Source organism: Budorcas taxicolor, chromosome 19 (assembly GCF_023091745.1).
Source record: "Budorcas taxicolor isolate Tak-1 chromosome 19, Takin1.1, whole genome shotgun sequence".
Lineage (NCBI taxonomy): Eukaryota > Metazoa > Chordata > Mammalia > Artiodactyla > Bovidae > Budorcas > Budorcas taxicolor.
Window position 1 is genome coordinate 40,374,282 of NC_068928.1, and position 69,564 is coordinate 40,443,845.

Sequence of the window (69,564 nt, forward strand, 5' to 3'; positions counted from 1 at the left end):
CATGGACAGAGAAACCTGGTGGGCTACATTGCATGGGGTGGCAGAGTCAGACATGACTGAACGACTAATACTTTCACTTTCTTTTTTTCTAGTAAGGAAAATGTTTGAGTTCTGTGAGCTGTCCTAGCAAACCAATTTAACACAAGGAAGGGATCATTGGAATCTCTTATATATAGCTGGAGCTGATCAGTGAGAACTCCAGGCAACAACCTGAACTTGCAGTTGGCATCTGAAGGTGAGGGGTGGCAGTCTTGTAGGACTGAGTCTTTAACCTGGGGCTCTGATATGTCTCCAGGTAGCCAGTCAGAATTGAGCTAAATTGTAGGGCATCCAGCTAGTATTGGGGAATTGCTTGATGGTGTTGGAAAACCCACACATCAGAATAGGTGTCAGAATTGCAAGAGGGATTGAGGTGGGAGCGTGAAAGGAAGGAGCAGGCTGGGGTGTGGGCCTGTGCACTTCTACCCCATCCATCTGTTTCCCTGGTCATCTTATCTCTTTGGGCTCCAAGTTCTTCCCTCCCTCCCCCATCCATACATGTTTTCCTGGTTGCTGGTGAGGGGAGCCTGAGTAGAGGAGCAGTGTTGATGTGATTTGACAGAGCATGAAGTCACTAGTTGTAGCCTGTTCTCTGGGAAATATATCCTTTCACTTACACAGATAGCCTTGTTTGATCCTCTGGTTAGTCCTACAGAGTGAAGTAGGGACTGGTGTACCCAATTTACAGATATGGAAACTGAGGACGGCCATGGTGAAGAGACAAACCCACAATGCACGGTTAATCAGGGCACGGCTGGGATTTGAATCCCTGGTTTTGACTATAGGAGCTCTCTGCTTTACAGCCTGTGCACCCCAACCTGAGGGCAAAGCTCTTCTCCATTATGGGCTGTCTGATTTTCCCCTGGTTTCGGGGCCAGCTTCTGCTGTGCTTTAGATCATCATGACTGGGTGGGGGTGAGGAACAGACTGCACAGATCTTGAGGATTCCTGGCTCCAAATATTGAGCCTCTGGGAATGGGGAAGGCCGAGAGTGGGAGGAATACAGGCTCAGGAGAGAAGAGGATGGTGGTTATGTGGATGGGAAATGTGGTGGGGGTGCCAGTTGGAACTCTGTCATCTCCCAAATGGGTTTAAATCACATTTAATTGCATGTGACTTTAAGCCAACCTTTTGACTACCCGGGGCCCCATCTATAAAATGGGTTTATAGGATTACCATGGTGCTCAACAATCATCATGGCTGATGTGAATATGCAGGGCACTGTGCTGAGCGCTTTACATGGGTAGTTTCTGTAGGTTCTCGCACAGCTCTGTCAAGCTGGGCTGGCATTGTTCCTCTTTTACAACAGAGGGCATGTAAGGATAAGAAGGAGGATGTCATTTGGCTAAAGTCACAGGGCTAGTAAATGGCAAATCCAGAATTCAGTGTAGGCATTTTTGGCTTCAGGCTCTTCATCTCACGCACTGGGCTGATTATGGCTAATAACTAATACTCAAGGGGTGCGTAACAAGGAGCAGACATCACTGTGAGCATGTTACACAGATTTATTCATTTAATCACTATAGCCACCCTCTCTAATAGTCACTCACGATGAAAGACGAGGACACTTAGGCACAGAGAGGTGAGCTAACTTATCCTAAATCTACTGCCAGGAATTGAGTTCAGGCAGGCTGACTTGCGAGCCTGTTGCTCTTTAAAAAAATAAACAAAAAATTTTTTTCTTAAAAAAATTAAAGTGTAACATACATACAGAAAAGTGCAGAAATAAGAAATGTTTAGTTTAATGAATTCACCTAGTTAATATACTATGTGGCTAAATAGTAAACATTACCTGTACCCCATAAGACCCTTTCCAATGATTATTCCCACCCTTCTCCCCAGAAGTAACCTCTATCCTGATTTCTAAAACCATAGATTCATTTTGCCTGCTTTTGAATAATAGAATCATACTGTAGTAATCTGTTCAATATGCGATTCTATGTTGATCTATGTCTGTTGTTGGGTGTAGTGATAGTTTATTCAACTGTTGCTGCTGCTAAGGCACTTCAGTCGTGTCCGACTCTGTGCGACCCCAGAGACGGCAGCCTACCAGGCTCCCCCGTCCCTGCGATTCTTCAGGCAAGAACACTGGAGTGGGTTGCCATTTCCTTCTCCAACGCATGAAAGTGAAAAGTGAAAGTGAAGTCGCTCAGTCGTGTCCGACTCCTAGCGCCCCCATGGAGTGCAGCCTACCAGGCTCCTCTGTCCATGGGATTTTCCAGGCAAGAGTACTGGAGTGAGGTGCCATTGCCTTCTCCGATTCAACTGTAGGCTTACCTATTTTACTATTGATTCCAATGTTTGGCTGAATAATACCACTGTGAATACTCTTACACATGTGTTTTGGAACACACAAAAACACACACATTGACATTTCTTTTTAAATTTTCATTATTTACTTACTTTTGGCTGTGTTGGATCTTCACTGACGTGCACAGGCTTTCTCTAGTTGCAGTGAGTGGGGTCTGTCCCCTAATTGCCATGTGTGGGCTTCCCAGTGTGGTGGCTTCTGTTGTTGCGGAGCACGGGCTCTAGGCACGTGGGCTTCAGAAGTTGCAGTGTGCAGGGTCAGCAGTTGTGACTCTCAGGCTCTAGAGCACAGGCTTAGTAGTTGCAGCGTCCGGGCTTAGTTGCTGCACAGCATGTGGGGTCTCTCTGGACCAGGGATCTAACCCGTGTCTCCTGCACTGGCAGGTGGATTCTTATCTACTGTACCATGAGGGAAGTCCCCAGACATTTCTATTGGGTATATTCTTGGGGTGAGACTATTGGCTGCTTCCATATGGTTGTACAAATTTGTTTTCTTGCCAACTTTAAGAGTCCCCTTACTCCACATTCAGGTATTGTATTTAAAATTGTTACCAAATCTGGTGGATGTGTAGCATCCCATTATGTTTTCCATATGTATTTATTAAATGAGGTATAATCAGAAGCAACACTCTGCACAGCTTCTCATAGCAATCCTATGAGGCTGGTGATTATCATCCCTATTTTGCAGATAAAGAAGTGGAGGCCATAGTTACTCTCTTTCCTCTCTTGCAATCCACTCATTTTTCTTCGGAGGGGCGGGTCTTCCCCACTGTTCCCCAGTGGTGTTGGGATGTTAGCTTGGGAGGCTCCTTGGGCCAGGATTCTCTACAGGGTGGGGAGAAGAAGAAGGCTGGGATGAAGAGGGCAGGGGTGGGGAGGAGAGAAAGAATGACACATCAAGCCTGATGTGAGGGGCCACAGATCCTGGCTCAGGGCGTGGGGCGATGGGGCCAGCAGAGAGGCAGGGGACTCAGCAGAAGGCACGACTCGGGTATTTGTGAATTCTCAGTGCTGGCAGGAATGGGCATGCTGGGGAGTCTCTCTGGAACCCTCTCTCCAGGAAATTTACTGAATCTGAGGACTGTTATCTGAGGTCTCTAATACTAGAGCCCTTTTGGGGTCATCTCTCTGGGTTTCTTGGTGCTTTGGTATATCTCTTTGGGATTTTCTAAGGGGTAGGTGTTGGAGAAGACTCTTGAGAGTCCCTTGGACTGCAAGGAGATCCAACCATTCCATTCTGAAGATCAGCCCTGGGATTTCTTTGGAAGGAATGATGCTAAAGCTGAAGCTCCAGTACTTTGGCCACCTCATGCGAAGAGTTGACTCATTGGAAAAGACTCTGATGCTGGGAGGGATTGGGGGCAGGAGGAGAAGGGGACGACAGAGGATGAGATGGCTGGATGGCATCACTGACTCGATGGACGTGAGTCTGAGTGAACTCCGGGAGTTGGTGATGGATAGGGAGACCTGGCGTGCTGCAATTCATGGGGTTGCAAAGAGTCGGACACGACTGAGCGACTGAATTGAACTGAACTGAACTGAACTGAAGGGGTTCTCTGAGGCCAGGGGGGTAGGAAGCAGGGCTTGGAGGTCTTCCAGGGAGTGTGGGAGAAGGACTTGGGGTCTGCTCCAATTCTGGGCCTCTAAGCCATCAGGACAAGAGGCACCTGGCAAGCAGACACCTTGCTCTTTGACTTAGTAGGTGTCAGGACAGGCAGGGAGAAATGATTTCCCCACCTAGCAGCTGTCTCTCTCTGCCCAGAGTCTCTTCTGTGTCTCTACTTCTGCAAGTGTCCTTTGCTAGATTCTCCTGGGTAGCACCTGCTTTTGCTCCCCCCATCTCTGCCTCCCTTGAGTCCTGAGCCCATGGCTTACCAGAGATGCTCTGGCAGCAGAAGCAACATGGCGCAGGGGGGTAAGTCTGCAGCAGGCAGTCATGATATCTGGCTTAAGTCTTGGCTGGATTACTTCCTAGCTCTGTGCCCTTGGGTGAGCCTCCTCACCTTTCAGGGTGGTGACAGAGCTCTCTTAAAGCCCAACATCATTCACTTGGCTCCTCTGCTGGGCAGGCTTCTTTGAGCCATGAGAAAGAGACTCTGCTGGTGCCAGTTGGCCTGGAAACAGTGTGTACTCTGTTTGGAGGGTTGGAAGCCATTCCAGCTTTGGGCCTAGGACCACATAAAAGCACTCCAGAGGTTCTAGATTCCTAGATGGCTCCAGTTTGGAAAGGGCTTCACAATTCCATGAGTTTCCCTCCCCTATTTTACAGATGGTAAAACTGAAGCTGAGGAAGGGGAAGCGCCACAGAGCTGGCAGGTGCTAGAGCTGGATGAACTGGAGACATGAAACCAGATCCTGGGCAGCCCAGGGCCACATGGTTTCTCCTTTCCCCTCCTGCTCCCTGCCTGGGTGCTCACTTTCTGTAGCCACACATCCTGTGGGAAGAACCCAGGCTCTGTCCTCTGGACCAGACCTCCCTCTTCACTGTAATGTCTTTTTGGAGATCCTTCTCTCCTGATCTGGTCTGTCCAAGTGTGGGGCCCTGGTAGTCAAGGAGGCAGCTGTACTTGGGTGCCATTGCTCCGCCCACACCTAGGGTGACCACAGAGGATGTTGCATCTGGGACCTGGACATCAGCCAATATGGAGGGAAACTGAGCTCCCTATTCGGTGTGTGCACAGTGGACAGTCTGGGGCAGCCAGGGAGGGGCTAGGAAGCCAAGTTATGGGTCAGTCTCCTTCCCATGGCAATGCCACTTCTGCTCTGATCCCGTGCACCTAGCTTGCACTCTGTACCATAGCCTTTTGCCCTTGGAATTTGCTTAGAATGCTTCTGACAGCTGTTTTGGAAGGCTGTACAACATAGGGATTAATCATACAGACTCTGGAGCCAGACTGCTTGGGTTCACGACTCTGATCTTCCACTTACTTGCTGTGTGACCTTGAGTAAGTCACATGCCTCTCTGTACTTCACTTTCCCCATTTTAAAAAGGAATAATGAAAGGGACTACTTCATGAGGTTGTTGTGAAAGGGACATAGTAAAGCACTTAGAACATGTCCAGCATATGGTCTATGCTCATTAAATGTTAACTTTCATTTTTATGTATATTCCACCCTATATATAGGATGTGTGTATTTGTGTGTGTGTGTGTATATATATATATATAGGATGTGTATGTGTATATATATATATATATGGATGTATATTCTACCCTACTCCTATGAGCTGCTCCCAAGGGTAAGCCATCAGAGTGGGTGTTCCCTGAGGGCAGGACTGTTTCTTTCCCCTGGGAACAGAGCTCTCTTTCTTACTGATTCTCTAAGAAGCCTAGCTGGAGCCATACAATAGAAATTTAAAACTGAGCTAACAAGGGAGTTGTGAAAGTGTTAGTTGCTCAACCATGTCCGACTCTTTTTGACCCCATAGACTGTAGCCCACCAGGTTCCTCCGTCCATGGAATTCTTCAGGCAAGAATACTGGAGTGGGTTGCTATTCCCTTCTCCAGGGGATCTTCCTGACCCAGGGATAGAACTTGGGTCTCCCGTATTGCAGGCAGATTCTTTACCATCTGAGCCACCAGGGAAGCGCAAGAAGGGGGGACTCATCCTGGATTTGACCCTGGGAACTCTTGTACCCTAAGTGAGAATCACACCCCTAGACCAATGAGCTATACAGTGAGATTCTTTCCAAGCAACAAGCTGGTGAAGGGGTGGGATGGAAGAGGCTGAAGAGAGTGAGGCTTTCCATCTGTCCTTTAGGAGTCTCTTCCTGGCCCCCACCCCCCAGCTCCCAGGAGGTGAGGGACGGACAGGGATGCTGAGGGAAGAGGAGTTTTCTTTTTTCTGGTAGAGCTCTGGGCTGGGAAAGACTGCAGGGAAGGAGAACCGGGTTTCTGTCTCTGGGGGGCTCCCAGTCCTCAGAGGCAGCAGTGAGGTGGAGGAAACCCACACACAGGATCTGCTTTCCATTCCTCAAAGCCCTTTCTTGTCCATGATCTCACTTTTTCTTGCAACCTTGCTTTGGGGTGGCTCAGCGATAAAGACTCCTCCTGCCTATTCAGGAGATGCAGGTTCCATCCCTGGGTCAGTAAGATTTCCTAGAGAAGGAAATGGTAACCCGTTCCAGGATTTTTGCCTGAGAAATCCCATGGACAGAAGAGCCTGGCAGGCTACAGTCCATGGGATTGCAAAGAGTCAGACATGACTTCGTGATTAAACAACAACAACAATACTGTGGGGAAGCCCAACTATTATCTCTCTCCTTTTTTTTTTAACAGAGGATGAAAATAACCCTTCAAGACATTAAGTGTATATCCAAGGTCACAAAACTATTTTCTTTTTTAAATTGAAGTATAGTTAATTTACAATGTTATGTTAGTTTCAAGTATAACAAAGCTCTTTGTTGGCTGTGCTGCAACTCAAACCCAGGTCTGGTAACTCCAAATCCCATGCCTTTTACATACAGCCTCTCCCAGATACCAGCAGGCTACAGGGGAAGGGGACACCCAAGCCAGTCCTCTGGGAACTTCTAATCTGGGGGAGGAGACCCAGTTCCTGCCACCCGGGCATGTCCAGCCAGGTGGAGAAGTTAGTTTCTAGCAGGGGAGGTTAGGAGCATATGTGTGTTGGGCACTGCAAAGGCCACTCTTTCAATCTCTTCCCTCCCTACCCTTCTTTCTGGGTAAGGACTGTGAAACTCAGAGAGTATCTTGTTTCAGTTACTGGTGACAAAACTGGGATAGAATCCAGGTCAGCCTGATGCTAATGTGTGTGTGCTCAGTTGTGTCTGACTCTGAGACCCCGTGGGCTGTAGCCCACCAGGCTCCTCTATCTATGGGATTTTCCCAGGCAAGAATAATGGCGTAGGTTGCCATTTTTTTCTCCTTGGGATCTTACCGACCCAAGGATCAAATCTGTGTCTCCTGCATTGGTAGGTGGATTCTTTACCACTAGCGTCACCTGGAAAGTCCCCCTGATGCTAATACCTGTGCTTATCCCTCTAGCATGGATGGAAGACCATTGGTTCAAGAGTCACTTCCTCCATAAAGTCTTTCCTTGCCCTGGATGTAGAACTGACCATTTGTGCATCTGGGTCCCCACCATGCCCCATATAGACACTCCCAGGGCACTTGTACTTATTTTATTCATATGGCTGTCTCCCCTCATTAGGCAGTGAGCTCCCTGAGGGTGGACAGTGGTCTCAGCCATGTCTGGATACCCTGTATTAGCACAAAGCCTGCACACAGTAGGTGTTCAGTAAAGGTGGGTTGCATGCATGATGGGGAGGTGCTTGGAAGAGCTCTCATATCTGTTTTCCTGCCTCCTAGGAATTATCCCAGATGGTGATCGGGGTAAGGCTGAGGATGGACTTGGGGCGGGGGGAGCTGCTGGGGTAGAGGTGTGGACATGTCTCACCTGGAAAACTGTCCAGATTTCTGACACTCACCTGCACTCATGCTTCATCTCCTGGCACTTCTCTTAGCTTCAGTTCAGCCTCTTCTGCCCTCCTTCCTTCTGTCCTAGCACCTTTATCCCTCCCAGGTTTGCTATCCAGGAGACAAGTCCAGTGTTGCAATCAGAACTATTCTTCCTGGTCCCAGTTTATTCTCACAAGAGCTTTAAGAGGTAGGCTAGGTGGAGATGACCTACCTCCACTCTAGTTAGGAACGTTTGAGCTCTAAGGGGTGGTGTCCAAGTTCATACAGTGAGTTGGTGGCAGAACTGGGTCCCATGATGATGAAGGAGTTGGGAGAGCTGGGGGGGAATCGGGGATAGGCTGGGCTTCCCCCAGGGACTGGAGGAGCCTGGCCCTCTTTGGGCCAAGACAGATGGGGCAGAAGAGACCCCAGTCATCTGTGAGATGTCCGTGGAGCATCCCGAAATCGTGTTCCCAGCCGTGACTCTCCAGTCCTTCTGCAGTCCTGCCAGTAGGTGCCGTCAGTTTGCAACTTTTGGTTCTGTCCCTGCGGGGGGCCAGCTTCTAGCCTCTCTGCCTCCCTCTCTCACCTGGACAGTCTGCACTTGCAGAAGGTAGAAGATGGCCCAATCCCTGTGAGACTGAAGGACCTCTGTCCTGGGGGAGGAAGCAGGAAGAGGGTCTCTGATCTGTACTTCAGCTTGGCTACCCTCAGGCTTTCTAGGCCACACCAGAAAAATCCACAGCGGGTCACCAATTATGTCTGGACAGGAGCCCTTACCCTGAAATCAGGTCCAGGATAGCAGAAACTTTGGGGGAGGGTGGGGAAGGAGGACCTGAGAGACCATCTAGGAGAGGAGTCCCTGCTCCAAATGCTACTCTAGAACCCCTCCTAACCCCTGCAGGATTGAGGCAAGGAGCGTACAGGCAACAACAGGATCTCACAGAGGCCCTAGCCAACCCTGACACTAGCCCAAATAGCACCGCTGGGTGAATTAGAAAAGGCACCCCTGTTCTCAAAACCATTGAGTGCCATCTGCTGGAAGACAGTCACAACAGCTATACAAGTCTACAATGATTACAAGAGAAATGGTGCCCCCTGGAGTTGTGCAATGCACAATTTGCCTTTGAGAGCGGCAATTTCCTCAGCCAACTTCCCTCTGGGGATGGGTCTAGGCAGTAGAAGCAAACATCCAGGAAGGAGCAAGTGTCTGGGAACCTCCCTCTCCGGGTGGGAGTTCTGTTGATTTCATCCTGGGTAAGCCAGAGGGGACAGGGTCTCCAATGAGCCCCCAGGGAGGCTGGGTGCGGGAGAAGGTTGGAAGAGGCAAGTGAGAAGGAGAGAGCCTATTAACTTCTTAGGGCCATCAGACCCTTCTGGGCCCCCTTTCCCCTCCTCCCCAGACCAGTTCTCCAGCGGCTGAGACTCGAAGCCCTGGAGTGGGGTGGAAAGGACTCTCTCCGGTCAGGGAGACTGAATCTCGGACTCGGGAGCTGGGGCCAGGAGGTCGCCGCGCTCTCAGCGTGGGAGACCGCGGGCCATCTCAGGGGTCCGGGGGAGAATCCTCCAAGATCGGGGGTGGGGGAAGCGAGGAGCAGCGCCTTCGCTGCCCCCCGGGGCCCCAGTTCGGAAGCGCTCTCGGCCCCTGCCGTGGCTTCCAAACTGCGCCGCTTCCTCCTGCGGCAGAAAAGGACTTTCAGATGTTGTAGCTGCGGCGGCGACTTAGGACAGCGCCCCCTCCCCCTAACAGCCGCCTCTCCGTCTCCCTCTCCCCTGCCCCTCCCCCACCACTGGGACGGCGCTGGGGGTGTGGCCAGGGGCCCGTATAAAGTCCGGGGGAGCCGGTCCCGGGCAGCCGCTCAGCCCCCTGCCCCCCCCACCGCCCGCCGCCTGGGCCGGGCCGAGGATGCGGCGCAGCGCCTCGGCGGCCAGGCTCTCTCCCCTCCGGCCAGCTTGCTAACTTCCTCGGCTCCGTCCTTGTCCGCCAGCGGGGGCCACCGCGTGTCCCCGCGTCCTCCGGGTCGGGTCCTCCAGGCGCGCCGGGCGCTGCCCCTGTGTGTCCCCCGCTGCCAGCCCGCGCCCCGTCCCCGTCCGGTCATGCTGTCCCTCTGCCTCGTGGCCGCGCTGCTGCTGGCCGCCGGGCCCGGGCCGAGCCTGGGCGACGAAGCCATCCACTGCCCGCCCTGCTCCGAGGAGAAGCTGGCGCGCTGCCGCCCCCCCGTGGGCTGCGAGGAGCTGGTGCGAGAGCCGGGCTGCGGCTGTTGCGCCACTTGCGCCCTGGGCAAGGGGATGCCCTGTGGGGTGTACACCCCCCGCTGCGGCTCCGGCCTGCGCTGCTACCCGCCCCGAGGCGTGGAGAAGCCCCTGCACACGCTGGTGCACGGACAAGGCGTGTGCATGGAGCTGGCAGAGATCGAGGCCATCCAGGAAAGCCTGCAGCCCTCTGGTAAGGTGCCCCTGCCCTTGCATGCCCTTCCTGGTGTCCTGCCCTCCCAGAAGCCCCCTTTCACATTCGGGTTGGCCCGGAAGGCTCCTGAAAATCCTCTGTGAGTTGAGCAGAAGACAGGTACGTGGTAGGGCCCGACTGGCATGGGACAGGGTCAGCCAAGGAAACTGCTATCAAGTCCCTGGCAGCCTGTTGCCACCATCACGGAGGATTCTGTCCCATTCCTCCATTTGAAGGGTACCTATTTGGGAAGAGAGTCTCAATGGTAGTCCTGGCTGCTACTGTAAGGGTGGAAAGTTAAGTGACCTGGTCCAGCCAGCAGCCTCAGCCTGCAAGTGAGGGGCCAGATATCTGGGGGATGGGGACGGTGGCCTGGAGACTTTCTGTTCCTGATCCAGTGACCTTCTCTCACTCTGGACTCAGCTGAAGCTCCAGGAGTCTGAGAACCCAGGGCTTGGACTTTTGACATTGACATGGGATGGAGCGGGACACGCAGATTAGAGAGGTTTTGGTGGTGAGGGGGCATCAGAGTGGCCCTTCCCCAAAGTCCCAGGCCAGCTCACCTAGCTTTTTGAGAGGTATTGGGAAGATAGGGGTCTCCTCCTGCCCTGGTACACAGGCACCCTGCTCCTTGCTCCTGGCAGGTGCCATCTGAGGTGGCAGAAGAGAAGCAAGTCTTGGTTCCCAGCCCAGAGCTGCAGAAACCTAGCGGGACAGAGAGCAGGGATGGAAGGTTGGGGTGGGGGTTGGGGAGAGAGAGATAGAGAGAGAGGTTTAGAAGGCCCTCTCCAGAGAGGTTTAGAAGGCCCTCATTCTTACACTTTCTCTTTTTCTGTATCTCAGCGAGGCTTTCAGTTTCTCCTAATAACCTTTCTCAGTCTCTTTCCTTCTTCCTCTTATTCTTTTGTTCTTTCCTGCTGCGTCTCTCAACCTCTAGTTTCACTAACAACGTTCTCAAATTCTCCTTTCATCGCTATCTCCTGTCCGTTATCAGCTTCTTTCTCCTTATCATATTCCTTTTCCTGTTTTTGTTGCTCTGCTTTGCTCACTTTCATCTCAGTCTCTTTCTGTTGCCCTTCCCCTTGTCTCTGTCACCGTTTCTCTCTCTTTCTCTGTTCCTTTTGGAACCTCTGTCTGCCTTTCTCTCCCTCCGCCTCTGTTTCTTGTTCCCTCTCTGACTCTGTTTTGCTCTCCCGGTGCCTCTGTCAGTGTCTGTCTCTTTTCCTGGTGCTTGAAGCTTCCATTGTTGCAGTCCGGATGCTGGGACTGCGGCCCCAAGCTTCCTGCCTGGGTCCCAGGCCGCTCCACTTCCTCAATCCTCTGCAGCTTGTTAGCCAGAGGAGAGCAGGATGCAGGGAAAACAGGAAGGAGGTGGACCCCAGGGGTCTGGGCCTCGGGCCTCTCTGCCCTTCCTGCTCCTGGGCAGCTAGAGATAGGTCAGCAGAAAACATTCTCGGAGAAATGCCAGCCTGGCACCCAGCACATCTGGGAAGCCGTGAGGGGGAGTCTTGGGGTGTAAGTCGCTGATCCTGGGGTACAGATGCCAGTGCCAGTGGGGAGGAGGGGTTCTGGTGTCAGACCAGACTGGGAGTGAGGGCTGAGCTCTTGGGCTCCCTGGGCACAACAGGTCCACTTTGCCTTTGCATCTTCATCCTCCACCCGCCAGCGGGTGTCTGGCTGCAGATTAGGGTGGCTGGTGAGCTCCTCCTCTCTCACCAACTTGAACCTGAGGCAGAATAGAAGAGCCCTCTGCCCCTTCTTTCCTGGCTAGGTAGGAGCAGCCCATCCCATAGTGCAGAGAACTGCTCCCCTAGGAGATCTGGGGAGACAGGGCGTGAACAGCTTGTGAGTGCCCTGTGGACATCATGTCCACCAGCCTTGACAGGCAGCTTTAGGTCCTCTTTAGATTATAGGGCCCGGGTCTCTCAGCTCCTCTACTCCGTCCCTCCTTGCCTTGGTCTCCATCCTTGCAGGGCAGGCAGGCAGAAGTCAGGAGAGGGAAAGGGGAATTGAGGGGACCCTGGGGACACTAGGTAAGGACTCAGTAAGCTGTGTCCTTGACCTCTTACCTCCCAGTCATCCCAGAAGTACCCCTGCCCCAGCCCAGGCCATACCACACCATGTGAAAGGCACCCCCTAGGGTTGTGTGGCAGCCCTGCAGGGTGTCTGGTGAGATCTGGAGGCCAGAGCTTGGTCTCTCTCCCTGCTATCCTCCTGAGCCTTTCACAGTCAATAGGCCACTGTTCCTGTTATGTCCCAAGGCTTTGACTTTCTTGCCTGGGTTTTGGCAGAGGTATCAGTTGAACTTTTCTTCCTGCCTGCTCCTCTTGGGGCTGAGCTTCAGCAGGTGACTGGGGGAGGGCAGCCTCCTCCCTTGGGGTGCTGTGGTCCGGAGGCTGACTCTTTGTCAGGGGGCAGGTCTCCCCACACCCCTCTCCATGCTCCGCTGCCTCCATCCTGCGCCATGACGCCCTGTCCCAGCTCTTTGAGCCAGGCCACTAGAGGTGAGGGCGGAGTGGGGACACCTGCCTCAGAAATTCACGATCCTGATTCAGAGTACTGACCCTTGACTTGTGGAGTCTAGGGGAGGGGATGGTGGGAAGATCAGCGTTTGGACTGGGGTGATCCGAAGCTGTGCCCCGGGTCTCTCTGGGACAGCGTTAGGGAACATGCAGGCTAGGTTAATTTTTAGTCGACACAGCAAATATTGTCCCCCCTACTTCAATACTGGGAATCCAGTCACGTCATGGGAACAGGGCCTTCCCAGAAATTCTGTGCCTTGGGGGAGGGGGGAAGGAGGAGCATGGCTGCTTAACATTTTTTCTTCAGTTTTGGCAAAGTCAGAATTATTGGTGCTTTGGGTATCAGGAGCCTTTCCATTTAAAGACATAGGAGCTGCAGAGATATGTTCTTCTCCTTCCTCCAGCCATTCTGCTTCATTTCCTCATGTGTAAAAAGGGGGGACAACAGGACCCACCTTGTAGGCCGGGGGTGTCTGGCATGGAGTAACAGCTCAATGTTGGAGCAATGAGAGCTTGGTGATGAACAGGAAACCAAATGGATTTAAGTTGAAGCTTAGCTTCTCCCATGATGCTAGGGGTTTAAGGAACAATGGGGCAAGTGAGCAAAGCCGAGGGACATGCAGAGGAGTGGAGGGGGTAGGGTGGAGGGGCTAGCTGTCCTTCTCTGACACTCTGAGGCCAGCAGCCATGGCACAAGGGTGAGGGGGTCCCCCGCTTGAACCAGAGCTCAGAGAAAGGCCGGGTACCTGGCAGGGGGATCTTGGCTTCTCCAGTGAGAGTCCAGGCCTTTCTTGCAGGGCAGGTGGGTGACCCTCCAGCTCATGTCTAGGTGGCTGGGCCCACCTACCTCAGAGCCTCACCCTAGGCATTTTGAGCTGGGTGTGGGCCGGAGTGGAGGAGAAATCATGGGGATGAAATTGGGCAGCAAGAAAGAGGAAATCCTCTAGCTTTGACCATGAACTTTGTAGCCACTGGTGCCAAAGCTGTGGAGCCTCTTCTTTCTCTGGGTGCCTGCCCTTCCTCTGTGGCTGGAGCAGAGACCACGTTTACCCTGTGATGGCCTCATCATTGGCCGGATGAGGTGACCCGGCCTACCTGGGAAGCCCCACCTCCCAAACAGACCTTTCAGATGTAGGGAGTCTGACCTTTGCTGGGGAAGTGAGGGGGAAGGTCTGACTCTGGCTCCTGCTCAGAGGGAAACCCACCAGGATCCTGGTTTTTCCAGAAGCACCACCTAGGTGAGCAGCACGATGTGGCTGACCTTCTGGGTAAGCAGGGAAGTAAGTAGCAAGCATTTAGCAGGTTGTAGAGATGGGAAGATGAACTTTTTTTTTAGAGACTCAAGGCTACGAACTTTGCCCTCCCAAACCTAGTGCCTGGGGTGGATCCTGGGGTGGGGACTCAGTCTGCCAGTGAAACAAGGCTGGACAATGAAAAGTTACAGATTAAGTGGAAAGTCAACTGCCAGGATAGTCAGTGTGCTCTGCCCAGGGCAGGGTCAGGGCGCCAGGGTGCATGTGGGTGTGCACGTGTGGACCAGTGTGCGTCTGGACACGTGATTGTTTGTGTATGTTTGTGATCCTTGAATCCCGGCCTCTGTCTGTGCCGGCAGATAGGGACATACTGTGTACCCATGTCCCTGTGAGAGGCAGTATGGAGCCACTCTCCCCATCTGCTGGGTTCTAATCTAAACGGCTAAGTGTGCTGGGCAGTGGGGAACCAAGGAGGGCGAGGCCAGGCAGGCAGCCTGCTCAGCTTTCCCCAGATAACATCCCCCTCCCTGCCATGTGATGGGGGCCTGCCAACACAAAACAAGAGCTATGTTCCAGGCTCACCCTATGCCCCACGCAGCCCCAGGGTTCAGTGAGCAGACCCAGTTGTCCTCCTTAATGGTGCTTCTTAAGTTAGGGGATAAACATTCCAAATATCCTTTAATAATCCCCTGAGTGTCTGTGAACTTCTACTCATGGGAACACAATGTTGGAAAGCAGTCAGACTTCTACTGCAGATCTTTTTGTGTCCTTGAGGCCACTGCCACCCTGACTCGCCCCACCTCCAGGTCAGGGAGCTCTCTACCTCCTGAGGCAGCCCCCTGCATTAGAAAAACTCTTCCTAGGGAACCTAAAGAACATCTGGCCACTTATCAAGAGGCACAAGTGTCACTGTGCACAACTGTGCTTTCTTTTATGGTCATGAAAAGAAAGCAAACTTAAAGGAAAGACAGCAAAACATCTCTAGGTCAAAGGGGGCCATCGAGGTACTTGTGGGTTGTGGCAAATGACCCCTGGGATTCTTCCAACCTTTCTAGGTAGAGCGGTGGCCCCTTTGTTCCCAGCTCAGCTTAGCCCCTGTGGTTCCAAGATTTGGCTTCAATTTTTTCCAGTCTTCTATTTCCTTACTTTCTAATCGTCAGCTCCAGCCTAAACCCCCGCAAAGCTGAGTCCACCCACAAGTCTTGTGGCTTTGTGCAAGATGAGAGTGGTGTGTGGGGGGGGGGGGTCACTGGCCAGCCTGGGCCTTCTTGGCCAGAAAGTTCCTTGGGAGGGTCTTCAGGGAGGACCCTGGATCTCAGACCTTCTCTCTGGCTCCTGGCTGAGGGCTTGGAGTCTGACTTCTTATGGGCCCCTTTGCACAATCCTGGTCTTCTGAAATTGACCAGCCCCTTCTTCTGCTGCCCACACCGGCTGGGAAGTCTGTGTTGGTCTTGTCTTCAAGGTTTCTCCTTGGTTGACCTTTGGAAACTTGTTGTCATCTTTTGGGACAGAAGTCCCCAACAGACTGTCCTTCTTGAGATGTTAAATACGTAGAAGGAAGGATATCTCTCTCTGCTCCATTTATTCCTTCCCTCTGGTTCTTTTCTCTAAGCCAGCCCTGCACCCGTGACAAAACCTTTTCCCATCCTTGGTGACTCAACTTTATAAATAACCTTTGGTGTGGAATCTTGACACAGACTTTTTGGGGGTCTAGATTCCTCCTTGTCTGGCTTCTCTTTATCTATGTGCTTCACCCCACACCCCCATAACTAGGAGAATAAGAAGAGAACTAACCCCCACCCCCCCAAACTAACTTTGGCTCAGCAGAAAAATACAATTTGACCCCAAGGCAGCTCTGGGACTGCTGCCATGCATGGAGGAACCTGCTAACTCCTCAGGAAAAAAAAAAATCCTGACGCAAACCAGATGTAACCTTCTGTCCGGCTGCCAACATCTGGAATGCTGGCGGGGGCTTTGCATTCGGGCCGGCAGCAAGCTGCCAAGCCTGAGCGTTTCAGAGGTGGCTCTGATGTGCAGAGAGATCTTGAGACCTCTTCCTCCAGCTCAGCTCTGTGTTCTGGTTTTGGCTGCCAGGATGGAGTAGCAGAGGTTAGTTACAGTTCTGGGACTTCTGGATGGGTTTTTTTCTTGAGTTCAGATAGAGCCTTTAAGAGATCCCAAGGAGAGGGTGGTGGTCCAGCCCACCTCCATCTCCAGATCCCCAGTGCCCTGGCTCTGGGCAGCAGATATGCACTTTGGATGAGGGCTGAAATCTAAGGATGGGAGACTTTGGAGTGGTGGGGTGGGGAGCTGCAGGAATGTGCAAGGGTGTTCTTTTGGTCCTGGGGGCCACACAGTGTCTCTTCCACACACACACGCACACACTTTTCACATGCAAGCCACACACACCCATTCCCACTTCTCCTCTCCAGCCAATGGAGAGAGCTCTGGGGCCATGTTTCTCATCACTCATGGAAACTTTGATTCTGGCCATTTGGAAGAGGGTCAGCAGAACTGACAGCCCTGGGATCCCCTGGCTGGCTCAGCCAGACACTGAAAGGAGCAGGAAAGGAGACAGGACGAAGGAGCAGACGGAGAAGGGGGATGGTAGGGAGAGCTGAATGGAAGGGGACATGAATGTGGGGCCCTTGGCCTGCCTCAGACCTCCCTGCAAGGCCCAGGGGACCCTCCTGCTGTTTGGGCGGCTGCAGCTGGTGACTCATCTGAGGACTGGACTGGGTGGAGTGAAGGAAAAATCAAGGACTCCAAGAGGAATATTCTCCCGAGAAGATCCAGGGGAGCAGGGAGGAAACCGGGGTGCTGCTTTCATTTCTTCCTACCCCCAGACCCCCTGCTCCCCCACTGGTTCTTCCAGCACCAGGCTGGAGACTCCCCAAGGAGGAGAATGCAGATGGGAAGTCTGCTGTCTTGCCCTTTATAAACACTGACCTCTCCCTGTCTTGGCCTGACTGCAGACAAGGACGAGGGTGACCACCCCAACAACAGCTTCAGCCCCTGCAGCGCCCACGACCGCAAGTGCCTGCAGAAGCACTTGGCCAAAATTCGAGACCGGAGCACCAGTGGGGGCAAGATGAAGGTCATCGGGGCGCCCCGAGAGGAAGTCCGGCCTGTGGTGAGGACCGCTGATCAAATGCGCACGTGTACAGGCACACACCACCACCGTCACCACCGCCACCACCAGATCCCGACAGTGTCCACTCAGCAAGCATTCTTTGGCTGTCTGCTGTGTGCACCTTGCGTGCATCATCAGGACCCAGGAAAAAAGCCCTCACTCCTGTTGAAATTCCTTTCCGGCTCAGCAGTCCTAGACGTTGGGGACAGCTGAAGTTACTGTTAAATACTGAGACACTTGCACACTGGTTGGTGAATAGCAGTTGCCCCAAGCCCCCTGATGTTGCTTGGCTCTTCCCCTGGATTCCTCACCCCAGAGCGTCTCAGTAACTTGAGAGTTCAGGCTGGCCATAGTAGGGAGCCTTGGGACCTTGATCCAGGGTCTGGCGAATGTCCTTTCTGATGGGTGGTTCTGATGGATCTGTGCCTGGGTCTTACAAGTTGTTAATTATATGATTTCATCCTTCCGTCTTGTTTAGACATCATCCCCTTCCTGTCCTTCTCCATAGATTTCCTTTCCCCACTAGGTCCCTTTACGTCACACCCCTCCTTTTTAGAAGCTTTTTGGCTCGAGATCCTCTCCTAAATGTCCCTCTGTCCTGCCCACCAGGGTCCCCTGAACCCGAGCCCCTCCTTTCATCTCACTGGAGGCCTGCTCGGCCACCAGGCCTGAACCCTCCTTTCAGAGTCTGCAGTCCTGATCTGACCCTCAGCCCTGGTCCCCCTGCCTCTTCTGCTCCTGCTAAACAGTTTCATCTCCCCCTCCTCCAGCCCCAGGGCTCCTGCCAGAGTGAGCTGCACCGGGCGCTGGAGCGGCTGGCCGCCTCACAGAGCCGCACCCACGAAGACCTTTACATCATTCCCATCCCCAACTGCGACCGCAATGGCAACTTCCACCCCAAGCAGGTGCGTCTCCGTCTCTGCCGGCTCGGCCCGGCCTCAGCTCTGGGGTATCTGGGATGGCAGTCTCAGGAAGGGGGAAGCTCCCCAGCCCCAAGCTCACCCCTTAGACCCTCTCCAAACCACCCCCACCCTCAGACTCAGAATCTCAGTTCTTTTTACCTATTCCCCCCTCAGATGAGTAGACTGTGGCCCAGGGAGGGGCAGAGGGCAGCCCGGAGTCACAGGGCAAGTTAAAGGTAGGCCAATCATCCTGCCTCCCCATCAGGGGCTATTTCCATGGCCTCTGTGGCCACCATCTGTGAGGCAGACCTAGCACCCATCAGCCTCTGCCTGCCAACCTCTCCCCCTCTCCACCTTCATTCCTGTGAGTAGTTTTCCTTTGTCCCTCGATGTCTGAGGTATCATCTGGGAATGGAGGGGCTAGGTCTTGAGGAGTTGCGGAGAAAACTCAACCTGCCTCTTTCCCCAAGCTGAGTCAGCAAAGGACCTAGGGGTCAGCCAAGCTGGGGGGAGGGCAGACCTGGGAATGGGCACTTCGGGTGGAGCAGAGGAAGGAGAGGGCAGGAGAGGAGACAGGGATGTAGAAACCTCTAGGCCTCCTCACACCCTTGGAACATGGGTTCCTCTGACAAGCCCCCAGGAAGCTGGGATGGTCAGTGAGGCGGACCTGCTCCAGCTCCATCTCTGGCCTGTCAGAGTTGGGCTCACCTGGGATGGTGGCGTATCTGGGCAGGACAGTGGGTGGCCTCGTGCTGGATGAGGCCTGGATCTCCTCCAGCCCTCGTGGGCATGGGCACACACGTTCCCCCACTTCATGCTCTACAGGCGAATCCACAAAGTGGACCGCCACTGGGCCAGAAGAGGCCTGGCTAGGAGGGGAAAGGATGCCCCCAAGTCTGCATACCCCAGGATGGCATGAAGAGGTTATGAGGTGGGGTGCAATGGTGGAGAACCAGAAAGGTCCCCTGCCCCAAATCAGTGCCAAACCTTTCTCCAGCCTTTGTCCCAATACCAATTTTATCCTTGTCTCAATTTTTCTTTTTCCTTTCTTTTTGGCCAAGCCACATGGCTTCTGAGATCTTAGTTTGCTGACCTAGGATTGAATCTGGACCCCTGGCAGTGAACGTGCCGAGTCCTAACCACTGGATCGCCAGGGAACTAAAATTGATGATTAGTTATTAACCAGAGTCCATAGTTTACATTAAGGCTCACTCTGTGTGTTATATAGTTCTGTGTGTTTCCTTCCCATTTTTATTCACTAAAAATTCTGACACTTGATCCTTTATCATCTGGCCAGTTATAACCCTTGAGACAACCTTCACTTCAACTCTAATCCTGACTCTAAAATACACCTTTACCCCTACCCTCTCTCCTCCCCCATCTAAGCCCAACCCAAAGTTTAGCCCCGCTGCTTTATTTGTTCTGACCTTGACCTCTATCTCTGTCCCAATTCCATTTCTGACCTGGGCTGTCAGCCTCACCCCACTCAAACTGTAGTCAGAATTCCCAATTCGACCGCAACTCTTATCCTAATGCTACCCTAACTTCAATGTGGATAATCACAGTCTTAACCATAATCCTATTCTTGAAGCCTCAACACAGTCAGAACCCAAGCTAAAGCACAATCAGAACCCAAACTAAAAACTTCAAACTGGGCCCTAGCCTTTCACATCCAGCTGTACTTTCAGCTCTGTGGATCCCGTCTCCCCTCCAGGGTGTTTACAGAACTTCCTCAGGGCTCTGCCTTCCCAGACTCTTTGGGCCTTTCCTTCTTCGCCACCTTTGCTCCACTCCAGTGAGCTCAGAGGACTCATGCCCAAGAGAGCCTCCACCCTCAGAGACCAGTTGGGAACCACTGTCTGATCTGGGGGCTGGGCTGGGATCGGGGGTGGCTGCCTGGGAACCTGACCTCTCACACCCTTGTCTTGGCAGTGCCACCCGGCCCTGGATGGGCAGCGCGGCAAGTGCTGGTGTGTGGACCGGAAGACGGGAGTGAAGCTTCCGGGGGGCCTGGAGCCGAAGGGGGAGCTGGACTGCCACCAGTTGGCTGACAGCTTCCGAGAGTGAGCCTGTTAGCAGGCAGGGGGCTCAGTGCCCCCTGCTGCCCCCTCCCCTGGAGGCTGCAGAGCTGACCTGGAGCCTAGGTCTGAGTCCTGGCTTTGCCTCTGGCCCAGAAGTTTCCCTTGGGTGTGTTTGTGTGTATGAGTGTGTGCGTGTGTGTTGATGAGCCTGGGTGTGCGCTTGGGGTGAGCCGAAGCCTAGGGGTGTCCTCTATGGGCTTAGATAGCCCAAGAGAGCCCTGGTATGTTTCCAAATTGACCCTGGATTCATTCATCCATTCAGCCCTTTCAGCCCTTCAGCCATCTATAAACACTTCTTGACCACATACTACATGCCAGCTCTAGTTTGCAGCCCTGGGGACTCACCTTGGCTCCCTCTGATATAGATATGTGAGGCCACCTCCTGTAACGTGAGCCCAAATCTGTGGGAGAAGAGAAGTCCAGTTCCATAATCAGGGGAGGAAAGTAAACATGTACCTTGACCATTGTCCCTCTCCTCAGTCTAGTCAGAAGGTGGAGTCCCAGTTCCATAATCGGGGAGGAAAATAGACGTGTACCTTGACCATTGTCCCTCCCCTCAGTCTAGACAGAAGGTCTAGTCCCTACCATAGGGAAAGTGAGGGGTAGCAGGAGACCCACTGAGACCCAATCCCCAAACTGAAACCTGCCAGGTTCCCCTTTACTCCTCCCCAGGTCCTTCCAGGGGGAACGACCTGCAGGGGCAAGCCCACCTTGGCTTGATTGCCTGGCAACTGAGACCCTGCTCTGGGGGAAGGGAAGAGGTTAGAGGAAGCCCTGCAGAGGGCTGGGGAGGTGGGGCCCATCTCTGAGCAATCAGAGTAGGAGGAAAGAATGTATGTGCCTGATGGAGAAAGGGATCGGCATGCTGGGAGGTGAGGGACTCATCTGGGGTGCTCCTTCCTCCTCCGTTTGTGGTCACAGACAGAAAGTCACAGGATGGTGCCATCCTTCAGTGGCTCACTGTCTGTGGCTCTGCCTTCCTCCCCATGTCTCCTTCCCCGGATTTTCCTCCCCTATATTTCCCTACCCCTGGGCATTTTCTGGCTCAACTGGATGGACAGAGATTTAGGAACCTACCAGTTGGCCATGATGTCTTGTCTTTTTTTTTTTAACAAAACAGAACGAAACCAAAAAAACCCTAGACAATGGTGTTTGGTTGATTTATTTACAACTAAGAGACAGGGAATTACTAGGGATGGGAGAGCTGTCTTAGATGGTAGAAGGACTGCAAGAGGTCAGCTAGTTCACCCTCCTATTCCCTGCATCCTCTTCCTGGGAGGCCGCTCTGTCCCCAAGTCTGTGCTCTCTGTGTACAGACTCCTGGTGGGTCAGTAATGGCTTCGGAAGGGAGGGAGCGAGCAGGGACAGTCTTGCTGGGCCAAAGCTATTTCTGAGATCAGTTGGTGAGTGAAGCGGCGGCATTTTCTAGGGCATCAGGCAGATCGGGTTTGTGTCTGGATTTGATTTATCAATTTAGTTGGGGGAGGGACTGCCCTGAAGCTCGGGAAAGGGGATAAGCTCTCCAATTCATTCCTCAGCTCCGACTGCCTGGATTCTTGACTGGGGGCTGCACTGAGGTTTGCTTCTGAGGGTTTGGGAGCGCGATTGGTTATCTTTAATCTCACTGTCCTGGGCTCACCGGACTGTGGGCTCTCAGTGCCAGCCCTAGAATGTGTGTCCACGTGGCACCACTAGATTCCTGGTCATCTCCCAGTGCTTCTCACCCCTCACTTCTGTGGAGTGTGTGTGTGTACATGGATTTGATCTCTTGAGGTGCTCCCAGGCTTCTCAGTTTCACTGGCCCTGATGCACTGGGACCTGTGCTGTCTGAGTCTTGTGACTGGGGCTGCGATCCTCATCTCTCTGGCTCTGCCTTGGTGGCGGCATCCCACAGCCATCTAGTTTTCCCGAGGCACCGCAAGCTGCTGCCTGCCGCAGGAGATAAAGAACAGAGCAACGCTCCTTCAGCCAGGGGGCTGCCCTTCATAGAGCTTCTGGGGCTGAGGCCCAGGCATACAGGGGGAGGAGGTGAGTGTGGGCTGACAGTGAAGTCTTATGTCCCTAAGCCAAACGGAGGGAGAGTATCTCTTTCCCTAAGGCATCTCTTTACATTCCCCCTTGTCTGCAATCCCTCTTCCCAGCTCTAACCTTGTGTCCTTGGAGTGGGAGGTAAGAGGTCCTTTTCCTTTCATGGGCTTCCAGGGAAAGTGCTGGGTCTGCTTGGGAGGTGGCTGCATGTGTGGCCTGGGATGTACCTTTGTGATATAAGTGTATTTATAATGTGTGTGTGTGTGTGTGTGCATATGGCAAAGTGGTACCCGAAGCGTGAGTGAGAGTGTAGGCTTTCACAGGATATGTGTATCCAGGCACCGTGTGTATAGACGTGGTGCACACTTGTGTGGTGTGTCTACGCAGGCTCTATGAGTCTTAGTATGAATGTGTGTGATGCCAAGAGACAGAGTGAAATTCACAGTGTATGTGTGTACTTCCCTCCCCCACTCGTTAGTTGTCATCAATGCAGGGCTTGTGGTGGTGGGCTGGGGGCTGGGGCTGCTGTCTAGCTCCAGAGAACAGAGGATGTGTACTTTGGGAGCAGGAATCCCACAGCTCGCAGCAGATTCCCCACCCCCAACCCCGGTTCCTGCCCCCACGATCTGGGAGCCAGGTGCCAGTTGTCAAAAAAGAAGGAAATAAAAGCAACTGAGTGTCATTGTGAACACTCTCGACCACTACCAGGCCAGAGGAAGTGAACTGCCCTGGGCAGTGACAGTGGGGAGAAGCAGGCTCCAGAGAGCCCTCCCACCGTGACCTGTAAATCCCCTTGAATGCTCAGTCTAGTTGCCACAGGAGCATCAGCATCCTGGCAGAGGTGGGAAGGGAGGGAGTGCTGAGGACCACAGTGGGGCCACCATACCTAGAATAACTTCAAAGTCCTTGAGTTCTCTGTCCTGCCTCCCTAAGAAATGTCATTCCCGGCACTGTGGTCTGGAGCAGAGGGGTGGAGGACCATGAGCCCATTGATACCAATTGGTATCAGGCATTTGGTTTCCATTTCCTAGCTCTTTGTGCTTCCCTAGTGGCTCAGACAGTAAAGAATCCACCCAAGATGCCAGAGACCTGGGTTTGATCCCAGGGTGGGGAAGATCTCCTGGAGAAGGGCCTGGCAACCCACTCCAGTATTCTTGCCTGGAGAATTCCACGTACCGAGGAGCCTGGCAGGCTCCCGGCAGTCCATGGGGTCTCTAAGAGACATGACTGAGTGACTTTCACTTCACTCCTGGCTCCTTAGTGGAAATCAAGACTCGACGTCTGGCTGTAGGTTGGGGGCTGGGTTTTCCATTGCCAGGAAGGCAAGGTGGGAGTAGAGAACAAAAAAAAAAAAAAAATGGAAAAGTGGATTGACTCTAGTATTGGATTCAGGTGGTGGAGTCTCTGGAAAGCTGGCCAAGACCCCTGGCCCCTTCTCTTATCAGGGTTCTGAGGTTCCAGACATGGCCGTTCCTTCAACTCCTTCCAGGAAAACACTGCTTGTCCCAACTCCTTTGCCCTCTGGGCCAGATTCCACCTTCAAGTTACTCCAGGAATGTTATGAAGCATGCAGGACTTGGGGCTCCAGCTCAGGGGCCCCCCTTCCTGTGCGGCGGGGCGGGGGTGGTTATGGCTGTATGGCAAATGACCCTGAAACATTCCTGGCCAGAGAAACTCCCTCTGCATTCCAGACCCCTATGGCAATATGAACTCTGACCTTGGAAGAGAAAGTCAAGATGATATGGTTGGATGGAGCTGAGAGGCAGCCTGGTAGCTGGGATACTGCGTTGTTCTAGGGAAGGGCGGAGGAAAGGGGGTGCTTTGTGAGTTGTGGGAGAGGATCAATGGGAAGAAAGTATGTTCAAGGAGGTGAGGGAACAATGAGTGGAGGAGGGGCAATGGAGCAGACTTCTAGGCACGTGGGCATACACGCGTGCGCACACACACACACACACACACACATTCATGCACGGGGAAGCAGCCATCATACCAGCCACTGTGGTGTCTAATTAGATGCTCATTGTGGAGTATCCTGTCCCCCTTTTGTCTGAGGTCTCAGAGGCTGGGGAGGCTTGAGGTCAGGGAGTAGAAGTGGGGGTGTTGTAGATAATTAGAAACATACTCTAATAGAGTGAGCAGGCGCCACCAGGACCACCTCTCCCCTCACCATCCCCCTCCCTTCTCCAGGCCCCCAACCCCCTTCTCCACGACCTGGACTGTTCCAGCTAGGCGAGGGGAGGGGCCGGTGGAGCCGGGGAGTGGAAACCCAGTGGGATTGGCTTCCTGGACCTTTACACAGTCTCCAAAGTGCAAACAACATATTTTTGCCATGCAGTGGTATTTAATTACACATAAAAACAGAGCCATTAAACTGAAATTAAACCCTTGTTGGAATCACTTAATTCAGGGCATGACAAATTGCTTTCAGTGGAGGCAGCAGTGAAGTCCCCTCAGGGAGAGATGGAGATTAGCAGCTTCCATGGCTGGCTGGGTCCCCTCATTGTCTTGGCCCCCTTGCTGGCTCTAACTTCTGAAATTGGGGTCAGAACCATCTAAAGACCACCCAAGCCAAGGGGGAAGCCTCTCGGTTTGTTCAGGATGACAGGAATGGAGGCTGGGGAATCAGTATCACTGTCCAACCCAGTTTCAAATAACTCTGTCCATTTTGTTGATGGGGAAGTTGAGGCCCAGGTGCCAGGGTCATCCAGAGCCAGTATGAGAACTCTGGCACCAAGCCATGACCAGGGAGGTTGCTTTATTTTTTCATCCTGGGCTTGGAGACAAAGGTTGGAGCTGGGTGGTTAAGGGTCCAGAAACCAGAGCAGGCCTTGGGTGGGGAGGACAGATTCTCTAGAACTGAGCTCCTACCTGGTCCAAGCCTGGAGACAGCAGGGAAGAAAAAATGGGATTCTGGGACTTGGGCTGCTTAGGCAGCCTTGGCTCTGTGGAGGTTAGCCTGGTACTCAGACTCTGGCTCAGACAGACTTGATCACTGATCTACCTGGTGAGGGTGGGCAGGTAAGACATTCCACTGCTGTGAGCCTCAGTTTTCCCATCTGTCAAATGGGGATGGTGATTCCTATCTATAGAGTTCTATGAGGACCAGTGGGCAGAATGCCTGAATAGGGCTTAGAGCCAAGTCCAGTTAGTGGTTCTATTGGCCTTCCTTCTCAGGACCTCTGGTCTCCATTTGTAAGAAGATCCAACTGGGACCTGGTGGTTTCCAGGACTCCCTTGCTTGGTGTTTGCAGTCCTTTCTCCTCCCTCCAAACCCCTTCTTGCAGTTTCCCTTCTCTCCTCTGTGGTCTAGTCGCCTAATTATGGTAGGTTTGGGGTGTATGGTTAGACTACTGGGTAAGAAAAGGCAGGCCCAGGAACTTTCCTGGTGCTCCAATGGTTAAGAATCTACCTTCCAATGTGGGGGATGCAGCTTTGATCCCTGGTCAGGGAACTAACATCCCACAGGCTGCGTGCAGCTACTACTGAACCTGAGCCCCACAACTAAGTCAAATAAAAAAAGTATTTTAAAAAAGACAAAAGAAAAGGCAGGCCCAGTCCCCCTAATCCCTGCCTCAGCTAGTCTTCCAGTGGCTGTGTGTGAGGGTCCCTGGGAGGTGAGGTCAGACTGCACTTTAGGGGGGTGCCGGGGTGCACAGCTATGAGGCTGTGGTCTCCCTCCCCTGTGTGACGATCCGGGAACCAACTTTCCTGATTGGAACCAGATGCGTCTGCTGTGGCCAGAGGCCTGTGCCAGCAGTCCACTCACTCAGCGTCCTTCCCCAGGAGGGAGAGGGAGCATGGGTGAAGGGAACAGGGAGGTGAGGAAGGCCCTTCTCCCTGGGGCTGGGAGACAGTCCTTTCCTTCTCTCTCCTCTCCAAGCTAGTGACCTGGGAACTTTTCTGTTACCCACAGGGGATGGTGTAGGGTGGTGGCCTGCTGAGGACAAGTCTCTCACTGAGGCATACGGGGTCAGTCCTAGAACTTATGAAGCCCCTCCTCCATCCCCACCCCCAAAGCTCGGCTCAGCTGCAGGTGGCCAAATAGGGGCCAACTATGTCTGTCCCCTGACTCCTGGAGTGGCCCCAAGGTCATACCCCTCACCTTTGGCCTCCTTGGCCTTGATAGACGGTGAGGTTCCTGCTCTGGGGGTTGGGAGGGGGAAGGGCTGGGGCTCAGGGTTCCCGTCATTGCAGGCCTGGCAGCTACCCTACCCGGCTGCAGATGGCTCCCCGGCCAGCCTGGCGGGCAGCACAAATGCTTTATAGCTGTACCTCTATGGACTTGCCTTGAGAGCCTGGAGACAGAGGCAGGGAGCTGGGGACACAGAGCTGCAGTGGCTGGAGGACAGGCCAAGACAGCAGTCCAGCAAACCCAGGGTGCTATGATAGTGAGATCCAGGAAAGGCTTCCCCGACGTCCAGGGCTTGGAGTGGAAGCTTCCCCAGGAAAGATCGAGTTTCGGGCTGTGAGTGCTGCCGTCTGGAAGGACCAGGGCTCAGGGTCCCTGTCTTCCTTCTGGGTCCTGGTCTCTGAGCAGAGCCAGAAGCTTCTAAGTTGAAGCAGCAGGGAGGGGAGCCCGTCCTCGTCCCCACCCAGGGGAAATTGGACCAGACTGCTCAGGAAACAAATTCAATTTTCCAGCATCATGGAAGGTTAGTCGGACAATAGAGGTTTTTTTTCCCCAAAAAAACACTAAAAAAAAGTCCAATTGCTTTTGGCTGAACTGTTTCCCAACTTCATTTCTCAGCCTCAGTTCAAGGCTTCTCATTCAAAGTAACATGTGACTGTTCGGTGACCCTGGCCTGATCGCCAGCCTTGTGAGAGGTCAGGCCAGGCCAGCCTGGAACTCCTGCTCCTGGGGTCTGTGACCACCCCCACTTATAAAAGCCCTGGGTGGGCCCAGTCCTAAGGGAGGGGCTGTGTAAAAGCAAAAAGCTTCCCCCAAAGAGATTTTGAATTTAGGGCTGAGTGCTAAATCCCAGGCAACAGGCCCAGACGGGTTTATATTAAAATGTAAACGGACCTGAAAAGTTTTGGAAAGTTTTCTTTTTGAGGGGTGGGGTGGGGGAAGTTGCCTTTAAAATGCAAACAGACCTTGTAAACCCCTGCTTGGGAAATTTCTTGAGGCTGGAATGAGGGGAGCTGGCCTTGCAGGCTGGGGAAGGGCCAGCCTCCAGTTGTGTTCGCTGCCGATGGTGGCTTTGTAGGGGACCCTGGGCACTGGCAGAGGAAGAGAGGTCAGCACAACCTAAAGTAGAAGGAAGGCCTGCTAGGAGCTGGGAGAGAACAGAGGTTCCCAAGAGGTAGATTTGGAAGTTCTAGGATGGGAGATATGGGGTGGGGAAGACCACACAGGAAGCTTCAGGGAGAGCTGGGCAGTATCTCCTGGCTGGAGAAGGGTGGGCTCGAGGGGGGAGAGGGGTACATGTGGAGATGTGGGTAGGAGGGTGAGGTGTGTGGCTGGGTCTAGAGAGGTGTGAGTAAGTGTGTGAGTGGGAGGACAGCAGTATGGGTGGGGGAGGGGTGTGGGTAGGGAGTGAGGGGTACATGTGGGCATGTGGGTGAAGGGAGAGGGGTGTGTGTGGGGATGTGGGTGAGAGGAGAGGGGATGGCTCCACCCTGATGGCTGAGAAAGGCCCTTCCCAAGAAGACCAGAGCTGGGAGCGGCCTTCCAGCTCTTCTCCAGTTCACGCATTATGTAGATGGGAAACCAAGGCCTAGATGGGTCTATGGCTTGCTTGCCTGAAGGCCCAAATGAACTGGTAGCTGACAGATTAGAACTCAGGGCAGTGTTCTTTTCACACCATCTTCCAGTGGGGGCAGGAGAGACTTCAGGCTCCAGAAAGGGGAAGGGCTATCAGTACAGAGGAAGGAAGGAGGTCCTGGTGGAAGATTCTGGGAGGACGATTACAGGGAAAATGTCACCTTTCAGGCCGGAAGAGGGACAGGTGACTTTTGCAACATCCTGAGCAGCGTGGGACAGGGAATAGGGTGGAATGAGGAGAAGGGGGTTTGGCAGAAACCTGGTGTAGGTGGAGGCAGGGGATTGGACTTGATGACCTCTGGTTCAGTAAACTCCAGATGTCATCATCCTCATCATCACTGCGGGTTTGGGTCAAAATTGCTTCGGCTTAAATCACATTCTGCCATTTCACTCAGTTGCATCTGACTCTTGCGACCCCATGGGGTGTAGCCTGCCAGGCTCCTCTTGTCCCTGGGGATTCTCCAGGCAAGAATTCTGGAGTGGGTTGCCATTTCCTTCTCCAGTGGATCCTCCTGACTCAGGAATTGAACCTGGGTCTCCTGCATTGCAGGCAGATTCTTTACCAACTGAGCTATAAGGGAAGCCCTCATAGGAGGGAATTTATTACATTGGACCCTGGGAGATGGACTTTATCTCCTAACCCACAGTTCTGTATCCATCAAGAGGGTCCATAATGGTACTCATAAGTGTTACTGTCAAGACTAAATGAGATGATGCATGGCAAAGCTTCTAACAAATATTGTGGGCCTGATGCATGCCAGGGACTATTTTATGTACTGGGGATCATGGTGAACAAGTGAGTCTCTTTCTTCTTGGACCTCCTGTTCCAGCAGCCTGGTCCTTAGAACATATTAGGTGCTCAATGAGAGGCTGATAGGAGTGTTAGCCTCCTCATAAAGAACATTGGTACTTCACAGGCTACAAAGTGTATTCATGTCCAGTGTGTCTCTAATTTTTTGAGTGGGGTATTTTGTTGTTCAGCCTCTAAGTCTGAACCCCATGGACTCTAAGTTTGCAACCCCATGGACTGTAGTACGCCAGGCTCCCCTGTCCTTCACTATCTCCTGGAGTTTGCTCAAATTCATGTCCATTGAGTCGGTGATGCCATCTAATCGTCTCATCCTCAGTTGCCCTCTTCTCTTCCTGCCCTCAATCTGTCCCAGCATCCAGGTCTTTTCCAATGAGTTGGCTCTTCACATCAGGTGGCCAAAGTATTAGAACTTCAACTCCAGCCTCAGTCCTTCCAAAGAATATTCAGGATTGATTTCCTTTTGGATTGACTGGTTTAATCTCCTTGCAGTCCAAAGGACTTGTGAGAGTCTTCTCCAGCACTACCATTTGAAAGTAACAATTTTTTGGTGCTCAGCCTTCTTTATGGCCCAACACCTTACACCTCTCTGGAAAAACCATAGCTTTGACTATACAGATGGACCTTTGTGGACAAGTGATGTCTCTGCTTTTTAATACACAAAGTTTGTCATGGCTTTCCTTCCAAGGTGCAAGTGTCTTTTAATTTCATGGCTGTAGTCACTGTCCACAGTGATTTTGGAATCCAAGAAGATAAAATCTATCATTGTTTCCACTTTCCCCTCTTCTATTTGCCATGAAGTGATGGAACTGGATGTCATGATCTCAGGTTTTTGAATGTTGAGTTTTAAACCAGCTTTTCTTCTCTCCTCTTTCACCCTCATCAAGAAACTCTCTAGTTCCTTTTCATTTTCTGCCATTAGAGTGGTATCATCTGCATATCTCAGGTTGTTGATATTTCTCCTGGCAATCTTGAGGGGGATATTACAGTGAGGAAACCAAGGATAGATGCCCAGAGAAGTGACTTGCCCTAAATCAGGCAGCTAATTAGTGGCAGAAGGGACCTGCCACCCAGATCTGCCTGACCACCAGGCTTCTGTTTCTTGATGCAGAAGAGAGAAGTGGTGTGTGTGCATTTGTGCACAGGTAGGAGTGGGGTGAACTAGGAAAAGTATACGTCCAATCTCGGTATTCATGGGTCATCCAATCTCAATGCTGTGGAGGAGGAGACCTCTCCTGGGGCATATGCAGGCCTCCTCCTAGTCAACCTGGGGTCCTTTATTTCTGCATGGCTCCTGTAGGCACTCAGCACAGTATCTGGTGATCCAGCGAATGAATGAGTGCGTGTCATTCTCCCTTTCCCTCCCCCTCCTCTTTCTCTCTTTCTGTTTTCCCTCCTCCTGGCAGTCTCCCTGCATCCTCGGCCTGCTCCAAGCCAAGCTCAACTTGCTCCCTGGCAAGACTCAACTGGGGAGAGGTGAAGGCTGAGACACCTTCCAGGAAACGGAGTTACGAAAATGAGCCCCTGGCTGGCTCCAGGGTCACAGACTCAGGAAGAAGAGGGTCTGCTTTGCTGGGGCTCAGAGCCCCAGTCTGGCCAGGACTAGGGGATTATGCAGATGGGGAACATGGCTGGGGCAGGGATCTGTATGGACAAGTGCTATGGATTAAATTATGTCCCCACAGTTGAAGCCCTGACACCAATGTGACTGTGTTTGGAGACAGGACTCTTAGGAAGTAATTGAGGAAATTAACTGAGGCCAAAGGGTGGGCTCCTAATCTGATAGGATTGGTAGTCTTATACGAAGAGGAAAATGCGCGGAGGCTGTATGTGCACTCAGCAGGAAGGTGGCTGTCTGCAAGCCGAGAAGAGAGCCCTCACCAGAACCCAACCATGCTGGAACCCTGATCTCATACCTGCAGGCTCCAGAACTGTGTGAGAATAAATGTCTTTTGTTCAAACTACCCAGCCTATGATATTTTCTTACGATAGTCTGAGAAGACTAACACCGCAGGGAAGCCCTCCCCTCCCACCTCAGTCCTCTTTCCCACGTAGTTCTTTCAAGCTGAGAGAGAACCCAGGTCCCAGGCCCAGATCAAGTAGGTGCCTGTCCCAGCCTGCCTCAGGCCTGACAGCGCCATTCCCTTTCCTGGCCTGAACTCCAAGTCTTCACATCTTCCTCTTCCCAATGCATTCCTGCCCAACCCTCAGATCTTTTTCCTTTTCCTACAAATCTGGTCAGTTACTCCCTGGCTGAAAAGCCTCTGCTGTCTTCCCATTACCAACAGGAGGAAGTCCAAGCAGGTTGCTGTGTGCAGTTGTGTATCACGCAACTTGCACGACTGTAAGGTGGTCCTGAGTTCAAACTCATTCATTCACTCAGGAAGTATTCATTCCTCGGTATTTTCATCTTAGCACCCAAGGCTCTTAATGATCTGGGTCCTGCCTTTTTCCTTTGCTTCCTCTCTCACCTACTACCTTGGGTACCGTATATTTTAGCCACATTAAACATGGTACTTTTTATGCCTATGTGCTTCATCCAAAATTCATCCATCTGCTCGTCTGAGAGTGCTCAGTAAGTGGAATGGGCACAGGTTTGGAATCTTGTTTCTCTGCCATTTACTACCTGGGTGTATGTGGGCAAGGTAACATTCTGAACCTCAGTTTTCTAATCTGTAAAATGGGATTAAACATACATAACATGCTTCACATTGCACTTAGCACATAGAACACCCCCCCCCCCCAGCCCCAGCAAAAGTTGGGTTCCCCCCTCCTTTGCTGTTAAGCTACTTATCCTTGAAGACCTAACTCAATGTTACCACCTCAGTAACATTGCCCTCATTCTCCCCAGAGGGAAAGTTTATCTTTCCTGTTTGTATCCTTCCTGCCAGGCTTGTGTGACACTTATAACCTTCATTATAACAGTATTATATTTATCTACTTTCTTGGATCACGTGAGCAAAGCATGCAGCCAGGAGACACTGCTGCATGAATTCAAGGTACTGACTTCTAGGCTGGGGGCCTTTAGTAACCCCCACCCCCACCCTAAGCCCTGCTCTGGTTCTAAGCTCTCAGCCTATTGGATGGCATGAGAGTTAAGGACAGGAGTAGGAGGTGGCAGATAGTGGGGTGGGAATAGGGTGGTTGAGGATGAAGATGAAAGAGCAGAGGTGAGCTGCTTGAGCCTCCTGGGGGAGATGAGTATGGGGGAGGTGGCTGGTCAGATGAGATAGGGCTGAGGGTGTTTCAGCTCTCTGGGGAGTTTGCTCAGTAGTCAGAGTGGAGGCACGGGTCAGGGGACTTGGGAATCTGGGTTTTGAGAAAAGGTCAGTGGCAACCCACTCCAATACTCTTGCCTGGAAAATCCCATGGACAGAGGAGCCTGGTAGGCTGCAGTCCATGGGGTCGCGAAATGTCAGACACGACTGAGTGACTTTAACTTTTCACTTTCCTGCATTGGAGAAGGAAATGGCAACCCACTCCAGTGTTCTTGCCTGGAGAATCCCAGGGATGGCAGAGCCTGGTGGGCTGCCGTCTATGGGGTCGCACAGAGTCGGACACAACTGAAGTGGCTTAGCAGCAGCAGCAGCAGCAGTGGCACAGGGGGCGGGGCTGCCATCCTCCTTTCCCATCAACTCCAGCAGCAGCTGGGCTTTGCTGTGGGTCCAGCCACATGAGACAGAGGGGAGTGGGGATTAAATGGGACAAAAGTAAGAGGGAGGGCTTTTCTGTAAAGGGGGAGAGGACAGGTCTGGGTGTGGGTGGGTGGAGAAGGCATTGAAATGGAGTGGGACCCTGGGGCCTTCCCAGGACAGACCTTCCCTAATCTCTGCTTTAGCTCTTCTCTGAAGTACCTAGATAACAGTATTTGATGTATCCTTCCTAAGTTTACAGATGTGGGAGCCCCCCACCAGACGGAAGATGTTAACTACTTGATGACTGTGAGCACACAGCCCCAGACCTCCTGGAGCCTAAAGACTGATAAAGTTAACCTTTGTGACATCACCCTGTTCTCTCACCATCAGCCAATCAAAGACTTGTGCATGAACTGATTACATACCCTGCCCCTCTTGCCTCATCCATCTTTTAAAAATGCTTTGCTGAGACCCTTCAGGGCACTCTGGGCTTTTTAGGGTATGAGGCACCCATCTCGTTTCATGGCCCTGCAGTAAATCCCTTCTTTGCTCCAAACTTCAATGTTTTGACTTGTTTGGCCTCACTGGGCATCTGGCACAGGAACCTCTACTGATAGTATGATGAGGAGAAAGGTGAGGATGGAGAGAGACACTGGGAGGGGGCAGTGAGGGATGGTGTATGTGTGTAGAGAGAACAAGGAGAAAGTGATGGGGTGGATTGGAACATTGAGAGATATGACACTGGGGGAGGCTTAAGACCCAGGACTGGAAGGCCTGGAACCTGCTGCAGAGAAAACTGGATATCCTTGCCTGGGTATAAAGACCCCTCCCTTCCCGATTCCGGCCTTGGTGGTTGTCCCTCCTCCTTTCTTCTCTTGCTGGGCTGGCGGCTCTGCCCATCAGCAAAAGTCAAGTGCTCTATTAAATCTTCCTGGAGGAAAGAGAGACTACATAAATGCAGTAGAGGTCGTTACCTCCCGTGGACTCAGTCTGTGGCCAGGGAAGGGGCTGAGAGGAGGCCCTTCTGGAACCACAGTTGGGCAGTGGAAGGGGCAGCAGGGGCTCCTCAATGGTGGGTGGTTCAAGTGCATTGGGAGGTCTCTTCACTTCCTCCAGGCAGCCTTTGCCACGGGTCACATAGCCTGAGCAGAACCAGCGGCTCGCCCCTTTCCAAGGCTCTGCAGGAAAGGGGTGCCCAGGCAGCCCCTCTTGTACCACTTGCTATGGCCTGCCCATCTTGAATCCCTAGCTGCAGCAGGCCTGGAGAGGGCTGGGAGTGGGGCGTTACCCCAGGACTGAGACAGAACCAGGATGAATGATGGGCCATTGTTCAGGTCACCAGAGTTGGGCTGGTAGCTTGGGGCTCATCTGGATTCACGGACTTTTCCAGACTTGAGCTGTCCACGTTTCACCTGCCTCTCTCCACCCTTTGGAAGCCTGAGTGAGACCCTGGAAGCTGGCAGGGATGTCACATGTACTCACCTCAGGCCCTGGCATGCACAAGAGAGCCCAGGCTTCCTATCTTCCTGCCACAGTGGCAGGAAAGAGGTTGGGAAGAAGGAAAACGGGTGAGTCGGACACATGGGGGGACACAGAAGAGTTTAAGCAAAGGTTTATGAAGTGGAAGCTGGTGGAGGCTGTCCTGCCATGGCCAGGGGCTGCGAGAGGGGTGTGGCACACGTGGTTATCTCTCAGACCAGCTGCCACCGGCCCAGCCAGGTCCCCTTTTTTGCTCAGGTTTCCATCTCTGAGTGGACAGCCCTGAATGTCTCAGGACCAATTCTTGTGCAAAGACAGACACTTTATTTTCCATGAGGGGAGCTACAAGGCATCCACAGATATATGGGGCAGAGGGGTGCTCTGTGACCTTGAGAACTTGGGCACTGTGACCTTGAGAACCTTGTCCAGATTCTATAGTCTCCAGGGTGGGGCAGTGCCTGACCACAGGCTGGGTGGGCTAGTCTCAGCCAGTCCTGCCAGCCCAGGACCGCTTCAGTCTGGTTTGGTTTCCTGGGTTGAAATAATAACCCTTCAGGCCCAACTTTGGCCAAAGATAATGATTCTCTGGCAGGGCCCCCAGCTGGGCGGGGGCAGGCACTGGTCTTTCATAGAGCAAAAGTGGGCTTCTTCCTTGAGCCTCGTCTTACATTCTCATAGTGTGGTTTCCTTAGGTCCCCAGGTCTGCTAGACAAACAGTTCCAACTTCTTGAGGGTCTTGGTGGAGGTGGGGCGGGAAAGACCGCCCACTTCCCCAAGCCTCTTGGTGGGGGGGGCGGGTAGCTGCCTGTTTGCATTCTTGACTCTCTGCTGCCCTCATGTGGCTATGAGGCCAGTTGCCGCCCCAGCACCGTACAGGGCAGCGTGCGCGCGCGCGCGTGTGTGCGTGTGTAGGACTAGCAAGGCTGGGGCTGAGGCAGAACCAGAGAGCTGCCCCTCGTGTCTATTCTAGCGAGCAGGGGCTCTCACTGTCCCCACCTCCGGGTCTGGGTGACACAAGTGGCCCTAGGGCAGCCGTGACACACTTGCTTATGAGAAGTTGAAAGAAGGGATGGAACTGATGCTCATTTTCATTGGAGGGGACTAGACTTCAAGATCTTAAGGACAGCTGGATCATCTTTTTTGACCATGAGGCAAGTTCCCACGTGCTTACCTGCCGAACAACCATGGCCACATTGGCCTGTAGAATCCAGGACAGGCGGATCTAGCTCTGTCCTGGGAAGAGCAGCTCAAGAAGCTGTCAAGGAAATGGGGAAAGGAACAGATGAGGGAAAGAGAGTCAGTCCATCCCTCCTTTGGTCCTTGTGCATGCGTGCTTGTGTGCTAACTCGCTTCAGTCGTGTCTGATTCTTTGCGACCCTATGGACTGTAGCCCACCAGGCTCCTCTGTCCATGGGATTCTCCAGGCAAGGATACTGGAGTGGATTGCCATGCCTTCCTTCAGGGAGTGTTCCTGACCCAGGAATCGAACCTGCGTCTCCTGCATTGTCGGTGGATTCTTTACTGTTGAACCACGGGGAGGCTCCCTTTGGTCCTCAGTCCTTGCCAACCACCTGCTTACAGGCCAGCCTTTGGCCACAGCCCCTGGGTCCCTACCCAGCACCTACTGTTTGCCATGAAATGAGGGTCACAGGTCTCTAGCTCAAGCTGCTGTGTTGGTAGTGTCCAGACTGACAGAGTCAGGAGTCTTCAGAGGTTATTTTCATGTGGGGGTCTCAGATATGGGTCTGCTTCAGAATCACAGGGAGCTTGTCAAGATATCCACAGATGTGCGAGACGAACAGCTGATCCTAACTGTTGCCTCCTTTTGTTTTTTTTTAAGTATCCTTTTAAAACATTTATTTATTTGTCTTTGGCTGCCCTGGGTCTTCATTGCTGTGTGCGGGCTTTCTCTAGTTGTGGCGAGCAGGGGTTACTCTCTAGTTGCAGTGTGTGAGCGTCTCACTGTGGTGGCCTCTCTTGTTGCAGAGCACAGCCTCTAAAGCGTGGGCTCAGTAGGTGCAGAGCACGGGTTTAGTTTCTCCACGGCATGTGAAATCTTCCCTGACCAGGGGTTGAAACCCTGTCCCCTGCATTGGCAGGCAGATTCTTAACCACTGGACCACCAGGAAAGTCCTGCTCCTTTAAGGCTGAAGAGACTGAACCCCGGGAGGGAAGGGGGTCTGGACGAAGGTCGCTGTGAAGGTCATAGTGAGTTCAAGGGTTTCAACCTGGTACCGTTCTCCTCCAGTCCAGTGGATTGGTCCATCAGTGTGTAAGAGGCTTCTTGCTCAGGGCAGAGGGAGGATCCTGAGCAAGCCCCTTGGGATGTCTGGGAAGGCACACAGGAAGCTCCCTCCCCTACATCCTTTCTGGCTCCTGCAGCAGAGCACCCACCAGACTGATGACCTGGGAGGCTGGCTGGAGCGTGTCATACTCCGCAAAGAGGTGGCACACATTCTCCTGGGACTCAGTCTGGCTCTTGGCCACAAACCCAAAGATCCTGATGGGAGAGGAGAGCCGGGGTGAGGAGAGCCCAGGGAGGCAGGAGACTGGGAGCTGGGGAACTCAGCCCTTCCCCAGCCCAGCACCTCCTTCCTGCCCTTCCCCAGCCCAGGACCTTGTCATGATGGGAGCTCTCCTAGGGGGAGGACGTGCCTCCTCCGTCAGACTGGGAGATCCCTGAGTTTAAGATCTGGGTTTCTCTCCTTTGGAATGGGGGCCCCTGAGGACAGGACCTGTGTATTCCCCAGCAGACTGGAGGGTCCCTCCAGACTAAAGCCTGTGCCTCCCTGAGAAGACGGGGCTCCCAGGCTCCTGTCTGCCTCATTCAGACTGGTGGCTCCCAGAGGGCCAGGGCCTGTGCTCTCAGCAAACCCATGGGCTCTTAAGGTCAGCGTGGGGCCTCCCTCCTTCCCTGACTCCCTCCCCCTGCTGGGTCCGGGCCCTGCCCCAGGGAGACCTCTCATGGTGACTGACTGAGCGGACTGGAAGGCCTTACCAAGAGGGCTTGCAGTATTTCTGCCACCTGTGGGAGAGGAACAAAGACAGTCCTGGGTGCCGATTCTCCGCTCCATTTTACAGAACTCCGGCTGAGCCCCGCGGGGTGGGAGGAGCCGATAATGGCCAGCTGTGTTTCCTTTATCCCCTGTGCTCCCCTCCCTTCATTCTGTTGCTCCTCACCCCTTGAGCTTCAGAGGCTCTGTCTGGGACCCCAGTCCCAGAGTCAGCGGGCAGCTAGACCCTGGCTGGCCTTTTCAGTCTGGTCCAGACTTGAACTTACTTCCGTTGCTCGGGATCCATGCCACAGAATCGGAGGGTGGCAAGGGGGTAATGGCGCCGGAAAAACACCCTGGGAGGAGGCGAGAAGGGAAGGGGAGCTGGTGAGAGCCCATTGCAGTGTTCTGGCCCACCTCCATTATCTCCAGCTTCCTGTCCTCCAAGAGCCTCCTAGTTGCATGACCCCTGACAACCCACTGTGACCTTTCCACTGCTGGACCTGGGCACGTGTTTGTATTTCTCTCCTTTCATGAAGGTCATCTGCCTTGTGTCCTATGTATTGGGGTTTTCTACCAACCCACCCAATCGCCCACTGTGTCATTTAATGATTTGAGGGTAGAAATTGCTGGAGGAGGGCATGGCAACCCACTCCAGTATTCTTGTCTGGAGAAGCCCACGGACAGACGAGCCTGGTGGGCTACAGTCCATGGGGTCACAAAGAGTCGGACATAACTGAAGCAACTAAGCACGCAGTTACAGCTGGTCATCTCTTATTCCTCCAGCCCAGGGCCAGGATCTTGCTGGACTGAATCCCTGAGCCTGGGAAGGAGCAATCTCACTGGTCAGCCAGAGTCTGGCCTGCAGGAGCTGTCCATCAGTGGATACAGATTTAATCAGTGGCCAATGACTGTTGTTAATTCCAAATCCATCAGTCACGATGAAGTGGGGCTTCAGAAGGAAGTCATTGCATTGAGGCCCAGAGAAGGCAGAGAACTTGTCTGGAGTCACTCAGCACATCACTGACCTCATTGGGTTCAGGAGCCTGAACTCCAGCTATGCCACTGCTCCACAGCCACCTCAGCCATCCCCCTCCAGCTCACCCTGCCCAGCCCTGCAGCCCCAGGACAAGGGAAGTCCCTTACTTCCTCTGGACGTCAGTCAGGGTGATGCCCTGCTCGGTGACTTTGAAGTGGACCACGGTGGGCGTGGGGAGGACATCCCTCTCCAAGGTGGCCGAGATGGCCTTCTCCACGGCCAGGGCGCCGCTCAGGGTCTCCACGCTCACAGAGCTCAGGTACAGGGCATGGCAACCTGGGGGGTCGGGGTTACAGATACTACTTTGGGGCCCTGCCAGAATCCACTGGGTGAGTGGAGGTCACCAAGGCCCTGCTGTCCCTCTGCCCAGAACTGGGGAATAGGGGTGCCATCCTGTTTGGGGAATCTAGCAGGCTTCCTCTTTGAGCCATCAGGCGGGTGGGTAGGGACTGTGTGGGTGACTGAAATCTGGGGCTAACCCCAGAGGACTTTGGGGTCATCTGTTATTTGCTTTGCTCTGGCCTCTGGCCCTCCAGCAGGAGGCAAGGAGGGGATGTTGCCCTGTGTATAGGGGCGTCCAGGCAAACCTTCCTTCTGTCCCATGGCTGGTGCTGCCCACACCCCTACCCCCCAGCCCCAACCCCAGGGCCCTGGCTCCTTGCTGAGAGAAGAGAGAGGAGACAGGAATGGGGAGAGGGCCTTTGTGCTTGGGGCACAGAATAGGAGCTGTCACCCCAGTGCTGACCCGTGCCTGGCCCTTGGATGTGATGAAAAGTGACCCTTCCCATATAAACCGCCCCAGGACCCAGACCTGACACTCCACGGAGAATGCCCTCTCTGGGGCCAGGCCCTTCAGACCCAGAGAGAACCTAGCTCATCCACGTGTGCTCCCTGTATGCGGGATGGGCTCTAAGCCTCACCACACCCTCCCCTCCTCTCCTGCCCCTCTTCCTCCTGGCCTGCTGCCCTCAGCCTCTCATCTCCTGGTTTACAGGCAGAGGGAAGAATGTGGCACCTTGTTAAAGATGGAGAAATAAAGCTGCAATGGGAAACACGTGTGGACCTGCGTGTGCCTGCACAGGGCTGGGAGGTGCCCTGGGGCGGGGCACAGCCAAGCCTTCCCCTGACCCTGCCCCCCACTCACCCGCAGATTTCTTCATACAGGAGGCCTGGCCATCTGCAGAGGGGTCTGAGGCTCCGTCTCCACCTCCCAATTCTGAGCCAAAGCAAAGGAACAGGCCCCCAGGGGTGGGGTGCAGTCAGTGGACCCCCATCCTAGGAACAGGCTTCATTCAGCCCTTCAAATGGGTGCCACCTCCGCCCCCACCTTCAGCAAGTGACTTGGCTGAGAAACCAGGTGTGATTCCTGTAATTAGGCAATCGGAGCTGCCCTGGGCTCCCCTAAAGCCTACCTGGCAAGCTTTTCGATCCCTTCTTGCCCCTCCCGCCTCCGGCCCATGGACTGCAGCAGTGACCTGGCCTCAGAGGCCCCTGGCCTCCTGCTTCTTTCAGACCCTGCCCCAGACCTAGGCTTTTTTTCTTTTTTTTTTTTGCAGAAAGCAGGGAGGCTCTCGCCATCACCACACCTGGGGCTCCCTTGGCCTTGACTCCTCTCCCTGAACCCCCCCAGCTCTCCTGCACATCCTGAGAGGTGGGGGCACCTGGTGTGTGCTGGGCTGTAAGCTCTGGAGAGGGCTCCCTGACTTGGGCTGGAGGTTTGACTCTGTGCCCTTGGGGAAGTTACTTAATGCCTCGAATCTTCCTTGTTTATCTTTCTTTCTCCCCAAGTTTCACCCATTGATCATTTCTTTGTTCTCATAATCCTGTTCCTTGAGTTTCATGAAACAGCTGTCTGTACCTTTGTGCTCTGTTAGCTCCCTGAACACTTTGGAACAAGACAGTAAGGGAGACTTGGGTTCAGATTCGATTCTTCCTTTTCTTATCTGTGAAATGGGGACAGCAACAGCAATGACTACTTCACAGGGTTGGAGTGAGATGTGAATGGAGGAGGGGACACTCAGTAAATGTTGGACCTGGAAGTACAAACCAAACCTGGCCGAGTGGGCAGATTTATGCTTATTTTCTCCTCTCCGAAACAGAGCTTCTATGTCTCAAACATCAACTCAGCACCAGGCCTTGTGCCAAAAGCCTTGCCTGAGCTTTTTCATTTCAGCCCCCACCCAGCCTAGAAGTAGGTGTGATGCTAACTGTGCCCATTTCATAGATGAGGAAACAGAGGCTCAGTGAGGTTGACCTTCTCAGATGCTCATAGCTAGGAGGTGGGGATGTGGACAGACTCCAGAGCATGCACTCTTCACTGGGACACTAGCATGATCCCTAAGTAAGGTGAGAGGTGACGCCTGAGGAGGAACAGGCGCGGAGACCCAGCCCACCTTTCTGTGGGATGATGAGTTTGCAGGGCAGGGCCAGGGCCATGATGGAGTGCTGGCACACGAAGGCAGACAGGCTCCCTGTGAGGAAGCAGAAGCCGCGCATCAGGCGCCTTCCCCAGGCCACCCACCCTGCCTGGAAGGGGCCTGAGGGCTGGGGAGGCTCAGCTCACCGAAGTAGGGCTCCTCGTCCGCTCCTTTGAGATGCACCCCTTTGGCGGAAGACTCGATGAGGAAGTGACGGATGAGGCCACTGCTGTCCTCGCCTGGTCGGAGAAAGCGTGTGGATGGAAGCGCACCCTGTTTCCTGACCCGCCTCTCCCAGTCCATCCAGAGGTTAACTTGTCCATCCCCCTGCCTCTGGGTGGGACTGCAGGTAGGTATCCTATCCTCAAGGTCTCCCATGAAGGAGGTGCCAACAACATTTTTGCTCAAAGCCCTCTGTGTCCAGTAGGACACAACTGAGTGACTTAGTGTGCACACGTGCAATCCTTTTTTCAGGAGACCTTGCCCTTGGTTTCAACAACTCCTGGGCTGGGTCTCCCGCTCCCCCTACTTACTCCCTCCCAGGTGCTTTTATTCTCCATCAGATGGCCCCTGCTGGCGCCAGGCTGGCCTTGGGAGGGGGGACCACGCCCCTGGCCCCTTCTCCACCAGCCCGCAGCTTCCTGCTTTCTTTGGACTCCTTGGCAGGGCTTCCTTGATAACTAACGCTGCCTGGAGGTCAGTCGCTTTCTTATTTGAACAGAGAGGTGTGGTGTACAGAATGCGCACTTGGGGTTCTTCTCCTCTTGCTCTATTACCTGCTGGCTCAGAGGTCATTAACTCCCTCTGGGAGTTGTCAGTTCCCTTATCCATTCCTTGTGTAAGAGCTACAATCCCGGGCCTTCGATGAAGGGCTGTGGCCCAGGAACCTGCAATGCAATGGTCTGTTCCTGTCTCTGTCCTCAATGAGGTTTCACTGGTGCCTTGGACAGCATCTGGGGTAGGGTGTGTGCAAGACCACAGGGGCCAAGCTAGCGCACACGCCATTGCTGTTTAGTCACTCCGTTGTTTCCAACTCTTTTCGACCCCATGGACTGTAGCCCACTAGGCTCCTCTGTCTGTGGAATTTTTCAGGCAAGAATACTGGGAGTGGGTTGCCATTTCCTATTCCAGGGGATCTTCCCAACCCAGGGATTGAACACAGGTCTCTATGTCTCCTGCATTGCAGGTAGATTCTTTACCACTGAGCCACTTAATAAAAAATAAATTGAATTCATGGAGAAAAAAAATCAAACTTTACAAGCTTGATATAAAATGTTACTAGTTACTTCTTATTTGAGAAAAACAGACCAAACCAAAAGGGTCTCGTTTTCACATGTTTTTACTACATTACATTCCTTTGTGAGAAAGCCGGTCTGGACAGAGTGGATACCAGAAGAGAGCAGGCTGGAGTGGGGCTGGGACCCTCCTCTTCTTCCCACCGGAGGGTAGAGCAAGGAGTCTGGGGACCTGGGGAGCCTCAGTGCTGGGAGACCAAGGTCCATCCTCCCAGGAGTCATTATGGGAATGGCCCAAGGTCACCCTGCAAGTGAGCGGCAGAGCTGGGACTGGAACCCACCACACCCAGGTGCCTCTAAGAGGCCTTGATCGAATACACAGACAGCCTACCTGGTCGGCTCTGGGCAGGTGTGGGGGCCTCCTGCACCTTCAGGGCAAGGCCGAAGGAGCCCCGGTATGAAGAACTGTCCCGCACGATGAAAGCCCCCGGCTCCTCCTTCCTCAGCAGCTCGATGGCTGGAACAATCCTTGAGTCAGAGACAGTCACCACCCCACCGGGACACCCTCCCTTCCTCAGCCCAACTGGGTCCTCATAGAGCAGATGGTACAGAATTGCCTTTGGCCCCCAGGAAGTCCTTTCTGTTGTCTAACCTCCACCGTTCCTGCTACAGTCTTTATTTCCTTGGGTCATGGGGTTCACAGCACACCCCCTTCCCTGGACTTGCAATTTGCCATTCCATTCCCCTCCTCTACATGAACCCAGGGCCCCACCTGCCCAATGCAGGGTGCCGGGACCCTGACCTGATTCCTAGGTCGCTCAGTCCCTGAATCGGGGCTTCATTTTACCTTGCTCTCGGGAGATGCTTGGCTTAAACCAGTATTTAGATGTGTCCATCACAAACTTCATGGTGGGCTGCATGTCGTTGGCAGGACCTGGAGACAGACAGGGAAGGAGAACCCTGTAGGCCGGATAGAGGGAAACTGAGAGACCCTCCCCTTTCTCTACCCAGTGGTCCCATTCAACCCATCCTCCTCTATCCTTATTCCATTATATCTCCAGCTCCCTAAAGGGGCAAAGGCTATCAGAAGAATCCCAGGGCTTTGTGCCATCTAGGAGTCTACCCTTGTATCCTTGGTAACGGATCACAAACAAACAGATTAAAAACTCAATTCAATGAGAAACAGTTTCTCAAATGGAATATTATGCAGTCGACAGAAACAGGGGATAAATAAAAGACTCTGAGATGCCTCATTTGCTTGACTTCACATTTTTCTTCCCCTTTAATAATCCTACGAGTTTCTTGGTGGTGGGGGGCATATTCAGTTTGAAAAAGAAAATGAAGAAAAGGAGAAAGGAAAGGAAGACAGCAGATCTGGGCAGAAGAGCATCCAGCAGTCCAGAGATGGAGTCGGATTCTGATCTGAGACGGCTCTTTCCCTCCTGAAACCCAGAGGTAACTGAGTGAACCGAAAATCCTGTGAGGGTCTGTAACGCTCCAACAACTCGGAAATGAAACTGAATCTTGTCGAGAATTGTTTGTGGAATTTGCTAAGATCCCAGGGATAATGTGTGATTATCCAGGAATCACCAACCCTGGATGGGGATATCACCAGGCCAAATAAATGTGCTCTTTGAGATGTGAAAATGCCCCCCACCTCACCATTTCCCTGGGTCCTTAATGGTTGGATGGCATCACCGACTCAATGGACATGAGTCTGAGCAAACTCTGGGAGACAGTGAAGGACAAGGAAGCCTGGCTGTGACTCATGGGGTCACAAAGAGGTGGACTCGACATAGTGGCTGAACGACAACAAAGGTGGAGAGCAGTGGTTCTCGGTTTCGGCATCTTGAAAAGGTGTGTTACTGCCAGTTGAGAATAACTCATCATTAAACATGTACTGATATCTGCAAACGATTTGTCCTAGGAAAATGTTCAAAGGCATACTTGTCACCTCATTTTCTCTTGTTCTCATTGACATGGCTTCGTGGGTGGAAGTGAGCAGCGCGCTAGAGTGAGCATTTCACAGCCCCCAGGAGTACCTTGATGTCTGTGGCCATGTGAGGGCTGAGAGCCCGGGAAGGAGAAGACTGAGCCACAGGCAAGCAGGCCTCCTGTCCTTGGGGCTCAGTGGGGGGGCTCTGCTCCTGGGAGAGAGGTACCCCAGGGTGCTAATGGTTAGCCTGTGTTTACTGCTTTGGGCTCTGGTTGGCTTTGTTCTTTTTGGATGCCTGTCGTTCCTGACTACAGGGAGGAGGGTGGTTGCTGTTTTGTGGTTTTTAGCTGTCTGAACTGGAATGCATTGTCTCCGTTACCCTGTCCTGCCCCTGTCTGTGTTCGTCATCTGCCAACGTCAGAGTTAGGACTGACTCTCCCTCTCCCGGGTTAGTCACCCAGCCTGTTGCTTCCATATCCTGAGGGTCTCCTGGCTCTGTCCACTCTCCTCCACCCTCTGCCTCGCCCTTGACCACTTCGTGATGAAAACCCAAACAGAACCAAATAAAAACTGCTCTCCCTGCCAGGCCAGGCCCTGCGATTCATCTGCCGTGCAGCTGCCAGACTGATGGATTGAGCATGTGCCTCTGAGTCCATCACTCTCCAGTTTGAGAGTCTCTGAGGGGAGATCAGTCCTGGGTGTTCTTTGGAAGGACTGATGCTAAAGCTGAAATTCCAATAGTTTGGCCACCTCATGTGAAGAGTTGACTCATTGGAAAAAGACTGTGATGCTGGGAGGGGTTGGGGGCAGGAGGAGAAGGGGACGACAGAGGATGAGATGGCTGGATGGCATCACTGACTCGATGGACAAGAGTTTGGGTGAACTCTGGGAGTTGGTGATGGACAGGGAGCCCTGGCGTGCTGCAGTTCATGGGGTCGCAAAGAGTCAGACATGACTGAGTGACTGAACTGAACTGCACTGTGGGTCTCCTGGTCCCTAAAGGGTAAAGTTTACTCTTCAGCTTGGTGGTCATGGTCTTTCCCAATCTGGCCCCAAATTACTCCCAATGACCTCACCCTGCACCCAACATCCCAGTCATTTCCTAAACATGCCATGTGCTTCCATACCTTCGTACCTCTGGCCTGGCTCTTCCCTCTGCTGGGGCAGCCCTTCCTCTCCTGCTCTGGCCATGAACTTTTGATCCACTTTTTGGGTTCCCCACTTCTCCAGGTAAAAAGGCTCACTCCCTCTGTAACTTCACAAGACCCAGGAAATCTCTTTACTTCTGTGTTTATCCCACTCTGCAGTAACCCTTTGGGTTTTCCCCCTCTCTTTCTAGACTGTGTCCCTATTAAGTGGCACAGTGCTTGGCACACAGTAGGTACTTAATCAATGTATTGACCCGCTCTTGAGGGAACACATTGGTGCTTTGCCTGTTCTCCATTAGCCAAACCTTACAAAGCGTGAGGTATTGATTGGTTTACAACTTACCCTCCAGGGATACGGTGGGAGGGGCTTCTGGCAGGGTCTGGGTGTGGCTCCTGGTGGCTGGACAGGGTGTGCTGGAAGAAGTAGCCCCAGGGTGGACAAAGTCCTGGGATCCTGGGATCCTTTGGGATGGGGGAGATCCTGGCTCTGGGAAACCGTTGATCAGCACGATGGGTATGTCCACCATGGAGTTAGTGATGGATGGTGGGCAGCTGCTGGCATGTTCTTTGGCCAGTGGTGGGGAGTGGGTTGCTCTGGGCTGGCGCCTGCTTGGGGTGCCATTGCTGGGGACCTGGAGGTCACTGGTTCTTGTATACAGGGACATTGGGCCAAGGCTGTGGAGGCTGGAGGAAGAGCTGGTGGGGCTTTCCAAGGATCTAGAAGATGACTGATGGCTGGAGATGCTGGAGTGGAGGAGGGACTGGCTGCTGTGAGGGGAGAGAGCAGCAGAAAGGCAGAGTGTTAGGAGGTGGGAGTGGACTGTCTGGGGCCAGAGCTGGGCTCTGGAATTTAGTGATGTAGGTGCCCTTGGCTTTGGTCAGAGAACTGTACACTTCACCCATCTGCCCCCACCCCATCCCCAGAGCCCATCTGAGCCTTAAGGGATGCTGAAGGATATAGGAGTGTACCTGCAATGTAGGGTCTGTGGTCAAATTAAAGTAGCCAGTGGGGTGCCCCCTGCAAGGGACTCTGTTCCCTCTGACTTCCAGGTGATCCAACTGAGTTGTCATACCAGCCATCCTCCCTACCCCCCAACCCCAAGCATTCCCAAGAGTCCAGCACACAGGCTGGACCTGAGCTGGACTATGTCCATGACTGATGCAGAGGGAATTCGCCAGCTGGAGGAAGAGAAAGAGGCCAGCTCTGCAGCCAGCCAGGCTTCTCCCTGAGCTCAGAGGCCCATGCCAACGCATGGCTGTGGAATCCCAGTCTCCTTGCCAGGGACTGCCTGGGCACAGTGGCTTTGGAGTTGGTATTGGGGACAGAGGTCCTGTGGTTTGGTCTTCCAGGGCAAGATGGGTGAGTGTGTGGCTCTACTCAGAAGCCTACAGAGATCTGGGCTGGGGTGATTGTAAATAATGCCCTGCCAGGTTTGCTTCCTTCCTGCTAAGTTTTGCCAGGAACAAAGATGAAGGAAGCTTTTCCCAGACCCTCGATTCTGTTTATATTCTGTGTTTTAGGTGTTTTTTTTTTTTTTTTTTTAAATCCTCCTACAGATGGGCTGTAGGAGGGCTGGACAGGATACAGGTGAGCCTCATTAATGCAGTAGTTCTTTTCCCAGGAGGTAAATAAAAGTCAAGATTTTCCTATATTGAATGATATTCTAAATGCTTGAGGAAAGCTTGAGAGCCAAATGGCATGAAAGAGAACATTCATTTTTATTTTTGGTACAGTCCCAGATTTTGCTCAGAAAGAGCGGGATGTCTGATTTAGGGTGTGTGTGTGTGTGTGTGTGTGTGTCTGTGTGTGTCTGTGTGTCTGTGTGATGAAGGCAACATCAGAAGCTGTAGTGGGAGTTACCTACCTTCCAAACGCATAGCTGACATCAGACGCTGGGCTGCCTGACAGCATGGAGACTCTGCTGCTCAGCTGTGGGCCCTGGCCCCCCAGTCCCTTCTCCAAGCTTGGGGAAGCCACCAGTGGGGAGCCCAAGCCGTGGGGGCCTGAGGCCTTACTCCCCATGCCAGGAATGGAGATGCTGGGAGATGTTGGGGGGTGAGAGGAGGGAGCTGCCGAGAGGGGAGCGGGGTGCTGGTGCCCCCTGCCCTGGCTCCCGGAGAAGATGAGGCTCTCACTGCTGCTTCGAGTCTCTCGGGGGAGGTCTCTGGAAAGGAGGAGGCCGCCAGTGCGTGGGGAGCCAAAGGGTGGGGTGACAGATGGGCTGCAGCAGCTCCGCGGGCCATCGTGGCACCTTGACCTGGTGGAGGTCACCTCGATGTACTTTATATCTTTGGGGAGAGAAGCAGAGCATTGGTCAAACCAGGGAGCTTGGACTCTCAGAACAAGGATGCTGGAGGAGTCCTCAAGACCACCTGGTCTCTTCTTTCTTAGAGAGTGATGAGCTGAGCTGTGCTCTGCTTAGTCATTCAGTCGTGTCCGACTCTTTGCGACCCCATGAACTGTAGCCCACCAGAGGAGCCTAGTGGGCTACAGTCCATGGGAACTTCTCCAGGCAAGATCACTGGAGTGGTTGCTGTGTCCAGGTGTCCCGCATTGCAGGCAGATTCTTTACAGTCTGAGGTACCAGGGAAGCCCATGCATATGTGGGTTTCCTAGATGGTGCTTGTGGTAAAGAACCTTCCTGCCAATGCAGGAGACATTAAGCGACGTGGGTTCAGCCCTTGGGTTGGGAAGATCCCTTGGAGGAGGGCACAACCCACTCCTGTATTCTTGCCTGGGGAATCCAGTGGACAGAGAAGGCTGGCAGGCTACAGTCCTTGGGGTCACAAAGAGTGGGACATGACTGAAGCGACTTAGCACGCATATATTTTAAACTTGTGGCTGTGCCGCAACCAGGTATCAAGCCCAGGTAGCCTGCAGTGGAAGTGTGGAGTCTTAACCACTGGACCACCACCCTTTCTTATACAGATGAGGAAACTGAGGCCCAGGGAGATGTCTGTTGGAATCAGGATCAGCCTCCAGCTTCACCTTCAGGGACCAGTTTCAATGTCACCCTCTCTGTGACAACTGCCTGTGGGTGGAGAGGGACTGTGACATGAACACGGGCTTTGGAGTCAGACAGACCTGGGTTTCAAATCTGGCTCTGCCGCAGGATACAGCATGCTTGGGGCTGGTGCATGGGGATGACCCACAGAGATGTTATGGGGAGGGAGGTGGGAGGAGGGTTCATGTTTGGGAACACATGTAAGAATTAAAGATTTTAAAATTAAAAAAATAAAAAACTAAAAAAAAAAAAAATCTGGCTCTGCCCCTTTCTCTCTGAGAGCCTGGCCAAGCGGCTTGACCACCTAGAGCCTCAGTTTCCAGGCCTGTAGAATTGGGTGGCTATACCCAGCCTCTTGGTGTTATAGGAAGGATGAACTGAGATGAATGTAGGTGGCACAGCCCAGCGTCTGGCACATAGTAAGCCCTTTAAAACTGAGAGATCCTCTCTTTCTTGTGTGTTCCACTCCCCAGCCAGAATGACTGCACCGGTCACATTTTGAGATGCCTCTATTACTTAGGCCCGTGAAAGCGGTTTCTATGTCTGTGCCTGCAACAGAGGCAGGGATTCTCAAGTTTGGTTGCACGCTAGAATTACCAGATGAGCTTCGAAAAGTCCCAAAACTCAGGCTCCATCTGGTGCCAATTAGATCAGAACCTCCAGGGGTGGGCCCAGGCCTCAGGGTGTTAGCTTAGTTCCCTAGGTGTTTTCACTGTGCACTGGACTGCACCGCTGTGGTCCCCGGCTCTGCAGCACCTTCACCAGGGAGCTGGGAGACTGTGCAGAATCTCCGGCTCCACCCTAGGCCTACTGAATCAGAATCTGCATTTTAGCAACATCCCAGGGGAGCTGGGTGCACCGTGGAGTTTGACAAGTCAGCGTTAGGGATCAGTTGTGCATGAGAACTCCCTGGGGGCAGGGCTTGCCTGCTTTACTGAGCTGTAGACTCTTAGCACCTGAGGCTGCTGACTCACTCTGATGCTCTTTCATTCCCTAGTGGGGGCACCTAGGACTCTTGTTCCTCCCTGGAGTAGGGCGCCCTCTCCTCCTGACTTGGGGGAGGGGAGCTGTTCTTGGTGCTGTTCTGAGAAAGGAAGTGAACGAAGGGGCTCATTGAGTTGCTCCCTTCTAGAGGGTCGTGAGTCCTGCCTCTGGCTTCCCAGGATGAAGACTAGGGCAGAATCAGTGGGAAACTGTACCCTTAACTCCCATCTGCCAGCCTCCCACCCCCTTGGGCTCTGGTGCATGCACTATCCCCGCTCATCACCCTGGAAGTCCCTGCCTGCCCCAGCCCGCTCTGGGCTAGGAACTTTTGGCCCTGCTCTTGGTTACTGCCTCTGTCGGAGCCTGCTTGGGCTGGGTAGGGGTGGAGGATTGCATCAGATGGAGCGGGGAGGCTGGCAGGTCAACCTGGGCATGCTGTCCCAGGGGGTGGAGGAACAGGCCTGGCTTTGTCGACAAACAAACCTAGGTGTGAATCTAGGCTTTACCACTTTTCCGCCAAGAATCATCAGGTAATTTTCCTAACTGCTCTGAGCCTCAGTTTCCTCATCTGTAAAGTGAGGATCTAAAACCTACCTCCCAAGATTCTGGTAAGGATGAGATACACTGATGAATGGAGCCTGGCCCATGGTGGGCTTCAAAGAGCGTCTCCTGCCCGCCTGCTTTTGGGGGGCAATATTGGCCAGCTGGCTAATACTCTGGCTAAGGTGGGGGTCTCACTGATGAGGGAGAGAGAATATTTGGTACAATGTATTGTGGGCTCGGAAAGGGAAGTTTTGGAATGGGGTAGATTCTTCTGCAAGGTTGGCAAGCACGACTTTTTTTTAAAAAAATAGGTTTTTATAGTATTTATGGGCTTCCCTGGTGGCTCAGGTGGTAAGGAATCTGCCTGCAATGAAGGAGACCCGGGTTCGATCCCTGGGTTAGGAAGATCCCCTGGAGAAGGGAATGGGTACCCACTCCAATATTCTTGCCTAGAGAATTCCATGGACAGAGGAGCCTGGTGGTCCATGGGTTCACAAAGAGTCAGACACGGCTGAGTGACTAACACTTTCACTTTCACAGTGTTTATACTCATAATTCTCTCAAACCTCAAGACTGCCCTTATGCCCAGCGCCAGCAGGCACTGCTTTTACAGTGCAGGAAACTGAGGCTCGGGGAAATGTAAGGGTAGAGCTAAGATTTATTGCACCTTTTAAAACAAAGGCTGGTATTTACTGAGCCTTGTGGGCTAGCACTGCCACAAGCTTGTTACCTGTGTTAGCTCATTTAACCCTCATGGCAACTTGACTGAGGTAGGAAACATTCTTAATTCCATGTCAGATGAGAAGTCAAGGCTCAGAAGGGTTGAGGAGGGATTCCCCTGGTGGTCCAGTAGCTAAGACTCCACGCTCACGATCCAGGGCCCTAGATCCCACAGGCCACAGTTAAAGATCCCATATGCCGCAGTGGAGATCGAAGGTCCGGCGTGCGGCAACTAGGAGCGGCCAAACAAATACATGAATAACGTTACCTAAAGTGTCGAGGAAACTGATCCCTGCTCCTGTGCGCTCTCTGGGAGCTCTTCCACGGAGACCGGCTCCTCGGGACCCTTTGCCAAGGCCTTGCCCTTAAGCAGGTGCTCAGCGGCTTTGGGGAGGGTCTCCCGGCCTGGTGAAGAGACCAAAGGCCTAGCCGAGGGACCGAGAAAGAGCAAGCAGACTTGAGCAGGAAGGGAAGGAGGAGCCCTGGAGCTGTGAGTCACTCCTGCTGCTGTAGCCTGGCCTCGAGGTGGATGTGGCTGGGGTGGCAGGGCCCCCGCCCCATCACCTGCGTGCAGTTGGTGTTTACAGGCCCGTGGGGCAAGTCTGAGCAGTGCTGGGTGGATGCAGGCGCCGGTACCAGGCTGGGTGGGTGGAGGGGGGCCTGTGTGGGTGGGGGGCGGACAGACGGTTATTAAACACCCTTCACTCAGGATTGGCAAACTGCCTTGCCTGGCAGAAATTCTGGAAAATAAAATGGAGGCCTGTTCCAAAGATGGGGAGGGCTGGCAGAGGAGGGGATATGGTGTTTGCTTCTAGAAGCTGTGTTCCCTGTGGGTGGTGGATACGTGCCTGCTCCCCACTACCACGCCACCCCTGGCCCACCTCTGGTTAATCTGAAGGAAGGTCAGCAAGAGGCAGAAGCAGAGAAACTGGAGGAGGGGGGTGCGGTGTAAACTCAGTGAAGCCCTGGAGGGCAGAAAACTTGCTCTGAGGAAGAAAGAAAAGTTAGAATATGGACTTTGGAGCCCAGAGGCCTGGGCTTTGAGCTGACCTACCACTCACTAGCTGTGGGACTGTGACCATCACTTCCTCTCCCAGAGCTTCAGTCTTCTCATCTGTAAATGAGGTTTCCACTATTTTCTTCCCAGGGTAGATGCTGGGATCATGCTTACAAAAGTCCCTCTCTACATTTTTAAGGGAGGGATCGATATAGGATAGCCAATGTTTAACTTTTGATTCTGCCGAGTTGGGACAAAGAGAAGCTGTGAACGTCTGCTAGCATCACAATTACAGAACCTCTTCCACTCAACACGCCAAAAGTAGGACGAGTGGGCGTGCAAACAGAGGGACCCTACACACTGGGTACATTTGGCTGGGTGAAGACTCACTGAGGGGCTGTGGGCTGGTGAGAGCTTTGTCACCAGGAGCAGCGGTCTGAGGGGAGGGTTTGGGGAGAGAGGTGCGCTCACCACAGTGACAGGCAGGCTCTCACTATTCTTGTGATGGCAGAGAACTTCCAACAGAGAGCTGACCCTCTGGATATCCTAGGAGGCAGTGAGCTCCCAGGCATCACTGGTGTTCAGGCAGAGGTAAGATGAGAGGAGTTTTAGAAATTCCATCAAGGGGAGCTGCTGCTAAGTCGCTTCAGTCGTGTCCGACTCTGTGCGACCCCATAGATGGCAGCCCACCAGGCTCCCCCGTCCCTGGGATTCTCCAGGCAAGAACACTGGAGTGGGTTGCCATTTCCTTCTCCAATGCATAAAAATGAAAAGTGAAAGTGAAGTCGCTCAGTCGTGTCCGCCTCTTAGCGACCCCATGGGCTGCAGCCTACCAGGCTCCTCTGTCCATGGGATTTTCCAGGCAAGAGTACTGGAGTGGAGTGCCATTGCCTTCTCCGCAAGGGGAACTAGGTGGCTTCATCAGGACCCCAGGACCACTGCTGCCCTCTGGCGCCCCCTGCTGCCAAGAGTCTGGTGGTCACATCCTCACAAGAGCAGGTTGTGCCTAGGGCATCTGAAAGGGCTGATTACTGCCCATCCGTCCCTTGGAGGAAGGGCCCTGTTGTCAACACCCCAACCCCAAACATGTGCACGCTACCCAGAGACTCCTCTCACCCTAGCTGGCCTTGAATGCATGGAAGCCCTGCCTTGGGGCATGAGCATTAAAGTCCTGGGCTTGCTCCTGCCAGTGATAATTAGGCCCAAGTTATCTTTCCTGCAGAGACATGCCCACGACTGGCCTTAAGAAGCAAAAGACTGTTGAGGGATGGAGGTGGTTCATTTAACAGGCCTGACAGGCAATTCTCCGGGGGCAGGAGCAGAAGGCCGGCTCGAGGCCAGGAACCCAAGTGCCAGAGGACCTGGGTGCTGGGCTCACCTCCACCCCAGGGTCTGACACTGTCCTGGAGCTGGTCCTAAATGCAACTCCAATGTTGACTATAAACAGCCACCACCGATCATGACCTACAGTGTCCCAGGATTTGTGATAAACACCCATCAAATGTTACTCCTTTTAGTCCTTGCAATACCCTTTGAGGTGAAAACTCATCTCTATTTTACAGAAGAAGAATCTGAGACAAAGAGAAATATAAGCAGCTTGTGTAAGGTTTGCCTGACCCCAGTGATTAGGCTACACTGGCTTCTCACTCAAGTCCATCAACCAAGTCTTTTCATTTGTAAAATGAGGATAAAATATTTGTCTCATGGAGGTGGATTGGAGGGATCAAATTATTATCATCAAAGGCTCAATTATTAACTGCTCAACACACAAGTGCCTGGATAGAATGATAAATGCTCAATAAGCAGAATTTCTCCTGGATCCCATCTCTAATCCTCCCTGTATCCCCTAGCCTACACTGATTGTTTAAACCCCTGGAGGCCTCAATCTTCCAGCCTGTCTAATGGGGCTGCTGCTCCGTGATCCTCATCCTCAATGTATACTTGAAACTCTTTGGGAAACTAAAGCCAGATGCAGAGATTTCTGGACAATTGTGGACGTGGTGGTATCTTGGAGTTGGCTTGAACTAGCTCAAAAAAGCTGATTGTTAAATTTTCAAGATTTTTTTCAGCTGGTTGCTAAATGATGTAAACATTGTAAGTCAATATAGTTTGATGCTTTAGGCATTACTAAAGAGTAAACTATGTACATTTACAATGTGATGACATATTAAAAACAAAAGTAATAAATACTCAAAAATTCCTCATGTTCTAATTATTTTACTATGTCTATACTTGAAGTTATTTACATCTGTTGTTACTGGGGAGGTGAAAATACTATTCCTATAAAAATTTCAGGGGACCAAGTTAGAACCTAAAGAGAGACACCCCAGAAGACTAAGATTCAGGGACCACACGTTTATCGAGCTCTTATTTATATGCATGGCATTGTATAGTATTCTTACCTGTATTAGCTTATTTTAATTCTTTGAGAAATTACATAAAACAGGTATCCATCACTTTCCAAACTCAAGAACCAAATGGAATTGGACAGTGAGGACTACTTATATTTATCCCTTGTATAGAGCAGAGGAAACAGAGAGGTTAAGACACTTGTTTAGAGATGCACAGCACTCCCCAACAGGACATTGTTCTGTGTTCCTCTGATTTGATAGAAAATCCCTTCCTCATAAGGACTGGTCCCCAAGTCCTCTTCCCAGCACTGTGCCCCAGTTCCTTACCCAAGGCTTCAGGCTCTTCTTTCTTCTTTCTCAATGTAGTGCTCTGGGTGGGCTGGGCCTCGGGGCCACCAGGCCCTGGAGGGAGCAGCTGGAAGGTGGGGTCCAACTCCAGAATCATCTGGTTGAGGCTCTCCAGTGAGAAGTCAATGTAGGAGTCAAGGTCCTCCTGAGCCCCTGAGACCTGCTCTCCTGGGGCCTGCAGGAGGCAGCTGGCATTGGCTCCAGCCTGTGGGGCTGGCTGGAGCCTGCTGGGGGGCCCCTTGCAGGGCATGGGGGCCATCAGGGCCTGCGCTCTCCAGCCTTCCGTGGTGTAGTAGGGACACTGCGGGGGCAGGCTGGGGCTGGGGGCTGGGTGCAGGGCCCTCCTGGGTTCCTCACAGGGAGCCAAGCTGACTGCGGGGCTTCCTGCCAGCAGGGGGCTGGACATCACCTGTGACATGTTGAGGGCAGTGACTTGGCAGTTTACCTCTGGCTTCCAGCCAGACTCACATCCCACAGTTGTCACTTGCCAACTGGGAGCTCCTGGGACCTGAAAGAAGCCGGGAGTGGGAACTGAGTAATTTCTGTAGATGAAACCTCTGCCTCCCCTCCCCCTAAACAAAGGCATATGTATTCACTCATTTAAAAGCATGGCTGCTGGAGCCAGACTGCCTGGGGTTTGCATCCTGGCTCTACCAGTTACTAGCTGTGCAACACTGGGGAAGTTAATTAACTTCTCTGTGCCTCGGTTTCCTCATCTATAGAATGAGAGGACTTCCCTGGTGGCTCAGACGGTAAAGTGTCTGTCTACAATTGCGGAGACCAGCGTTCAATCCCTGGTTTGGGAAGATCCCCTGGAGAAGGAAATGGCAATCCACTCCAGCACTATTGCCTGGAAAATCCCGTGGACAGAGGAGCCTGGTAGGCTACAGTCTATGGGGTCGCAAAGGGTTGGACACGACTTCACTTTCACTTTCATACTTAGAACTTGCCTAGTACATAATAAGCAGTACGCAAATGATGGATAAATAAAATAACCTCAGTAGATGTTTGATGGTTACCTACTATGTTCCAGCCTTACTTTTAAAATAAATAATAGCTAAAATCTAGATTCCCAGGAGGCGGTAGTGGTAAAGAACCCACTTGCCAATGCTGAAGATGTAAGAGAGTCAGGTTAGGCCCCTGTGTCGGTAAGATCACCCAGAGGAGGGCATGGCAACCCACTCCAGTATTCTCGCCTGGGAAATCCCATGGACAGAGGAGCCTGGCAGGCTACAGTTCACGGGGTCACAAAGAGTCAGACACAGCTAAAGTGACTCAGCACAGCACAGCACAGCTAATATTCACTGAGTAATTATATGTACCTAGGCTCTGGTGTATAAAATCTTTTAAAATCCTCATAACAACCCTATGAAGTAGATGCTATTATTACCCCATTTTATAATGGGAGAACTGAGACACAAAGAGGTAAGTAACTTGCCCAAGGTCGTCAGGCCAACGGGCGTCAGAGTATGATTGGACCCCCAGCTGTGTGATGTCAGGGCCCCCTCATTTAGCTGCTACTCAGCGTGGGTCAGTTGGTGAAACAGACAGGCAAGCAGGTGAGCAATCACAACAGTATCATCGGGGAGGAGGGGAGGCAGAAGGGACTCAGTGGGCACAGGGAAGGGGAGAGGGGGAGGCCAGGGAGTGGGGGAGGCCAGGGAGGACTTCCTGGAGGAAGGGACAAGAAGAGGGAGAAAGGGAGACAAGGACGAACAACAGGAGCTGGCTGGGCACACCAGGTAGGGGTGAGGAAGCAGGTGTATTCAGGGCCTGATGGACTGAGGAGATCACAAGACGTTACTGAGCATCTGGGAAACAGAGAGAACCTAGGGTGAATGGAGGGGAGGTTGGGGTTGGAGAGGCAGGCTGGTCAGACCCTGCAGAGCCTTGCAGGCTGGGTTTGGTAGTGCGGACTCAACCCTGAGGGCAATGGAGAGCCACAGAATAGTTTAGAGCTCAGGAGTGACATCATCAGATGATATTCACTCCCTGGGGGCTCATCAGGGAAAGAGATGTCCCAAGCTTCCTGACTGTGGGAAGTTCTTCCCGTTGTTTAGCCTTAATGCTACATGATAGCAGTTTCTTACAGGAGGTAAGAGGTTCCAAAACAGAGGCTGCCAAGAAAACTGTAAGGAGCTGGGACATGCTGGCTGTGCTACAATGGCCTGCCCTGAGCCTCACCTTCCTCCTGCCCCTAGCACTCCCCAACTCCACTTTTCTCTTTTTCCAAAATACCTCTATTACATTCTGCTTTAGAGTTAGACCTCAGTCTTGGAAAAGTCATCGAGACCAGTCTGGGACAAACGAAATGAATGCAGACTTCGGAGTCTGGAGATTTGAATTCAAACCCCAGTTCAAACAATTCCTTAAGGAGTCACTCTGACCCTCAGTTTCCTCATCTGTGAGATGGGAAAAAGAATTCCTGCTATATATCCTCCCAGGTGGTGGTGTGGAACCAGTGAGATACTGCTTGTGAAAGCTATCGGACAATTCTAAATACTACTTAGAAATCAGGGCTTATATAGAATATAATGCCTTCATAATAATAAATAATAATAGCTCCCATTTACTGAGAACCCACCATGTGTCAGGCACTGACTTTCCCTATGATAACTCTTCTAATCCTCTCATAACCCTAGGAAGTACTGCACCCCTATTACCAGTCCATTTTACAGATGAAGATACTGAGATTCAGCGAGGTTAAGAAATCTGTGTCGGCCACACATCCAGAAAAGTGGTAGAGCTGGGTTTTAAACTCAGGCCTGGACTTTCGACCTTTAACTCCTCATATCACATGGAGTTCAAATGCAGAGAAACACCTGAGGTCCAGAGAGGGGCTGTGAGTTGCCCAAAGCTCCTGCTAGACCTGCTGCCAGACTTCTCTTTGGCTAGATCCTGGAGGGGGCAGGCACATGTTAGGCTCGGGAAGCGTGTCTATAAATGGCAGTGAAAGGGAACAAGGAACGGGCCTTCAAGTGCCTTTCTGGGGGCAGCTAAGGACATGGAGCTTTGGCTCCAGGCGCCCTGGGTTTGTCAGGGCAGGATCTCTGCACACCCTGAAGGTTTTCTGGCTGTGCTTCAAAGAGGACCTGGGGTTATGGTCTCTGGGGAGTCCACTGGGTACCTGGTTCCTTCCCCAGGACTAGGATCCAGGATGTCTGCCTACTGATTTGGAATCTGCTTTTATGCCACCCTGGGCAAGTGTCCTTTCTTCTCTGGGCTTCAGTTGTCCCACCTGTATAATGGGAATGCAATCGTAACAAACACTTAAAATATACTCACTTTGTTTTCTCAATGGTTCTTTAAAGAAAGTACTCTTACAATGGGGCTGGAGAGGTTAAGGGACTTTCCTGAGGTCATACAACTCACAGCACCTATAGCAGAACTGGGATTTGAACCCAGGTGATCTTGGCTCCCAGTCCCACACTCCGCGCCACTGTTTCATAGATTTAAGATCCATTTCACCTCTCTCTGCCCCTTCTGGGATTCTAGAACCCAGTGGGACAGGCCTGAGATTGAGCAAAGTTTAGGCAGCCCCTTGGGATTTTCTTTAAGTCCTCTCACTTTTGACACTCCCCAAAGCACCACCAGACCTCCGAGGGCAGGGGCTGGTCTCACCCCTTTATTCCTGGACACTCTTTCTTCTGTCCCCACCAGCACACGTCTCTAGCTCTTTCCTTCCTGCTCGAAAGCTGAAGGGAGGACCCCTGGGCTCAGCACTCTGAGTGTGCCTGTTGGGGGCTGTAGTGGGTATGGAGGGCTCCAGCCAACTCAGTCTTATTTATAGGTCCTGCTTACCCATGGGACTCAAATCTCCTTCTTTGTTCTCAAGGGCTCTGGAGGCAGGGGGATCCTGATTCCTGGGCAAATCCCCTTGTCAGTTTCATTGCCAGCTTCTTCTTCTGACTCACTCTTTCCCTCCTACAAGCCCAGGGGAGTGGAGGGAGAGGGTGGCAGAGTGGGGGACAAGTATCCCCCAGAGTGCCTCACCTCACTAGCCCAATCCCCTCCCCACCCCACTGCTGGAAGACTGGCTTCTGATCGTCCCCTGGTCCCCACCCAGACCTGGTGAAGCAGACCTGGGACAGTAGACAGGGACCCGCAGGGCCAGTGAAGGCCTTCCCCTACCCGTGCTCTGCCCACTCTCTCCCTCCCACTGCAGGATTCCTGGTGGCCTCTGTATGACCCAGCACGGGGTGGGGGGACACTGATGGCCAGGCCCCAAGGGCTCTGGGCTGGCAGGCAGGAGGCTAGGTTCTGGGTCCATTCCCTTCCCACGTCTCAGGACCCTGGGCAAACCCTTTCCCCTCCCCAGACCCTGGTTCTCTCATCTGTACACTGAGGGCTACAGATTTAGTTCCCTCAAAGTGCAGAACTTGAGTCTATAGTCCTGGGACCATCTTATCTGTCTCCACCTTCACTCTGAGCCCCAGCAGAGGAGGAAAACTGGGGACAAGGGCTGGCTGAAGGGGCTGAGCCTCCTCTTTTCTCCTTGAAGAGTAAAGGCACCTACCTGTTGTCCGGGGTGAGCAAGACTCTCCTGCCTTCACTCTTGGCTCCTGGGACAGACGAAGTGAGGCGGTTGGTCAGAGCCCAGGTGAGGAGTAAAGGGAGGTGCCCTTCACCTCCAGCCCCGCCTTAAGAGCAGCCAGCCAAGCCCGCCCTCCCTCCTCCCTGCCAGCCCTACACGTGGCCTGACAGCCCACAGGCCCCACCCGCCTGTCTGGACCAGCTCAGGTAGGGCTGGCACAGGCAGGGAAGAGAAGCCTGGCCTTGGTGGGCACTGGAGCCCGGTGTGTGAATTCGTGTGAGAAGCTCTTAAGCATCCTCTTTCCTCCCTGGGTGCTGAGTGCCCAGGGGAACCTCTGCTTGGACAGGGGCTTCTTGGAACCAAGTGTGCTGTAGGCGTTCCCATCACCTGAGTGCCAGCCAGGGAAGGGACAGAGGGTTGGTTGGCAGAGCTAGCAGAGAGTGAAGCCTTGGCTTTTGGGGAGCAGGATGCCTAGGGGCAGGAGACCCTTCCCACAGGCCCCTTCTGTGCTCTCTGAGCTGGGTCATACTGCGACAGGTACCGGGTAGGGGCCTGCTGGGACTCACGCTGGGCACAGATCTTGTCTTTTATCTTAGTCTGGGAATAGGCTTCTGACTCAACGAGAAGAGGCTCTGCATGTCTGGAGGGCTTTGAGAGGGGGCTCAGCGCCGCAGTGGTCTTCATTTATTCACTCATGGACTATCCCTGGGCATGTTCCGGTGGAAGTTCCATGTGGAGTGATGGCAGAAAGTCCAAAAGTCCAGACATCCCCTCTCCCTGGCTCCAGCTCACTTCCTGTTCTGTGTCAGGGATCCCAGAATGTGGCGAGGGGGCATCCAGGCTTTGTGGGGGAGGGGCACTGTGTTAAAGCCGAGTCCCCTCTGGGCAGGTTGGTCCGAAGCTAGGGAGCTGGCACACTCTCCAGCCCAGGGACTCAGGGTGATCCCAGAAGGGGCTTATCTTAGGGGTGGGTGGGTGGGAGGGCTGCCCAGAGCCCCCGTGATGCTCAGAAGAAGGGCTTCTGGCCTTAAAGTCTTTGATGTTCTGTGGCTTCACGGAGGCATCATGGCCTGTGTTGAGGGAGGCCAGGAAGCACAGCTGAGCGTAGCAGGGAAAGGTGATCACTGAAAGACTCTGAAAGGTGTCTCTGGATGTTCACGCAGCCAGCAGCCCATGGCTTGCTGAGCAGTTGTGTCTTTGAATGAAGAAAATGACGCCCCTCCCTTGGGGTGTGTGCAGCTGCAAGCCAACATGCACTGCCCACAGCAGCCTTATTCATGGGCAGGCAACTGCTGAGATTCTTCCCCTGAGGGGAAGGTACAGGTTATGGGGTGGGAGTGGAGCATCAGGCCAGGGCTGGCGTGGTCTTGACATTGGCCCTGGCTGTGTTGCTGGGGGCTGGCACCAAGGGCAGTTTTAGCAGTGGTTCTTCAGGCCTGGGAGCCCAAGGCTTATGACCCTGTGCCTGAGGGTTACAGTCTTTCTTGGCAGATTTGACCTTCGTGTTTCACATTTGGCTGTTCCCTTTACCTTAAGCCAGTCTCAGGAGCACTGATTCCAGCCTCAGCCTCCTCATAGACCTTGTGCACCCACACCTTCCTGCCTCTGCCTAATCCCCCACCTTACTCTGCTACCACCCTGCTCCTCTGACATCATCAGCCTTTCTGCATGTATGGATATGACCATGTGATTCTTTTTAACTTGTTGATGTGATGGAGTACATTAACTGATTTTTGAATACTGAACCAAACTTGCATACCTGGGATACATCCCACTTGGCTGTGCTGTATAATTTTTCATACATGGTAGGACTCAATGTGCTAGTATTTTGCTGAGGATGTTTGCGTCGATGCTTGTGAAAGATATTGATCTGTGGTTTTCTTGTAAAGTCTAGGTCTGGTTTTGATGTTCGGGTGATGTTGGCCTCCGATTAGCTAGTATTCTCTTTGCTTCTAGCTTCTGAAGGAGACTATAGAGAATTGGTATAATTTCTTCCTTACATGTTTGGTAGAATTCACCAGTAAACCCATCTGGGCCTGATGCTTTCAGTTTTGGAAGATTATTAGTAGACACAGCAAAAAAATTAGCAGCATTTCTTTCCAACCTCAACATACAGCATTTTCCTGGCTGCTGGGGGGAATTTGGCCTACATCTGCGCTTCTGAGAGAAGGGATTCCAAGTATTTTGATGGATCCTGAACTCTGCTCACTAAAGAAGATGGAAAACCAATCAAACGAAAAATGTAGTTTCCTACAGGGCTTTTTAAAATTTATTTTCAAGAATCCATTCAAAATACACATTCATTCAAAATACATTTATTGACTGCTTTGATGTTAGGCACTGGGATACCAAGATGAATGGGACAAGATTCCTGTCTGCTCGGAGCATACAGTCTATGCATGCTCTGTGGAAGCATAGAAGTTCAGTTCAGTTCAGTTGAGACGCTCAATCATGTTTGATTCTTTGCGACCCCATGGGCTGCTGCACACCAGGCCTTCCTGTCCATCACCAACTCCTGGAGCTTACTCAAACCCATGTCCACTGAGTCGGTGATTCCATCCAACCATCTCATCCTCTGTCTTCCCCTTCTCCTCCTACCCTCAATCTTTCCCAGCATCAGGGTCTTTTCCAATGAGTCAGTTCTTCGCATCAGGTGGCCACAGTATTGGAGTTTCAGCTTCAGCATCAGTCCTGATAGCCTGATGTGACCATAGCCCAGTCACGGCTATCAGTTCACTGAAGTGAACATTCAGCACTGATTTCCTTTAGGATAGACTGGTTGGATCTCCCTGCAGTCCAAGGGAAGGGAGACTCAGGCAAATAAGGCCCCAAATTCCAGGCTGCTGCTTGCCTAGAGCCCTGCAAAGGAGGGGAAATGCACCATCCTCTATGGTAACCTTTAGTCACGTGTGGATGAAGAATGTGCCCGGTCTATACTGAGACAGGTCATTAGCGTGAAGGGCTTCCCAGGTGGCGCTAGTGGTAAAGAATTCACCTGCCAAAGCAGGAGATGCAAGAGATGTGGTTTTCCTGGGTTGGGAAGATCCCCTGGAGTAGGTAATGGCAACCCACTCCAGTATTTTTGCCTAGAAAAAATTCCATGGACAGAGGGGCCCTGGTGGGCTACAATCCATGGGGTCTTAAAGAGTCAGACGTGACTGAACACACATACATAGATGGGAAATACAATTTAGATGTCAAAGACTTTAAGGAACGTAAATATCTCATTAGTGCTTTTTCTCTTGATAACACGTTGATAATATTTTGTAGATGTTGGGATAAATAAAATAAACTGCAAAGTTAATTTGACCTGTTTCTTTTCACTTTTTGAGATGTGCTTTATCAGTTTCCATGGCTTCCCTTGTGGCTCAGCTGGTAAAGAATCTGCCTGCAATGCGGGAGACCTGAGTTCGACCCCTGGGTTGAGAAGATCCCCTGGAGAAGGGAAAGGCTACCCACTCCAGTATTCTGGCCTAGAGAATTCTATGGAATGTATAGTCCATGGGGTTGCAAAGAGTCAGTCGCGCATGACTGAGTGACTTTCACTTCACTTCACTTACTAGTTTCAAAGGCTGTTGTAACAAATTTCCACAAACCAAGTGGCTTAAAACATCAAAATGTAGTCATTCACAGTCTGGAGACCAGAGGCTGGATTTTGGGTCGTTGGGAAGAACTGCTTCCTTGCTTCTTGCAACTTCTAGTGGCTGCCCTGGAATTCCTGGGCTATGGTCACGTTCTTCAGTCTCTGCCGTGTCTTGTCTTTGCTTTCTTCTCTGGCTGCGTTATCTTTTGGGGAGGCTGCACTGGGTCTTCATTGCTGCACATGGGCTTTCTCTGGTTGCAGAGCAAGGGCTCTTCTCTAGTTGTGGGGCAGGATTTCTCAGTGTGGTGGCTTCTTTCGTCTGTGCTGGCACCAGCCCTAGGGTGTGTGGGCTTCAGGAGTTGTGGTTCATGGGCCCTAGAGTGCACGCGCAGTAGTTGTGGCTCCTGGGCTTAGTTGCTCTGAGACATGTGGGATCTTCGCTGACTAGGCAGGTGGATTCTTAACCACTGGACCACCAGGGAAGTCTGTGTCTTTTGCCTCTGTTTTATAAACACGGCTGTATATTGTCACCCTGCTTATTTAACTTCTATGCAGAGTACATCATGAGAAACGCTGGACTAGAGGAAACACAAGCTGGAATCAAGATTTCTGGGAGAAATATCAATAACCTCAGATATGCAGATGACACCACCCTTATGGCAGAAAGTGAAGAGGAACTAAAAAGCCTCTTGATGAAAGTGAAAGAGGAGAGTGAAAAAGTTGGCTTAAAACTCAACATTCAGAAAATTAAGATCATAGCATCTGGTCCTATCACTTCATGGGAACTAGATGGGGAAACAGTGGAAATAGTGTCAGACTTCATCTTTTTGTGCTCCAAAATCACTGCAGATGGTAACTGCAGCCATGAAATTAAAAGATGCTTACTCCTTGGAAGAAAAGTTATGACCAACATAGATAGCATATTGAAAAGCAGAGACATTACTTTGCCAACAAGGGTCTGTCAAGTCAAGGCTATGGTTTTTCCTGTGGTCATGTATGGATGTGAGAGTTGGACTGTGAAGAAGGCTGAGCACTGAAGAATTGATGCTTTTGAACTGTGGTGTTGGAGAAGACTCTTGAGAGTCCCTTGGACTGCAAGGAGATCCAACCAGTCCATTCTGAAGGAGATCAGCCCTGGGATTTCTTTGGAGGGAATGATGCTAAAGCTGTAACTCCAGTACTTTGGCCACCTCATGCGAAGAGTTGACTCATTGGAAAAGACTGTGATGCTGGGAGGGATTGGGGGCAGGAGAAGGGGACGACAGAGGATGAGATGGCTGGATGGCATCACTGACTCGATGGACGTGAGTCTGAGTGAACTCCGGGAGTTGGTGATGGGCAGGGAGGCCTGGCGTGCTGCCATTCATGGGGTCGCAAAGAGTTGGACACGACTGAGCAACTGAACTGAACTGATAAAGACCCTTATGATAGCATTTAGGGTCCTCCCTTGATAACCCGGGGTAATCTGTCTGTGAAATCCTTAACTACATCGGCAAAGATCCTTTTTCCAAATAAGGTAACATTGGAAAGTTCCAGGAGTTAAGACTTGATGTTTCGAGGGTAGCCATTATTCAATCTCTATGTGTGCCTGCTAGAAAGTTTAGAATGACATATGTGACTTGATTATATTTCTGTCTGACAGTTGCAGGCTATAGTAACCCCTGACTCCTGGAGCCAGAGAAAACATCTCAGACTCAGAAGGACATTCAAAGTGGAGGGGGATGGTGAGTAAACTGGGTGAGGAAGGAGAGGTGAGAAAGCCTGGGGTGCTCCTAGACCTTTGGGGTGTTCTCTGTAGCTGGAACTCAGGGTGAGGGTGTGAAGAATGCTGGGAGAAAAACCTGGAGAGGCGATGTGTATACAGCATCACCTCTGCCCATTCTTCTGCTGGTGAGCCTTGCTTAGCTGGAGAGGCTGGACACTGACCACTGTGTTCCTCAGACTCCGCTGCTGCTAGAGTTTTATTTAGGAAACAGGTCTGTCAATCAAACGGACATGGAAACATGACTCGTCGCTCAGCATGGTTATGGAGGCACTGATTTAGGGGGCAGTTCCCTTCTAGCATCCAGCGTCCAGCTTTGTGGGTGCAGAAAAGTTGTTGTTCAAGTGGCCTCCTGACCTGAATCAGTTAGGTGATAGCTCTTGAAACCAACAGACCTTCTTGCGTGGCTCTGGATTCCTTACCTTCCTGATGGTGTCAGAGGAGGTGGTTGCTTCTTAGGGTGGGTCCCAAGTTTGTCTTTGGAGTCATTCCTGCAGGTGCAGCCTGTTCCTCTAGCCCTTCTGATGAGTTTATCAGCATGGCATTAGCTGCATGACATTCCTTTCTGCTTAATTTAGCTAGTGTGGTTTCTGTTTCTTGCTGCTGAGTGATGCAGGTAGGTTGGTCCAGGGGGTCAAGGGCATGGCAGTCTCCCTAAGCAATCTTACTTTTCTGTTGCAGACAATGGAGACACAGGAAATGCTTTAAAGGAGATCAGGAGCAGGGAGGGAAAGCCGTGAGCAGCTTTGTGCCCGAGAAAGGTCTCCTTGCTTCAGGGAGGTGCTGAATCCCTTGAGAGGGTAGCTGAGGAGCAGGCCTTACTTTTCTCTGGGACTGTCTCTTCTCTGGGGTCAAGATAGGTGCCAAAGATTTAAGAGGGCTGTTCTTTGCTACAGTGGGGACAGAAAAGTGACCTAGCCTCCAGAACATTCCAGGCTTTATTTGCAGCAGGCAAGACTGAAATGAATAGCAGGAAGGACTTCTCAACAGAGACAATAGTAAGATTTTGGTAACTAGAGTAGCTAAACCAGGCTCTGAGTGAAGGGCCAGAAAGAGCAGAGCAAGAAAAAGGCCATACCTGGCACTCTGGATGCTCGAATTTACATTTAGTCTCTATTGCCAATTAGCTGTGATGTCGGAGCTAGATGGGCCCCTTGGGTGCTGCCATCACCCTGAACTCAAATTTTATTATTCATATGTCATCAGTAAAAAATGTTGAGCAGGCCTCCCCGATGTCTATTTGTTTATAAATTATTTTCATAGAACTTAATAAATTATAAACATAAAGTATATGCATAAAAATACATTAGCATATATATTATAAAATATATATTATGAAATATGTACACTGTACACATATGAATAAACTAGACATTATGCATATTATTATATGCACATTATAAAGCCACATAACTAGAAATGAAAGAGGTAATAAACAAACAGTTTTAAAATAATTTTTATGACATTTCATTTCATAATGGCCTAAAATCCCTTTTTGCTCTCCATGGGAGCGACGCCATTGAATATCCTTCTTTATTTTTGAAAATCTTAGTTTCACACTCTGAGGGAGAGTGACTTGAATGTCTGGTACTAAATTCAGTTTATTTCAATATTCAGTTTTAAAGGCTGTCACAGCTGAAAAGAAGGCTTCATGAAGATACCTAGATCCAGACGGACGAGGTGCATTGTGGGCTCTGCTCATTAAACCATGACATTCATTTTTCAGTTTTCAATGCCATCCACCAATTATGCAAAGGTTTTGTTCAAAATTGACTTTCAAATTTCCATCCTCTCTCATGTCAATCAGTTCTTCGTGCAAAGAAATTGGAATATGTTGCATTTTAATACTTTCACAAATGGATTTTAAACCCACTCAAACTCATTTTAAAGCAAGTTAAAAATTCCTTTTTTGTTTTCTTTGAAGGATGGATGTGAAAGATCTTGGGAACACATGAGGTTTTCGGCAATAAAATCAAGTAACAATGGGAACACTTTCCAACTTTACTTCTAAATGTTCTCTCATACTATAGTCCTTCCAAAAAAAAATTACTTCCTTAACAACTGCTTAAACTTCACCTTTGTCCTCATGAAAAGAGATTTCACTTTTGGAAATCATCACTGGAGCACTCAACGCACAACCCTTGTCTCTCCTTCCTGAAATGTCATATGAAATCATGTCCTGGGATAAGCGGGAAGTGCTCCTGTTTTCTTGCTGTTTCTTCGCAGAAATCTTTTCAGGCCACTTGTCCTTTTTTAAAAAAACATTTTTTTTTTTTGAAATTTTTATTTATTTGGCTACACCAGGTCTTAGTTGCAGCACGTGGGATCGTCAATCTTTGTTGCCTGCTGCATGCAATATTTTAGTTGCAGCTTGGGGGAGGATCTAGTTCCCTGACCAAGGATTGAAGCTGTGCCCCCTGCAGTGGAAGTGAGAAGCCCTTCCCCTGGACCGCCAGGGAAGTCCCAGTTTAGTTTGAATCAGACATTACAATCTGTGCATTCCACTGAACTGAGCTTATGTGAATGGCAACATGTCACAATAGGTCAGAAGTTGAGCAATCGAGTGAGGGTGCTGTCCTCAAGTTCTCTGCCTGGTGGACATGTCTCCTACCAGACGTTGGCTAATGTGGGGGACATGATTGGCCAAAACAGACCGAGTTGGGGGGCCTGGGCCAATTTTTATGTTAAATATTAGCAGAGCTGAGTTCTTTTCTTTCTTTTTAGATAGAAATACATGTGGACGCATGTATGTTGAATTTCTAAGATTTTCTTCCCACATACCTATGGATGAGTCTGTTACCCTGTGGGGGTAGGTGGCTAGGTAAGCTGAGGCTTCGGCTGGGAGGGGGTAATAAGCAAGTCAGAGTGGCTAGTAAGACACTTAGGTCCTTGCTTTCCTGGGCCTCCTTCCAGTGCCCACAGAGGCAGAGTGGTTACTGCAGCCCCAGCCCCGTTGCACCGGGTCCTGCGGTCTCAGGAATACCTGTCTTCCTGGGGCCTGGGACTGGGACCTTGGCATCTGCTCTACATTGCTCTCTGGGGAGCACCCTGGGTGGGCCCCAGAGTAGGTGTGAACAAGCTTCTGATCATAACACGCTTTTCCTTTCCCACCCTTTCCTCTCTTGCGACAGACAGAGTCTGCATCAGTCTGACCAGAGCTAAGTCATGTGTCTTCTCTAGACCAAATATTTTGTCCTTGACTTTGGGACATAATTTGGTGATTCTTACTCCTTAGGGTTAAAGCAGACGTGCATGCTTAGTCCCTCGGTTGTGTCCAACTCTTGGCAACCCCATGTACTACAGCCCGCCAGACTCCTCTGTCCGTGGGATTCTCCAGGCAAGAATACTGGAGTGGGTTGCCATGCCCTCCTCCACAGGACCTTCCCGAACCAGGGTTTGAACCCACATCTCCTGTGTCTCCTACATTGCAGGTGGATTGTTTACCACTAGTGCCATCAGTATCCAAACCCAGACAGTCTTGGGGCTCGCCAACCTCAGGCCTGCCCATCGTCCTGGGGGCAAGCAGAGCAGGGTTACTCCTGGGGACATCAATGCCTGTGTCCCACTCCTGGCCAGGGTAGCAATGACCAAGCTTCTGGACCATCTGTCCAGGGCCTGGCCTGGAGAAGGGGGCCCTGGCCAGCTCGGGGAGGAGGGGGCTGCTGCTGGTGATCCTACATAGCTGTAGGCCCAAGGTGAGCTCATCAGATGAGCAAGGCCTCCTGCTGAGCCTAGCAGGTGACTAATGAGAGAACGCTCTGTGCTCTCCTAACTCCCTGGTTCCTACTGGCGTGCCCACTCTGTCTTCTTGAGCTTAGCTCTGTGGTCACTGACAGCACCAGGCAGCCTTTGACATACAGCACCTTTGGAGCCACGCACGGCCAAAGGGCGCGGGGTTCAGGGCAACACCCCTGTGTCCTTCAAATCCAGTTCCTTTCCTTCCTGGGCACACAGTGACACTGCAGCTCCAATCTCCCCTGCAGGCAGGCAGAGCCATGGGCTGAGTTCTGGTCAGTGCAATGTAGCTGAAGAAATGTAAACCATGCCACGTCCTGGTCTGACCTCACTCTCTTCCCTGTCCCGTGGCTGCGTGTGGAGGACCCAGGGGAGGATGGCAAGGCTCTCCCTACAGTGGGCTGGAAGGGGCTTGAGTCCCTGCAGAACTACAAGGAACAGAGCCTACGCCCATTGCACCTGTGTGAGAAAGACAATCTTTATACGTGAAGCCACAGAAACACTGGAGTGGGTACCGCAGGTGGCAGCCCAATTAACAGTGTCTGACCCCAAATGAGAAGTCAGGAGGCTTGAATTTTTTTTTTTTCCAGCACTGCAAGGCTTGTGGGATTTTAGTTCCCCCATTAGGGACTGAACATGGGCCCGTGGCCGTGAAAATACAGAGTCATAACCACTTAAAGAATTCCCAAATTCATTAAGATTTTTTTTTTTAATTAAAAAAGAAAAAAAGTCTTTTGACTGTGTCATCTGGCATGTGGGAACTTAGTTCCCTGATTGGGGATCATACCTGTACCCCTCGCATTGGGAGCATGGAATCTTAACCATTAGGCCACCAGGGAGGTCCCTTGAATTCTTTAAGGTTTTTTACTGTGGGAGTTACAAGTTTAGTCTGTGGAGGGGGACTCCCAGTTTCTCCCATAGGTGGGCCATGAGATTCTGGGAAAATTCAGGGATGTCCCTGTGCCCCAGTTTCCTCACCTGTGAGTGCGTGCACACTGCAGGGTACTTGGAAGGTATGGATAGTGATGGACACGCTAGGTTTGTTGGCCCTGCTGTGAGGGGTCCTCCAAGGCAGGGTTGGCATTGATTCATCTCTCTGGGTCCCTGCCTGGCCTGGCACAAGGCCCTGCCCAGGTGGCTCCTGGTCTTCTGGCTGACTAGAGGACTAGAGCTCTCAGCTGAGAGCCTAGGCAGGCTGAGATGTGCCATAGGAGAGAGGCACTAGCAAAGTCCTCTCTGTGCATACATACTTAGTCGCTCAGTTGCATCTGACTCTTTGTGTTCCTTTGGACTGTAGCCCACCAGATTCCTCTGTCTATGGGATTTTTCAGGCAAGAAAACTGGAGTGGGTTGCCGTTTCTTCTTCAGGAGATCTTCCTGACTCCAGGATTGAACCTGTATCTCCTGCATGGCGGGTGGATTATGCGCTGAGCAATCAGGGAAGCCCTAAAGGGCTCTCTGGGGGAGATTAGTTCTGCCTGAGGCTCTAGTTAAAGATTTCATGGGGGAGGTAGCATTTCATCAGGCCCTTGAAGGAGAAAGGATCATATTCGGACCACAGACATGGGCCATGCTTGCTCTGGGTTAAGCAAAGTTCCAGTGAGTTAAATCCTGAGGTAGAAAGAGCTGGACATGTGTGGCTGGAATAGGCACCTCTAACATTTTCAAGGCCCGGGGGAAGATTTCAAACGGAGGCAGTGGTAGGCAGAATTCTGAACATGCCCCTATCCCAAGAACCCATCCCTGGTTTGGTTCAGTTCAGTTCAGCCACTCAGTCGTGTCCGACTCTTTTCGACCTCATGGACTGCCACATGCCGGGTCTCTCTGTTCATCACCAACTCCTGGAGCTTGCCCAAACTCATGTCCATCGAGTTGGTGATGACATCCAACCATCTCATCCTCTGTCATCCCCTTCTCCTCCTGCCTTCAATCTTTCCGAGCATCAGGGTCTTTTCCAATGAGTCAGTTCTTCCCATCAGGTGGCCAAACTATTGGAGTTTCAGCTTTAGCATCAATCCTTCCAATGAATATTCAGGACTGATTTCCTTTAGGATTGACTTGTTTGATCTCCTTGCAGTCCAAGGGACTCTCCAAAGTCTTCTTGAACACCACAGTTCAGAAGAAACAATTCTTCGGTGCTCAGCTTTCTTTATAGGCCAACTCTCACATCCATACATGACTACTGGAAGAACCATATCTTTGACTAGACAGACCTTTGCTGGCAAAGTAATGTCTCTGCTTTTTAATATCCCATGGTTACTCAGTCAAATACCAATCTAGGTCTTCCATGGAGGAATTGTGCAGATATAAAGTCCCAAGTCAGTTGGCCTTAAAATACAGAGATTAATTAGATGGGTCTGACTAAATTAGATGAGCTGTTTATAAGGAGAGTGTTTTCTCCTTTCTGGTTCAGTTCA

The 69,564-nt window shown here is 52.0% G+C and overlaps 2 protein-coding genes across 2 annotated transcripts; one reads left to right on the plus strand and one right to left on the minus strand.

The window, feature by feature from the left end:
* The first annotated feature begins 9,649 nt into the window (after positions 1-9,649).
* On the plus strand, positions 9,650-21,237 carry IGFBP4 (insulin like growth factor binding protein 4). The gene is made up of 4 exons (XM_052657842.1): positions 9,650-10,212; positions 16,963-17,120; positions 17,891-18,025; positions 19,955-21,237. The coding sequence occupies exons 1-4, from the start codon at positions 9,864-9,866 to the stop codon at positions 20,087-20,089; spliced, it is 777 nt and encodes a 258-aa protein (XP_052513802.1). The 5' UTR covers positions 9,650-9,863; the 3' UTR covers positions 20,090-21,237.
* A 14,938-nt stretch (positions 21,238-36,175) lies between these two features.
* TNS4 (tensin 4) lies at positions 36,176-53,951 on the minus strand. Its single transcript, XM_052658743.1, has 12 exons — positions 53,513-53,951; positions 46,451-46,874; positions 44,929-45,353; positions 42,349-42,435; positions 41,893-42,018; positions 40,413-40,505; positions 40,243-40,320; positions 38,994-39,065; positions 37,957-38,125; positions 37,098-37,166; positions 36,816-36,842; positions 36,176-36,317 (listed from the first exon to the last, which is right to left on the minus strand). The coding sequence occupies exons 1-12, from the start codon at positions 53,949-53,951 to the stop codon at positions 36,176-36,178; spliced, it is 2,151 nt and encodes a 716-aa protein (XP_052514703.1).
* Positions 53,952-69,564: the final 15,613 nt, after the last annotated feature.

Bases quoted from the DNA above. Each gene is read 5' to 3' on its own strand.
- IGFBP4 (XM_052657842.1), top strand. From the start codon at position 9,864: ATGCTGTCCCTCTGCCTCGTGGCCGCGCTGCTGCTGGCCGCCGGGCCC. The intron at 17,121-17,890 runs GTGAGGACCGCT...CCCCTCCTCCAG, and splicing joins GAGAGGAAGTCCGGCCTGTG to CCCCAGGGCTCCTGCCAGAG. The intron at 18,026-19,954 runs GTGCGTCTCCGT...TTGTCTTGGCAG, and splicing joins GCAACTTCCACCCCAAGCAG to TGCCACCCGGCCCTGGATGG.
- TNS4 (XM_052658743.1), bottom strand. From the start codon at position 53,951: ATGTCACAGGTGATGTCCAGCCCCCTGCTGGCAGGAAGCCCCGCAGTC. The intron at 42,436-44,928 runs GTAAGTTGTAAA...GTCTGTCTCCAG, and splicing joins TCCCACCGTATCCCTGGAGG to GTCCTGCCAACGACATGCAG. The intron at 40,321-40,412 runs GTGAGCTGAGCC...GCTTCCTCACAG, and splicing joins GGACGAGGAGCCCTACTTCG to GGAGCCTGTCTGCCTTCGTG.